This window comes from Manis javanica, chromosome 1 (assembly GCF_040802235.1).
Source record: "Manis javanica isolate MJ-LG chromosome 1, MJ_LKY, whole genome shotgun sequence".
In the NCBI taxonomy this organism is placed as follows: Eukaryota; Metazoa; Chordata; class Mammalia; order Pholidota; family Manidae; genus Manis; species Manis javanica.
In genome coordinates, this window is record NC_133156.1 from 45,749,375 (window position 1) to 45,821,463 (window position 72,089).

Genomic DNA, 72,089 nt, shown 5'->3' on the forward strand with positions numbered 1-72,089 from the left:
TGGGCAACTAAAAAGCTACACAGATGTGGAAATTTCTTTCAATAATTAATTTTAAATTATAAGCTTTAATTAATGTCTATCATCAAATTAGGAGATAATGTTTTCACACTTCAATTCTCAGCTTAATGCTTTAACTATCCTTGTTAGGGGCTCTTAGCACATCATAAGAGGGATCAGCAAAACAAATGTTACCTCTCTAGTCAATTTGCTAGACCTAAAGGATAGTTTAATTTGTTAGCAATACACTTCCAATAAATATAATTGCCATTTATTTAATGAACCTAATTTTAGCATAAAGTATGAATGTAAGATAGTGTATATTATAATTTGCTGCCATATATTCTCTATACACACAAGCACCCATTGGTATATATAGATACATGTTATTTTTAATTGAATAAAAACTGTAAAAAGCATTACTTTTTAATTTAAGTTAAATTGTCAAATTTCATATTTAGGTTTCCAAATCCTCTTTTCAACAAGTTTTATTGATCTAGTGAAAGGCAATAAAGTATGTGTCTTCTAAAAAATATCCTACAAAAGCTTACTCTTGGATTTTCTATGGGCCTCCATGAAAACATCAAGGGGAAGGTTAAATGTCTTTTGCTTACAAATGTCCAGAGAGGTCACTGAATGAATACATTTAACAGTTTTATTTTTCCCTTTTGCTGTGTGCCATGTTTAACCAGCAGAAATTCCATCTTCCTACACAGAAGGGAAACCTGCTATCTCACAAGTTGGGTTTTATTTAAGCCAGTAAATTATACATAATACTATAAATGAATATCCTTTCCAATTAATTTGTCTTTTCTAATAGGCTTGATAGGGAATTAACTCATTTAATACTTCAGGCAGATGTTTAGAATGTCTTTAGGGAATTGACCATTTCATTGTAGTTAAGAAGTATATTATTTGGAAACATAAATGGACACTAGATCTCCTTTTATGTTTTGGACCTTGGTAGTAAGTTGTAGTAGGCCACACTCCCACTGTCAGCCTTAATAGAATTAGTTTGGATATTATCAAAAGAACAATTAACACCTGCTGATATGATCACAGATGGTATCAAAGAGTAAGAGGAACTCAATTTTACATGGACACTCATATTAGGCTCTTATATTGGAAATGCCAGTACAAAAAATGGCTGTAAAATTCAAGGACACTATTCTATGTAACTATTAGTGGTGCAGTATGAAAACTGGAATGAAATTAAAAGTCTTTCTCTATCTTGCTTGATTCTGAAGAAGAGCCTCTTATTTGACAGTTGATGAGGTAATATTAGCTCTGTGCCCTGGGTACTTATTTAATTTATCTGAGCATAGGTATCTTTACCTGGAAAATTGAAACCTGTTAATAGTCCCCTGACCCTGGGATTGTTGGAAGGATTAAATGAGGTAATCCAAGTAAAGGGATTGTGGTAAAACCTTATTCCTTACATATAAATGTTAGTCATTAATGTTCTAATTTTTATACTGTCTTTAATGACTTCATAGACTCTACAGTGAAGCTTTCAAATTTTTGTACTTAGTCAAAAATACTTTGTACTTTTGATGGATACCCCTAGTCCAATTTCTAAAGTTTTAAAATTTTAATCATGAAGTTATAGTAAATTTTATATATACCTTTTAAATTTGAAAGTTGTTTTAATTTTTGTTTTTTCTTCTATTAGTGTATAATGTACTTAATTAGCAAATTAGACATCTTGGAGTAATTTAATAGTAAATTATTTTTCATATTCTGTTATTTCAGTATTTCAGTTTGTTAATCATTTCTTTTGCTTCATTATTTAGCCCTTCAAATTTGTGGAATTTCGCACTTGTGTTTGTGAGCAAAGGGCAGGGAATAGAAGGGAGAAAATGCTTGACTTTCTTTTCCCTTTTTTTTGGTTGTTTGTATATTCAATTATGAGTCTGCTTTGGTAATTATATTTTGATAGAAAAATCCAAAGGTATAAAATTCTAGAAAATCAAAGAGACCTCAAAACAAAGTAGAATCTAAAATCTAGTCCTTTGAAAAACCATTCAACCAATTTTGATAACAGAAAATAACCTCTCAAAAATCAATTTCTCTTTAAGTTTCACAAAGGACTTTCCCATGTATTTACTAGTATTATGTCTTTTTGGACTTTCCAAACAAATTGTTGGTAAATATGAAACAGACAGGAAAAGGAAGTTGAGACAATTTAGATTCAAAACCAAATGACCATTATTATCTCAACTTAGAATGGCTACTAATAAAAACAAACAACAAAAAATAATAAGTGTAGGTGAAAATGTAGAGAAATTGGGACATTTATGTACTTTTGGTTGGATATAAGATGGTAAAGACTCTGTGGAAAACAGTATAGTTATTCCTCAAAAAATTAAATAGAATTATCACATGATCCAGCATTTCTATTTCTGGATTTATTCCTGAAAAAATTGAAAGCAGGGCCAAAAGACATGCTTGTACTCCCATGTTCATAGAAGCATTATCATATTAGCCAAGAAGTAGAAGCAAACCAAGTGGCCATCAATAGATGAATGGACAAACAAAATGTGTAAATACAGCCTTAAAATAGAAAGGAATTCTGACACATGCTACAACATGGATAAACCTTGAAGACATTATACTAAATTTAAAAAGCCAGTTACAAAAAGACAAAGATTTTATGATTCCACTTCCATAAAGTTCCTGGAGTATAAATTCATAAAAACAGCATTCACAGAAACAGAAAGTAGACTGGTGGTTTCCAGGGCCCAGGGGAATGAGGGTTTGGAGAGCTACTGTTTAATGGGTACAAAGTTTTAGTTATGCAAGATGAAAAGAGTTCTGGTTGTTATGAGGGCTGCACAATATATGAAAATATTGAAAACCACTGACTTTTACACTTAAAAATGGTTAAAATGTATATTTTAACAAAATGTAAATTTAAAAAAATCAAATGACCAGTAAGGGACAGAACCAAGCCCAGGAATACTAGCATTTGGACTATTCTTGAGCACTCTAAGGTAATGGGTCATATGCCCTCCATATCTAGTCCCTAAGAAAAATTTCCAGGGATTATTTTTGTATCCTTCTGAACTTTATAAATTAAAAAAAGAAGAAAATATGAAAGTTGAAACATGTGGCCCTAGGGAAATAACTAATAATTTTCTTTCCAAAATAGGTTTCCATACTATTAAGGAAGCCTCTTTCAGGAAGCCATGCCTAACTTTTCTAACACTTTACTTTATGCACCTGTCCCCCTTAAACATACCCCCTGTATCCTACTCTTACTTTCTTTATACCTCTCAGCACTCCATATTTTAAATATCTGCTTATTTTCTCTTTCCTTCTGGAATAGGAATCTCTGGAGAAGAGCCAATATGAGGTTAAAGACCTAAGTTCTACCCTCTGTTTCTGCTCTCACGACATGGATTTCATTTGCTTAATGTATTGTCTTCACCATTTACTCTCTAGATTTTTGTGTGCAAGCAGCCAAGTTAATAAATCTCTGAGGTCTTACTCTGTGCAGGATGTTATTCTAGATTCAGGGGAGTTAGTAGTATGAAAATAAAAAATAAAAAAGTAAAAGGCCAAAAATGTCTTCCTGTATTGAGTTCATATTATGGAGGAGACAGAAAATAAACAAAGAAATGCAATGTGCATTATGTTGCATATGTGATAAAAGTAAAATAATGCAGGGAATGGGATAAAAGTGTCTGGGTATGTAGGCAATTTTAGATAAGGTGCCAGAGAAGGTCACACAATACAGCTTTTGATCAAAGATGCAGTAAAAGGGAGTGTATTAGTTTGCTAGGGCTGCCATAACAAAAAAATAACAAAATACCACAGACTGGGTGGCTTAAACAACAGAAATTTGTTTTCTTATAATTCTGGAGGCTGGAAGTACAAGATCAAGGGGTCAGCAGGTTTGGCTTCTTTTGAGTCCCCTCTCCCTGACTTGCAGATGCCTGGCCTCTTGCTATGTCTGCACAGCCTTTCTTTTATGCAGATGCTCTTTGGTGTCTCTCCTTTTTCTTATAAGAACATCAGTCATATTGGAGTAGGGGCCCACTTTAATGGCCTCTTTTTAACTTACCTCTTTAAAGATCTTTTCCCAATATACAGTTACATTCTGAGGTACTGAAGCTTGGGACCTCAACATATGAAATCTGAGGGGAGATAATTCAGACCCAAACAAGGGGGAAGGAATCATGAAGCTATGGGAGGACATTTCAGAAAGGATAACAAGTGTAAAGGCCCTGAATCAAGAGCATGTCTGAAAGTGTTCTGGAAGCATCAGAGAGGCCAGTTCAACTGGAACAAAGCATAGCAGAAAGATAACAGCAGGTGAGATCAGAGAGAAAACAGGGCCAGATCTTGGATGTCATTGTAAGATCTTCCTTCCCCTTTCATTGTGAGTGAAATGGAATACCATTAGAGTGTTCAAGCCAAGGAAATATGTTTGGACTTATGATCAGCCAGAACTTCTCTGATTGGTTGTTAATAGTCTAAGGTTCAGGGAGGGGATACAGAGGCTCTTACAATAGTAAAGATAAGATATAATGGTACCTTGGTATATGGTTGTGGCATTAGAGAGGTGAGAGTGATCAGGTTCTGGAGTTTTATGACTTTTTTTTTTTTTTGAAGGCTGAGCTAGTAAGATTTCTTGGCAGACTGTATTTGTGGTATATCAGAGATAAGTGAAGGATGCTGAGTCACTGGAAGAATGTACTTATCTGTGATCTAGAATGAGGAATACCGGTGAAGCAGATTTGGGGAAAATAAAGGGAGATTGCAATTTTGAACAGGTTGAATTTGAGAAATCTATTATAATACGCAAGGAGGTATGGCAATGAGCAACTGCATATATGTATATATTGGTGGGGATTACCAAAATCATGAAAGTCTTAGTACTGGGGGGTGCTTATTTTAAAAATATGGACAAAGTATAGACCTGAATTCTGAGAATTTGCAATTTATGCCACCGTGAATGCCACACATGTTGATTCTTTGCGCTTGCCAGCCTTCCACACCACATGTGGGTGAGGGAGCAAAAGCTGTGTTCTTGGTAACTGCTGGCCTTTTGGTGGGTGAAAATATTGTGCTGAGTATATTTATTGCCTTGCTTCCTTTGGTAAGGCTAAATGCAAGTTGTACTGTGTCTGTCTTGTGAATGTGACAGCCAGCTTCCACCTATAGTTATGCTGCTTCAGTAATATGAAGACTTAGTACACTGACTTTGGAAATCAGAATCTGCAAACTCCAGTGCTCACAGGAGCTAGACAGAGAATGAGAGAATATTTAAGACAAGGATTAAAAAGGATGGGATAAAATAGCTGTGACAGGCTGGATAATACCCACCCTCTACCATATGATCAAGTTAAAGGTCTTGAGATAGGGAGATTATCCTGGAGAGTCTAGATGAGCCCAAGTAATCGAAAAAGCCCTCCTAAAGAAAGTCAAGTACAAGAAGGTGATTTGACAAAGGAACCAGAAGTTAAACTAATATGCTTTGAAGATGAAGGAAGAGAGCCACGTAATGCAGGATGCCTTCTGAATCTGAGTGGCAAATAAACAAATTATTCTAAACAGAGAAGGCACAGAAGAAACACAGCCTTCCTCCAGAAGGGACATAATCCTGCCAACACTTTGGTTTTAAACCTCCAACCTGCAAAATGGTAAGGGAATCAATTTATGTTGCTTTAAGCTAATACCCTTTCTCAAAGCCATCATAAACAATGTTTTAACTGAAATTCAATTTAAGAAATAATCACCCAGAAGAATGGCCAAGGATTGAGCATTAGGGATTTAATCCATACTTAAGACATCTAGTTTCAACTATTGTTAAATTGTGATTTCCAGAAAAATATTTTGCTATTTCATTTTACTTAAAAAAAGTAATAAAAAGCACCATGTCAGGTGTACATAATTTTACACACATATATAAATGATGTGAATAACAATTCTCCGTAATGGTAATGCAAATCATTTTTAGGTAAAACAGAGAAGTGGGAGGTCAAACAAAATCAGTGGGTCAATTCTTTGTCACACAGCGTTAGTTTTCACCACTGCAAATTTATGTCTAATTTTAGGAGGCAAATTTTCTAATCAGTTATGACAAAATACGTTAGAAATTCAACTTTCTCAATTAACCATGACATGCAAGTTTCCTTGATTTTCAATATGAAATTTGCTTCTACAAATTACAATCAGTATAAATAGAAAGAACCTTACCAGAAGAGATACATTTAAATTGCTCTCTCTCTAAAATACTGATAAGTAATTATTTTTAGTGATATGTGTATTGAACCACAGCTGAAATCTGAAATAAGTACGTAAATCAAAGCATTATTTAATCTATAAAATTATCCAGAAAACTAGTCAATCTATTAACATGTGACAACTCTACGGCTAGCATTCCCTTAGTCTAGAAAGAAAAAAAGAATAATGTGACATGAGAAACTAAGTTCTTATAAATTTTGAATGCTCATTTTTCAAATCTCCAATACAGTCCTCCAAAATAAACAGTGCTATATTTAGCTACTATATAATCCATTTCTCCAGTAGTTTCAGAGGCCACACTAAAACAAACAAAAGAAACTCAATAGATGAAATATATGAAACAATGGTTTTCAAAATATTGGATATCAGGCGATGAGGACAGTAATCACTGAGAGATAAGAGATAAACCCCAATAGGCTGTGCCTCACATAGCAGGTCCAGAGAAAAAAATTGCAAAAGGGAGAACTGCAGAGATCTGTGGAAGGGTCTCTAAGTATGTAGATGACTGATGAACACACGTTTGCAGGAAACTATTGAAGCAAACAAAGAACCATCTAAAGGATTAGTAAGAATAATACCAGAAACATACACAGGGCTGGAAACATTGCCTGTTCCTACCAGCCAGATCAAAAAAATCCATAATTTGCAAGTCATTGAATAGATTATCAGAAGGGTCTTGCCTCAGTAGTGGAAATAACTTGCTCTAGACTCAAGACTGCCCTGCTCTTGCCAGAATGAAACTTAAGGGCAAGTAAGTCCCAAAATATTGAAATTGTTCCCAAGTAACAGCTATGTTAAAACTCAAAAATATGTAAAGAAATACAAAAATATGTTGCCAAAAAAATTTACAATGTCTGGTATATGATAAAAAATGACAGGGCATACAAAAGGAAGATACACCCCACAATGAAGAGAAAAATCAAGAACCAAAATTGACCCAGAACCAACACAATACTGTGTTGTGTCACTAGCAGACAAATATAATAAAACTGAGTTACAATTGCATTCCATGTGCTCAAACATTAGAGGCATGGAAGAAATAAAAAAGACTCAAATCAAATATCTAGAGATGAAAACTAAAATATCTGAGTTGAAATAAATACATGGGATGGGTCTAAGGACATATTAAATATTACAGAAGGAAAGATTAGTGAACTTGAAGACAGCAATAGAAGCGATCCATAATAAAGCAGAGAGAAAAAGTAATTTATGAAACAAGGAAAAGATCATCAGTGAATTGTGGAACTCCAAGGGACCTAAGCTAAGTAGAAGAAACAGTAGCAAAACTACACTAAGGTGTAATATAATCACATTGTTCAAAATCCATAATAAAAAGAAAATCTTAAAAGAAGCCAGGCGTATGGAGGAAGACATATTACATATAAAGTAACAAAGATATCATTGACGGCAACATCTTTGAAGTACTGAATAAAATAAGGTGTCAATCTAGAATGTTGTATTAAGCAAAAAAGTATATTTTAAAATGAAGGTGAAATAGAGATTTTTTTAAGATATGCAAAAGCTGAAAGAATTTATCACCAACACATGCACAGTATGACAATTGTTAAAGGAAGATGACACAAGGTGGAAATATGGATCTATACAAAGACATGATGAACATTTCAATGTATGAAATAGAACACCTCATGAGAGAACTGTTTCCAGAGTTGAGTGCAGATATTTACTGCCAAGTCTATAAGCCAGGCCAGGCTTTTTCAGGTGGTCATTAGTTTCTTCTGAATCACCACGCACTTTATCCTGCATCCTGTTTCAATTTACTTGAAGTTTTCCATTCACCTAATGGTTCTTCACATTTTTTATTTTCTTTTCCCTTCTCTAAAGCCTCTAAACACTCATTTATTTGCTTATCTCTCTCCCACATGATTCATCCTTCATCCATACTTTTTACAACATTCAACCTGCCTGGAGACTTTGCCTAGTCAAGGGGAAAGGACTCCTTGCTATAGTTACAGGTAAACCATATACATTTCTTAAACACTAGAGATGTAAGCTGGTGCTCTGCTCTCTAAAAGTGAAAATACTTCTGAATAGATACTTTAGAACATAAGAAGTAGATGAAATAGCTAATAAAGCCTGTAGAGGTATCACCCTTTTCCTGCCCCTCTGACCCCTTCTGCCTTCTTGAGTATCTATTATACTTTGATGAAAACCTAGGGTTACCATGTGAATAATAACTGACAGTGACTTCAGATAATTCCCCATACCATGCACAGGCCCAGGGCATGTTCTGATTACTTGCTGTGAAGCTAGGTAGTGATGTGGTTTCTCCCAGAAGCCTCAATTCAGAAACCTTGCTAGATCATCTTGAATATCTTGAGAGAACTATGGTGAATTTTATTTAGATAGTCAATGCTGGACTATGAGTCACATCATCCAATGGCTGTGCCAAAGAAAGTGCCCAATACGTGGCTGCAGACCACCTTTTGCTTTCTGGCATCAATATCTGATAGAATAAACATATTTAAGAGCAGGTACCATAAAATTTGATAGTTCCAACAAAAGCACACTTACCACCAAAAAATATGGGTCCTGGGCTCATTAACTTCAGGGCAAGACCATCTATCTAGTCCAGTCTCTTACATCTGAGCAAGAAGGCCTCATGGGCTGTGTCCCAGCTCTTGCTCTGAATAAGCCTTTCTCCATGTTCCAGCTCCAGGAGAATTAGAAAGCATGCAGCAGCCTGATCCTAGCACTGTGCACAGTGCCTAAATGTGTCTCCATTACGGACAGGTGGACCAATTATCATGCCTTTCAAGCAAGTGGATACAGATCCCAGTAGTGGACTCAGAGCCTATGGAAACCATGAATAGGTAAACCTGCTTCAAGGAACCTCCCCTCCCCACCTCTCTTCCTCTCTCATGTGCATACACACCCAAAAGGCTACCCTTAGTGATGAGTTTGAACCAATTTGGAGACATTACTTTTTGTATTATATATGCTCTTATTTTTTTCTCTTTATTTTTTATATTTTGTTCAAATTGGGATGTAAACAAGGCTCGTACATTGCAAGCAATTGGTTGATAGCCTCTCAAGTGTCTCTTTTTATAGTTTGGTGGTTTTTAGTATATTCACAAGAGTTGTGCAACAATCACACATTTAATTTTAGAACATTTTCAACACTCAAAAAAGAGACCCTGTACCCATTAGCAGACACTACTCATTTGCTGCCAATTATACCAGCCTTGGGCAACCAAAAATCCACTCTCTGTCTTTATAGATTTGCCTAATTCTGGAATTTTGTATGAACGGAATCATATAATATGTAATCTTTTGTTATTAGCTGCTTTCACTTAGCATAATATTTTCAATGGTAATCCATGTTGCAATAATTATTAGTACTGCAATATTGTTATGGCTAAATAATATTACATATTATGGCCACATTTTGTTTATTCATTTATCAGTTGATGAACATTTGGGCAGTTTTCAGCTTTTGTCTACTGTGAATAGCACAGCTATAAATATTAACGTACAAGTTTCGTGTGGATATGTTTTCTTTTTTTATTAAGGTATTATTGATATATACACTCTTATGAAGGTTCACATGAAAAACAATGTGGTTACTATATTCACCCGTATTATCGAGTTTCCCCCCATACCCCATTGCAGTCACTGTTCATCAGTATAGTGAGATGCCCAGAGTCACTATTTGCCTTCTCTGTGCTATACTGTCTTCCCCATGACCCTTCACACCATGTGACATATGTTTTTATATTTATTTACTGGGGATATACTCAGTAGTTGAATAGCCAAACTATATATAATAAGTCTACGTTTAGCTCTCAGTGCCTTTCCAAAGTGGTGGCACCATTTGATATTCCTACCAACAGCATATGAAGTTTCCAATTTCTCCACAATCTTGCCCGTTATTATTATCTGTTATTATGATTAGAACCATCCTAGTGGATATGCAGCACTATCTCATGAGGGTTTTGATTTTCATTTTCCTGATGGCTAATAATGTTGAGCATGTTTTCTTGTGCTTATTGGCATTCATGTATCTTTTAAAGAAAGTCTGTTTAGATCCTTTGCCCATTTGTTAACTACTTGTATTATTATTGAACTGCAAGTATCCTTTATACATTCTGGTTACAAAGCCTCCTACATAATTTGCAAATTTATTCCATTCTGCAGGTTGTTTTTTTAACTTTGGTGATGTCCTTTGTAGTACAACAACTTTAATTTTGATGACATTCAATTTATCTATTTTTTTTCTCTGTCACCTGTGCTTTTATGTCATATTTAAGGAGACTTTGCCTAAAAGGTTACAAAGATTTACTCCTGTACTTTTTGCTAATACTTTTATAGCTTTTGCTCTTCCATTTTGGGCTGTGATGTACTTTGAATTAGTTTCTGTGTATGGTGTTAATTTTGTTGATTCAAGACATCTGATCTCATCCTTAAATGGACTATGGAGTTACAGCTTTCAGTCTACCCATTGCTACTCTGAATGCTGGAATAACCCATTTTTACTTTCATGTGGTGACACAGAAGTGTCTTGAGTTCACTTGACAATTCTGGAAGTGAATAACTTTTATTTGTATCCTTTCCCTTTGGAAATTACTTGGTTTCTGCCTAAAATTCCTACCTGATCCCTTTTTTACGAGGTCCAATAAAATGGTGCATTCTGCCCAGGAACTCTGCTTTCTCTTAATGTCCGCTCATGATAATAGAAGATGTACTTGAATGTACTCCAAAGATCATCCCCTGCAGATGCCAGGTCCTTTATATGGTACACGGGAGACAGATCATCAACATGGGCAATACTTGGACTTGCCTCAAGTCACCACTGATAATGCAAATTATTCATCATAAAAGAAAGTTTTTAATATTTTTTTGATTTTTGCATTTTTTCCACATTTTTTTCCTATTTTTAAAAAGATGCACTACTGACTTGAACCAGTGAATGGTTAAAGGTGGAGAGAAGAGAACAATTATTTAAAATCACTTTCTGCAGTGATAATTCCTTGGAGATTAGATTCTATGACATCTTCCTAGAAATTACAGTGTTCTCTAATTAATCTTATGACAGATTTTATATTACATCATTAAACAAAGCTTTACCAGTTATCAAACCTAAAGCAATAGATGCAGTTCAAGGAAGAGTCTGAATTAGAGCCACCTTAATTTACTATACACATAAGACATCATGATAAACCAAACACATAAGGTTTATGATCTTTTTCCAGTCCTTATAAAATATTCCTATAAAAATTAAGTAAGCAACACATACAATGATATGGTCATTGCCTATTAAAATGTCAAATTGACCTTTTACCTCAAGTGGTATAGGTGGAGGAGAGGGGTTAGGCAGGTAAGGTATGTGTGTAGTGGAAAAATCAAAACAAGACCAAAATAGTTTAAAAATGGATGGATTGCTTCTTATGGCTGAATAATATTCCATTGTGTATATGTACCCCATCTCTTTATCCATTCATCTACTGATGGACACTTACCTTGCCTCCATTTCTTGGCTATTGTAAATAGTGCTGTGATAAACATAGGGGTGCATATGTCTTTCTCAAACTGGGCTGCTGCATTCTTAGGGTAAATTCCTAGAAGTGGAATTCCTGGGTCAAATGTATTTCTATTTTGAGTTTTTTGAGGAACCTCCATACTGCTTTCCACAATGGTTGAACTAATTTACATTCCCACCAGCAGTGTAGGAGGGTTCCCCTTTCTCCATATGTGGAGTATAAGAACAAAGAAAAATTGAAGAAATGAAACAGCCACAGACTCACAGAACCCAAGAATGGACTAACAGTTACCAAAGGGAAAAGGACTGGGGAGGATGGGTGGGAAGGGAGGAAGAAGGGAGGAAAAGGGACATTACAATTAGCAGACATAATGTGGGGGGGCAAGGGGAGGTCTGTATAACATAGAGAAGACAAGTTGTGATTCTACAGCATCTTACTAGGCTGATGGACAGTGACTAATGGGATATGTGGTGGGGACTTGATGATGGGGGGAGTCTAGTAACCATAATGTTGCTCATGTAATTGTAGATTAATGAAACCAAAATAAATAAATAAATAAATAAAATAAAAATAAAAATAGATGCATTCCTACTTTATACAAATAATTTTAAGTGAATTGAGAGACAAATGAAGAGACAAATCACAAGTTAAAGGAAAAAAAGAAAACATAATTTCTTTGTAATACTAAATCAGCACTTCAGAGATGACAGTGCTGGTTTCATAAGATTTAAATGATTGGTTTAAAAGTAAGAACAAGCAAGAAAATTTAAAGAAAATATTTGTTATGCCACTGGATGATATTATTGCAAATTCATAAAATTACTTATTTCATGAAGGTCATCTGAAGATAAACATAGAAACCAGTAAATTCTTTTAAAATTTTTTATTAGGGTATGATTGATATACACTCTTATGAAGGTTTCACATGAAAAAACAATGTGGTTACTACATTTACCCATATTATCAAGTCCCCACGCACACTCCAATGCAGTCACTGTCCATCAGTGCAGCAAGTTGCCAGAGATCCACTATGTCCCTTCTCTGTGATACACTGTTCTCCCTGTGATCCCCCACAACATGTGTACTAAACATAATACCCCTCAGTCCCCTTCTCCCTCCCCTTTGGTAACTACTAGTTCATTCTTGGAATCTCTGACTTTGTTCCTTCAGTTTTGCCTCACTGTTATACTCCACAAATGAGGGAAATCATTTGGTATTTGTCTTTCTACTCCTGACTTATTTCACTGAGCATAATACCCTCTAGCTCCATCCATGTTGTTGCAAATGGTAGGATTTGTTTCTTTCTTATGGCTGAATAGTATTCCATTGTATATATGTACCACATCTTCTTTATCCATTCGTCTACAGATGGACACTTAGGTTGCTTCCATTTCTTGGCTATTTTAAAAAGTGCTGTGCTGAACATAGGGGTGCATATGTCTTTTTGAATCTGAGAAGTTGTAGTCTTTAGCTATACTTCCAAGGAGTGGGATTCTGGAGTCAAATGGTATTTCTATTTTTAGTTTTTTGAGGAGCCTCCATATTGCTTTCCACAATGGTTGAACTAGCTTACATTCCCACCAGCAGTGTAGGAGGGTTCCCCTTTCTCCGCATCCTCACTAACATTTGATGTTCTTAGTCTTTTCGATGCTGTCCATCCTTACTGGTGTGAGGTGATATCTCATTGTGGTTTTAATTTGCATTTCCCTGATGATTAGTGATGTGGAGCATCTTTTCATGTGTCTGTTGGCCATCTGAATTTCTTCTTTGGAGAACCATCTCTTCATATCCTCTGCCCATTTGTTAATTGGGTTATTGCTTTTTGGGGGCTGAGGTGTGTAAGTTCTTTATATATTTTGTATGGTAACCCCTTGTTGGATATGTCATTTACAAATATATTCTCCCATACTGTAGGATGCCTTTTTGTTTTGTTGATGATGTCCTTTGCCATACAAAAACTTTTTAGTTTGATGTAGTCCTGTGAGTTCATTTTTGCTTTTCTTTCCCTTTCTCAAGGAGATGGGTTCAGGAAGAAGTTGCTCATGCTTATATTCAGGAGATGTTTGCCTATGTTGTCTTCTAAGAGTTTTATGGTTTTATGACTTATATTCAAGTCTTTAATCCATTTCGAGTTTACTTTTGTGTATGAGGCTAAACAATAATCCAGTTTCATTCTCATGCATGTACCTGTCCAGTTTTGCCAACACCAGCGGTAGAAGAGGCTGTCATTTCCCCATTGTATGTCCATGGCTCCTTTGTCATATATGAATTGGCCATATATAGTTGGGTTTATATAAGGGCTCTCTAGTCTGTTCCATTGGTCTATGGTCTGTTTTTCTGCCAGTACCAATTGTCTTGATTACTGTGGCTTTGTAGCAGAGCTTGAAGTTGGGGAGCATAATTCCCCCTGCTTTATTCTTCCTTCTCAGGATTGCTTTGGCTATTCGAGGTCTTTTGTGGTTCCATATGAATTTTAGGATAATTCTCTCTAGTTCATTGAAGAATGCTGTTGGTATTTTGATAGGAATTGCAATGAATCTATAGATTGCTTCAGGCAGGATGGCCATTTTGACAATATTAATTCTTCCCTTCCATGAGCATGGGATATGTTACTAATTATTGGTATCTTCTTTAATTTCTCTCATGAGTGTCTTGTAGTTTTCAGAGTATAGGTCTTTCACTTCCTTGGTTAGGTTTATTCCTAGGTATTTTATTCTTTTTGATGCAATTGTGACTGGAATTGTTTTCCTGATTTCTCTCTCTGCTAGTTCATTGTTAGTGTATGGGAATGTCACAGATTTCTGTGTATTAATTTTGTATCCTGCAACTTTGCTGAATTTAGATATTAGATCTAATAGTTTGGGAGTGGATTCTTTAGGGTTTTTTATGTACAATATCATGTCATCTCCAAACAGGGAAAGTTTATCTTCTTCCTTGCTAATCTGGATGCCTTTTATTTCTTTGTGTTGTCTGATTGCTGTGGCTAGGACCTCCAGTACTATGTTGAATCAAAGTGGGGAGAGTGGGCACCCTTGTCTTGTTCCCAATCTTAAAGGAAAAGCTTTCCTCTTCTCACTGTTAAGTATGATGTTGGCTGTGGGTTTGTCATATATGGGCTTTATTATGTTGAGGTGCTTGCCCTCTATATCCACTTTGTTGAGAGTTTTTATCGTGAATGGATGTTGAATTTTGTCAAATGCTTTTTCGGCATCTATGGAGATGATCATGTGGTTTTTGTCCTTCTTTTTGTTGATGTGGTGGATGATGTTGATGGATTTTCAAATGTTCCAGCATCCTTGCATCCCTGGCATAAATCTAACTTGATCATGATGGATGACCTTTTTGATGTGTTTTTGAATTCAATTCGCTAATATTTTGTTGAGTATTTTTGCATCTATGTTCATCAGAGATATTGGTGTGTAATTATCTTTTTTTATGGTGTCTTTGCCTGGTTTTCGTATTAGAGTGATGCTGGCCTCATGGAATCAGTTTGGAAGTATTCCGTCCTCTTCTATTTTTTGGAAAACTTTAAGGAGAATGGGTATTAGGTCTTCACTAAATGCTTGACAAAATTCAGCAGTTAAGCCAACTGGCCCCGGAGTTTAGTTCTTAGGTAGATTTTTGATTACCAGTTCAATTTTGTTGCTGGTAATTGGTCTGTTCTGGTAATTGGTTTGTTGCTGGTAATTGGTAATTTCTGTTTCTTCCTTAGTCAGCCATGGAAGGTTGTATTTTTCTAGAAAGTTGCCCATTTCTTCTAGGTTATCCAGTTTGTTAGGATATAATTTTTCATAGTATTCTCTAATAATTCTTTGTATTTCTCTGGTTTCCATAGTGATTTTTCCTTTCTCATTTCTGATTCTGTTTATGTGTGTAGACTTTCTTTTTTTCTTGATAAGTCTGGCTAGGGGATTATCTATGTTGCTTATTTTCTCATAGAACCAGCCCTTGCTTTCATTGATTCTTTCTATTGTTTTATTCTTCTCAATTTTATTTATTTCTGCTCTAATCTTTATTGTGTCCCACCTTCTACTGACTTTAGGCCTCATTTCTTGTTCTTTTTCTAGTTTCATTTATTGTGAGTTTAGACTGCTTATATGGAATTGTTCTTTCTTGAGGTAGGCCTGTATTGCAATATACTTTCCTCTTAGCACAGCCTTGACTTCGTCCCACAGATTTTTGTGGTGTTGAATTATTGTTGTCATTTGTCTCAATATATTGCTTGATCTCTGTTTTTATTTGGTCATTGATCCATTGGTTATTTAGGAGCATGTTGTGAAGCCTCCATGTGTTTGTGAGATTTTTTCATTTTCTTTGCATAATTTATTTCTAGTTTCATAGCTTTGTGATCTGAGAAACTGGTTGGTACAATTTCAATATTTTTGAATTTACTGAGGCTTTTTGTGGCCTAGTATATGACCTATTCTTGAAAATGTTCCATGTGCACTTGAGAACAATGTGTATTCTGTTGCTTTTGGGTGTAGAGTTCTGTAGATATCTGTTAGGTCCATCTGTTCTATTGTGTTGTTCAGTGCCTCTGTCTCCTTACTTATCTTCTGTCTGGTTGATCTGTCCTTCCTCTGGTGACAACTATTAAACCTTAGAACACTTTAATCTATAGCAGTCCCTCCAAAATAGACTGTAGAGATGATTTTTGGGAGGTCAATTCTCTCAGCTTTTGCTTATCTGGAAATTGTTTAATCCCTCCTTCAAATTTAAATGATAATCTTGCCAGATAAAGTAATCTTGATTCCAGGCCCTTCTGCTTCATTGCATTAAACACATCATGCCTCTCCCTTCTGGCCTGTAAGTTTTCTGCTGAGAAGTCTAATGTTAGCCTGATGGGCTTTCCTTTGTATGTGATCTTATTTCTCTCTCTCTGGCTGCTTTTAATAGTCTGTCCTTAGCCTTGATCTTTGCCAATTTTATTACTATATGTCTTGCTATTGTCTTCCTTGGGTCCCTTGTTTTGGAAGATCTGTAGATCTCCATGGCCTGAGAGACTATCTCCTTCCCCAAACTGGGGATGTTTTCAGCAACTACCACCTCAAAGACACTTTCTATCCCTTTCTCTCTCTCTTCTTCTGGTATCCCAATAATGCAAATATTGTTCTGCTTGGATTGGTCACACAGTTCTCTCAATATTCTTTCATTTTCCAAGATCCTATTTTCTCTCTGTGCCTCAACTTCTTTGTATTCCTCTTTTTTAGTTTCTATTTCATTTATCCTCTCCTATACTGTATCCAACTTGCTTTTAATACCCTCCATCATGCTCTTCAGTGATTGGATCTTTGACCTGAATTCATTCCTGAGTTCTTGAATATCTTTCTGTACCACCATTAGCATGTTAATTATTTTTATTTTGAATTCCCTTTCAGGAAGAGTCATAAGTTTCATATCCTTTAAATCTTTCTCCATAGTTATTTTAATTTTACTCTGAACCAGGTTCCTTTGGCATTTCATATTTGTATATGGTGCCCTCTAATGTCCAGAAGCTCTACTCTGGAGCTATTTAGTCTCTGAAGCAATGTCAGGGGTCACAGGTGAGTGGTATTGGTGCCTGGGGGGAGAAAAGAGCTGTTCCCTGCTTCCCGGCTGCTGTGCCTGTTTCCACTGCCTTAACCAGTGGGCCGGGCACACAGGTATAAGCTTTTGTCCCAGAGCAACCAGATATGGATCCCTGCTTTCCACAAGTGGCTGGAATCTCAATCTCTCCAGGAATTCTGCCTGTATTAGCTTTCCAACCTGGTAATCATGCGAGTATCATGAAAGCACCATGAAATGTAGGTTTGTACTCCCAGAGTAGATCTCTGGAGCTAGATATTCAGCAGTCCCAAGTCTTCCACTCACTCCGTGCTACATTTCTCTTCCTCCTGCCAGTGATCTTGGGTGGGGGAAGGGTTTGGGTCCCGCTGGGCCACAGCTTTGGTATGTTACCCCGTTCACTGAGGTCTGCTCTTTTCTCCAGGTGTGTGCAATCTGATGCGGTCCTCTTTCCTGTTGCTCTCTCAGGATTAGTTGTGCCCACTGTATTTTCTAATTGTATCCAGTTTTAGGAGGAAGCCTCTGTCTCTCCTCTCACACAGCTATCTTTAATCCCAATCCCAGTAAATTCTTAATGAATAGAAATAAAATGTTGGGAAAAATCCTGAATAGGTTTTAAAGCTGAACCTTAACTTTTTAAAAGTGATTGTTATAACAAAAGAAAATCCTAAGACCTAAGTTATTCTGAAGCAGTGGTACTAATATGTGCCACTGTCTACTCATTGTTAAATCATATAGTGGTTGAGATGCAGGACCCTGATTATTGGAACAACATTCACTACTGTTTATATTGCAAAGAGCAGTCACCTATTAAATAAATTTCTTTTCAAGTATCATCATATAGCATTCAATGTACCAGAAAGCATATTAATTTTTCAGTTTTTGTGTTAAAAAATAATCACTAACCATTGTATAGACAACAATTCAGCACTGTTTTTCCTTGACAAATTTACAATGATATATCTCTACAAAGATTATTAAATGTTTAAAATTTGAAAGTGGTGTATCAAATTTAATGACTATTCCAAAAACCTTTTTTTTCAAATTCTTGGCAACTTAGTCCACTTAATGTTTTTACTACAATTCAGCAAGGATATGTCTGTTGTATGGTACTTTCTCACAAGGTTACTGCACCCTTCAAAACAGTATGCAGATTTGAGCCTAATAATAATTTGCTTCAAGACTAGGAGTAGTCTTGCTCTCTGTAGTTTTGCTTTGTTTGCATATAAACAGACACGTGTCCTAAGAGCTTGATATTGTATTTGTGAAAAAAGAAAACTTTGTCTTTTTGCGTATTTTGAGTTGAAATACTGCTTATCAGGATATAACATGTTCTTTATTTTAAAAAAAACACAGAAAAACAGTAATAACAATAAACAGTGTCTAGGAAAAAGGAAGTATATATTTCCTTATTGTGAGCCTTCACATTTTCCCACTTAGTCCAGAAAAGTTGTCAAAAGTTTATCACAACATTTAAAGAAATTGCTTAAACCTAGAATCATGGCCTCTTCCTTTTTTTATCCAAAGAAATACCAGCATCCTCTTAAAATAAAAAGACAGAATAATGAAACCCATTGCTTCAAGAAAGGGCATAGTTTGATTATTCTGAACAGGTGGCAGGGAGACTCACTAATATTCACTCCACCTTGTACATGGTTCAAAGTAATTATTCCCAGTGTGTGGTCCTGCAGTATTAACATCACCGGGGAGCTTGTTAAAATGAAAATTCCTTAGGTTCTACCACAGATTTACTGAGTCAGAAATGCTAGGGGTGGGGTCCAGCAGACTGTGGTTCACCAAGCCCTCCCCATGATTTTCACAGTGGCTCAGGTGTGAGAACCACAGCTTTAAAGCTAGGATACAAAGAGTAAAATGAAACTGCTGTAAATTCTGATTCAGAATCATAAACTTCAATGTCATAAACTAGGCTGGGAATCTTGCTTTGGACTTATAGGGAAGATCCTTCCCTCATTTTCCCTATTTGTAACATGGGGGTAAATTATATGTATATATATATGTGAAAAGTTATTTCAGGTATAAAAATAATATATATAAAAGACAAGGTAACTGTCAATAGCAACTTATTATTAATGGTTGTATTAAACAACAAAATTAATAGATCCTGCAATTAAGAAGAATTAATAATCTCTTTCGGAGGTTTAAATGAAGATCTCTAGTTCTAATTCTCCTTCACATGCACATGGTCAAATATTAGTCCTGGTGTCAGGGTCCGGGGGTTACCTTTGAGGTTTTGGGGCAACACAAAGAACAAAGAAGGCAGTGGAAGTCGTCATGGAGGGTGCTTAAAGAGGCCACTTTATTCTGCACACAGCTGTACTTCTTATAGTGCTATACTGTTAATTCATGGTTACATAAGTGTTTTAAGATGCACATGTGTGAGGACTTCACGGCCAGGCATCTGGCCTTCAAGGCCCTATCTAACTCCTTTCCCATGGGTACAACAGGTTTCTCAAGGCCAGACATATATCTGGGTTGAAGCAGCAGGCAGCTGTCCTCATAGAACAGTAGGGAAAGTGGGGGGACCTTCCCTACACATGGAAATTATATTTAATACACAAAAGTAGAAGATGTCAGGTTACCATTTTAGGCAAATCAAAAGGCCTGCAAGTGATTGATTTTTTAATAGATGAATCCCCATTAACCCTACCTTTGAAGAGTTGGCACAAACTCTTCATGAATTTTTAAAAATATATTTGAAGCAATTAAAATATAAAGACAATTCACGAAGTGACCTTAGGTCAAAAGTGTTAAGTGTATGTATTCAGAGAAAACCAAAACTAAAATCAAACGACAAGCAACTAAATTACTAAAGGGGAGAAAGCAGTTGAAGCATCTACAAAACTGACTCCTAAAGTTTTATTTATTCATTTGTTAAGAATAATATGTTTTATAGATATCATACCTTCAAGAATGTATTTTTAAATAGTTTTCCAAGCCGTAGTGGCTCCTGTTTTTTAAAACTGATGGGTAGTCTCTTAGATATTTATTATTTTGACTTTGCTGAAACACATCCTTTTTCCTTTTGTATTTAAGTCACATTGTGGGCTGTTAAAATCTCCCTCTGACTCCTTGGGCAGAGGATGCTAACAAGGAGCTGGAGTTTTCCAGAGCAGCTGTCATGATCCGTTGACTCAATGATTTGCTCCTGGCACTTGCATGCTAACATTAGAGCCAGCTTGGCTCCTGATGCCCCTGGCTGGCCCGCTGAGGGTGCAGGTGGATTGTAAGCCCCCAGATGAGCCAGTGAGGTCACTTTTATTAGTGGCTTTGGCTTACAAAACAGGGCTCTAGGAGAGCATGATTCAGTCTAGGGGAACCCCTGACAGCTCAGAGGAGTCATACTGTTAGGGACAGCCACATGTTGTTATAATAAAGAAAGAAAGATAACTAATTTGTTCTGTTTTCCCTTTCACAGATTCATATGCCCTATTATGTGAAAATTTAAGAACAATGGTTCCATCCTGCATCTTCATTTCACCCCTCTCGTAGTAACAACATTTAAAGTAAATCAGTACTCCTTCTCTTCTTACTGAACCAATATTAATTCCTTTGGAAATGTCAAATTTAGTTTGCTGAAAAAATGTCCACTGAGCAGACACAACTCCAAAACGTTTAATAGACTAGCAATATAAACATTCACACAATGAACTTACGGAGTACCTCTCTGTGAGTCCAACCCCATGTGAAGTATTTTTCCTGCATATTATTTTGTTCCACACAACCTTTTCAGGTGTAAAACAAAACAAGGCCTTCCATAGCTTGGATAAAGTGAAGGTTCCTGTGGCCAGGACTCTCACCTGGCCCTGGTTGGCTGGCTCACTACACACATGTGGGTAATACATTGTTATTGACTCTATATAAAGAACTCTACCCAATGCTCTGGGCTGCTGCATGGCTGCTTAGCTGCAGAAGAGTAGGGACTGGTGCGGCAGCAGCACCGAGGACAGAAACTGAGACAGCTGTGAGGGTAGAGAAGCCCAGAAGCCGAGACCAGCGTGCTACATGCAGACTCTCTCTGAATGGATAGGATTCTAGTGATTGACCTGCCACGGTGGGAATAAAGTTGGGCTTAAACCCTTTCACCCAAGAATGTTCCACTGTCATTTTTTTGGTTTCATTGAATCTGTAGTGAACTTGCTTGAGGCTGAAACCCATCGACAAGACTTATAGTTTTATATTGACAGACTTCTTTTAAACTTGAATCTTCAACTTGTGTGTTCATTTTAGTTAATGGGGTAATGACACATTCCACCATTTAAATTCTATCTGGAATTTTAGGTGCCTGAGGTTCTTGGATCACATTTGAAACCATTGGAAAAGCACACCAGTATTTTATTCTACTTTTCCTCACCATTCCTTTGATTGTCACATGAGTAATAGTAATCCTTCTACCTCAGTAAAAATTAGAAATTAATACATTGTACTTTAGTAAAGCAATCCATTACAAAAGGAGTTGTAGCTTATCAAAAATAAATTTTAAAAATCCACGTATTTTTGTGGAGGGAAATTTGATCAAATAACCTTCACAAAACAACTCAGTTTTATAAAGTTAGATAAAAATTGTGTTTAAAAAACTGTAGTGCATGCATCTGCATTTTTGGCTTGACATAAACAGATAATTGAGCTGCCACGTTTGGCCAATATCATTGAAGAAACTGATCACTGATTAGTTAGTGACATTTTTATTCATAGAAAACTCCTTGATGAGTTCGAGAAAGTTTTTCTTCCAAATGATTTTGAATAATGTATAAGTATATGTGGATATGGTTTCTAAGCTCTATAATTTTCACTGATGGTACACCCATTGAACTACATTTCAGCCTTCCTTATCTCATACTCTGGATGGCCTTAAGCATGGGATAGGCTGATAACATTTTATTTTTTCTAACTTGCACAGTGCTTCCAGATGATATTATTTGAAGCAAAATATTTACTAAGTCACTTGATCAAAAATTTTCAACCAAAACTACACTATGGCAGACATGCCCTTGTCCTATTTCTACTTAACCCACCTCTTTTTCACTAGTTTTACAGTTCAACCATGCTCTCCATTTTCCTGTCTAAAATAAATGCCTGATATTCATCATGTGTTGCTCATAAGCAAATAATAGGCTAGAAACTATTTCTACTTCAATTTCATCAAATAATTGAGAAATATAATTACTAAGAGAAAGTTGCATCCATACCTATTTATACCAGTGCCTATTATTTTAACTACAAAGATTAAGTACATAATAACTAACTGATAAATATACTTTGAAAATATTTTTTTTCCTATGAAAAGTAAGTTACATACTTTGGACATAACTGATAAATTCCTATCTCTAAAAATAATGCTGTCAAATCAGTTATGACAAGATAGCTGTAAAATATTGGAAGAAATTTGCAGAAACCTAGAAAGATTCTGCATTTATACTTCTAGTCAAACATCTTTAAGTTTCACTTGTGACATTTTAAAGAAATTGAGAATGTACTTCCTTTCTAAGGTCACACATCTTGGGTAGGGTTGATGCAGGGCATGTGTCATATTTACAGGAAGACAATGCACAATAGTGGATTAATGGTGACAGTTCTTTGAGAAAGAAATTATGGATCATGCAGACATTATCTATGTAGTGACAGAAACAGACAAATCTAAATATGCACAGGATATTCTACCAAACCCAGAATTTTTTAAGAAACAAATGTATGAACATTTTCAAACATTTATGGTATGTATGGTCATTTTTTTATTGGAGTAAAATTGACATTCAGAAAAATGCACATATAAGCTTGATGAATTTTCAAAAACTGTTGTGTCTGTCTAATCAGAAGGAAGGCATTAATAGCACCCCAGCAGACTCCTTCATGCAATCTTTTAGCCAAGGGCCCTCACTCTGAAAGGATAACTGCTTCCTTTAATAGCAGAAATTAGCATTGCCTCTTTTTGTAATACATATAAAATGTATATACTATTTTGTATTTAGCTTCTTTCTTGTAATATGTTTATGAAAATGTTTGCTTCATCTAAGTAGATCATCCAGTTTTATTGCAGCAAACTATTCTTTATCCTCTCAGAGCAGATACTAGGAAAATATATTGACAAAAAAAGTCTTCTCTGTAATCTTTCTTGTACATTCTAGTTTTGCATTTTATCACTCATTTCCCTCTACCTCGACTACTTTTGCCTTTTTTTAAAACCAATGTGTATTGTCAAAATTTTCTATGAAATTATCTACATGACCTTAAAATGAACAGGAACTGAGCATGTACCAAAGTTTTATTTAACTTCTTAGGAAACCAACAAGATGGTGAAGCTAACTTAAAGAACATTTGAGGATCCAAATAAATATAGGGATTGAAGGGAAAATGTTGGAAAATATTTTTGCTAAGTGAGATACAAAAATGGTTACTGTTTTACAGGATAAAAATCTCCAAGTTATCATGCAACTTCAGAATGTGGTCCCTAAGTAATAGTTAAGAGTAAGTTCAACAACATTGTATCCTCCCAGAAAGTATATAATAAATAATTGTTAGGTGGTTGGATGTATTGGCCACCTTCCCCAGGTAACATTGATGGGACATTCAGGTGTCATTTTGCCGTATTTCCTATCCATCCATCAAGGTCAATGTACATCCCACCGCCACTCTGAAGTCTTTGTGATCACATTGCTGTAAGTCACTTCTCAGGGCAAGAAGCCATAGTGATACATGAGATATGCTCAGTATGAACTTGGTAAATGAATAATTGTATTCTTCTACTCTAGGGGCATATCACTTCTTGAGCAGAAATGGCTAATTAAGAACATAATTAAATTTTAAATTATAGCTGGAGAAATTGTACTGTAGAAGAGAGAGAAATTTGAATACATCATGATGCAGTTAGCAAGGTCTGTGTTCTTAATATGCTGTGGAAAATAATTGATTTATAAAGCACTCTGATTTTTCAATTTTCTTTTTTCTGTTTCATCTTTTTGCACTTTCTTTTGATTCTACACTGTTGAAACTCCCCTTTGTAATTCTCCCTTCATTGTAGTCTTGTTCAGAAAAACTACAAGAATATCTATCTCAAGTTCCATTTTAGCCATTTTTCTTCCCTATCAGAGTTTGGAAAGGCTGTCTTTAGTCATATTAAATCATGGGCTGTATGGTTAACAGTTAACTCTCTGACTCTGTGACCTTCCATGCCAGTTTTTTTACTGACCATTGTCAAGTGCTCACTACTCATCTCCCTGGACTCATTGGACTTTGTTATCCTTTCCCCATTAGTGTTTACAAAAATACTTCTTTTCTGCAAAACTTTGTTAAACACTAATCTTTTCTCTTTACTTCTCTAGAAAAATCCCAATAAATCATATCAGTTGTGAGAAATGTATATGATGCTTCCGTAAGTACAGTTTAATCAGTCTTTGTTTTATTTTCTCAATTCCTCCTAAATAACTAAAAAGTTATGTCTTGCTGAGATCGTTTTGAATTGAATTATGTATACTAATGTTCATAACTCCTTTTCTTATTTTTCACACCTCCAACTGGAGTTGGTAATGTAAAATAAGAGAATGATGTGGCATGAAACTTACCTCTTTCTCTGGGAACTTTCAACTGAAGCATAATAGTAACTGACAAATATCCCAAATTCCCTTTTTATGGAATCCATGAAAAGAGTTTGGTGAGAGCCCAAATTAGTAGTTTTTAGCTGCATGTGACTGTTTGAATTGAAACTTTAAATTGAAAATTTAAATAAATAAAATACAAACCTTTGCTCTCAATCACACCAGCCATATTTCAAGACTACCATACTGAGCAGTGCAAATATAAATATTTCCATCATCAAAGAAAGTTCTATTGGACAGTGTTGACCAAAGCGTGTTTGATGCAAAGATACACACTAGGGACCTCAGTTACATTTTCAGGTGAAGTGTAGTCTTACTTTTTACAGAATTTTACTTACCATTAGGGATTGTTACGATCAGGTGGGCTTATAAATGAAATGGGAGGCACAGAGTCCAGTGAAATCTTTAAGTCTGCAGACGAAACTAAGTTCTGGGAGGGTAAATGCAAAAACTCTGCCTGAAGGCTTTGAGGGGCAGACATGCATCAGAGGAGCTTCTCTCTAAGCAAGTATAATGTGAGAAAATTAGGTGGAAATGATTCCATCCTTACAGGATAATGAATTCTGTTTTCCTGGTTAACAGTTGATAGAACAATGTTTGTTTCATTATGTAGTATTCTCTAAAACAAGATTTTGTGGCTCAAAATAGTAAAAATCAATTTGGGCAAATAAATATTTCCTATATTTGTAGAATATTTAACACTATGTATGTCTCTGTAACAGAAAAACTTTACAGCGGTGATATTTTAACTTGTCATAATAAGTTAGTCATACTTTTCCAAGTAGAAATGGAGGATAAACCAGTTATTGTAGAGGGATCAACATAAGCAAGAACACAGAAGTATAAAAGACTGAGTGACTTGTTTGAGAGATAAACAATTCTTTGTGGTTGAAGCAAAAGTTCATAATATAATTATTTAATTTTAAAAGTGATTATCAAGCCTTATGGCAAAAGTCTTGGATAATATGCTTATCTAAGATGAAAAAGAATAGCCATTAAAAGGAATTACTTAAACAGCAGAATAAATAAAGAGTCTTTTAGAAAGATGACTCTAGCCCTCTAGGATTCCAGTAGTACTGTAAATCATTGGTTCTCAACAGGGGTGATTTTGCCAGGGACGTTTGACAATGACAAGACAATATTGGTTGTCGTAACAGGTGGTAGCTACTGTCATCTAGTGGGTATGGAGTAGGGGTAGTTCTAAATGTATTGTAATGTACCCAGTTGCCTCCATCATAGAGAAATATCTGACCCCAAATATTGATGGTGTCCAGGTTGAGAAACCCAGATGTAGATGATGAATTGGAGAGATACTTGAAACAATGAAATCATTTATTATGCTGATGTAATAGTGCATTTCAGAAATGATAAGAGGAATGGAAGTTACAATAATATGTTTATTATTCTTTACTTTGAAAAGGCAGAGTATTAACAGGATGATACAGAGTTCATTGAATGTACTTAATAAAACTAATAGAACTCCTTGCCCTTTTATATGTTTAGTTTAACTTATGGAATGATCTACTTACAAATGTAATGTAAACTGAAAACAAATTCAAGAAAGATATATGCTGCATTGCAGGTGAAATTAATGGAAAAAGACCTACTGACACATCTGTATTTTTTTTTAATTATAAAGGGAAGGGGAAAAAAACTCATAACTTTCTAAGAGAATATAGAGTTACCCAAAAGTGAAAAAGAGTTCAGCAGTAGAATTCTCTATAACAATAAATTCCATTAGAATTTGAGGTGGAAATGGTATACCAAAATATTATGCTGAAACAAATATCTCTCATGGGCAAAGACACTAGAAACACTCTCAAATTTGCTAAGACTCAAAATACATATGAACAACATTCTTAATCAAAAGATTACTTAAAGGTGATGAATATAATAATGATAAAACTTTATAAGAACTTAATATACAAAGGATTTGTGGCTGTTTTTTGTTAGGAACTAAATTAGATTTTTTAATTTATCCATGTAAAATGGAAACTCAGTATAAAACTTGATCCTGCTCTTCTTACTTCATCTATATGTCTCTGATTCCCTTATAATCCAGGGATCAACATTCTGCACTTAATATAAGATTTCTTTTTTGGTTTGATCAATTAAAATGATAATGCTTCCCATTCTGCTGGAACACTTGCTAAAATGGCTAAAAAATTGACTAGTTGAGTCTTTGTTACAATTGCCTTGCAAAGTTTTATTGTATGTTGTTTTTATATTCTTGTCCCCAAGTGTGAGGAGTCCCATAAAGATAAATGGGAACAACTGTAATTGTGCTTAGGGAATGTGCCTATGTTTTTTTATCCATTAAATAGTGTGAGTCCTTGGATTTTATTTAATAATGAAAGATGAATAAAACAAATTATCACTTTTCAAGGTTTTTTTATTTAATAACTCCTTTTCCTTGTCTGCAATCAGAAAATTTTTTTCTTGTGAAAAACTCAAGTGATTTCATGAAAATACTGGTAATGAATGAAAATGTTTATATATGATCTGGAAGAGACATTGGAACATTTAATAGGAGAGAAGAGACATATGAATATTAATATATATATATATATATATATATATAAATGCCACTGGTATTATATATATTTAAAACCTGAATGATTTCTTATTGACTTGGAATACTTTCTGGTATTTTGGCAAAAATTTTTAACATAAATGTCCTAGAATTTTTCATTACTTTATATGAATAATGAATAAAGTCATTTTGAAATAGTATGTAAGAATTCTGTATGTTAACTTGGAAAGCAAATAAAAGCTACATCTCTATGCATTAAGTCAAGAAGATAGAAACCACTCTAGGTTTTTCAAGCAGAGTTCATTTTATAAAAATACAGTTTGGAAGATGGCGGTGTGAATAGAGCAGCGGAAATCTCCTCCCAGAACCACATATATTTTTGAAAATACAACAAAGAAAACTCTTCCTAAAAGAGAGACCAGAAGACACAGGACAACAGCCAGACCACATCCACACCTGCGAGAACCCAGCACCTCATGAAGGGGGTAAGATACAAGCACCAGCCTGGCGGGACCTGAGCACCCCACACCTCAGCTCCCGGCAGGAGGAGAGGAGGTGGAGCAGGGAGAGAGAGGGAGCCCAGGACTGCTAAATACCCAGCCCCAGCCATCCGCACCAGAGCGCAGACACAGTGCATGCGTGAGGTGCTGGAAACTAGGGAAACAGGATAGTAAGACCTGTAAGCGGGTCCCTGCAGATGTTGCACCTGGGACAAAGAAAAGCGAGTGCTTTTTGGAAGTCTTAAAGGGACAGGGACCTCACTGCCCAATGAAAGCATCCTGGGATACTTAATCCAGCAGCAGGGAATCTGGGGATCTCTGGGCACTCTAACCCCCTGGGCAGCAGGGAGCATGGAGGCCCCTCACGGAGATAAAAAGCCTCCCAGCTGTTCCCCCTCCAACACAGCACCACCATATCGGAGCAGCAGCCTGAGGCAGGCCACGCCCACAGCAACAGTGGAGATAAACTCCATAGCAGCTGGGCAAGAATCAGATGCCCTTTCTGCATGCAGCCCAGCACAAGCCACTAGAGGTCGCTGTTCTCCCAGGAGAGGAAGGCCAGAAACCAACAAGAAGGGAAGTTCTTCCAGCCATCACTCGTCCCAGCTCTGCAAACTATCTCTATCACCATGAAAAGGCAAAATTACAGGCAAACCAAGATCACAGAGGCAACACCAGAGAAGGAGACAGACCTAACCAGTCTTCCTGAAAAAGAATTCAAAATAAAAATCATAAACATGCTGACGGAGATGCAGAGAAATATGCAAGAGCTAAGGGATGAAGTCTGGAGGGAGATTACAGATGCCAGGAAGGAGATTACAGAAGTGAAACAAACTCTGGAAGGATTTATAAGCAGAATGGATAAGATGCAAGAGGCCATTGATGGAATAGAAACCAGAGAACAGGAACGCATAGAAGCTGACACAGAGAGAGATAAAAGGATCTCCAGGAATGAAACAATATTAAGAGAACTGTGTGACCAATCCAAAAGGAACAATATCCATATTATTGGGGTACCAGAAGAAGAAGAGAGAGAAAAAGGGATAGAAAGTGTCTTTGAGGAAATAATTGCTGAAAACTCCCCCAACCTGGGGGAGGAAATAATCAAACAGACCACAGAAATACACAGAACTCCCAACAGAAAGGATCCAAAGATGACAACACCAAGACACATAATAATTAAAATGGCAAAGATCAAGGACAAAGAAAGAGTCTTAAAGGCAGCTAGGCAGAAAAAGGTCACCTATAAAGGAAAACCCATCAGGCTATCATCAGACTTCTCAACAGAAACCTTACAGGCCAGAAGAGAATGGCATGATATATTTAATGCAATGAAACAGAAGGGCCTTGAATAGAAGAGGGAAAGTGGGCATCCTTGCCTTGTTCCCAATAGTAAAGGAAAAGCTTTCAGCTCCTCACTGTTAAGTATAATGTTGGCTATTGGTTTGTCATATATGGCCTTTATTATGTTGAGGTACTTGCCCTCTATACCCATCTTGTTGAGATTTTTTATCATGAATCAGTGTTGAATTTTGTCATATGCTTTTTCAGCATCTATGCAGATGATCATGTTGTACTATCACTTCATCCCTGGAATAAATCCTACCTGTCATGATGGATGATCTTTTTGATGAATTTTTGAATTCGGTTTGCTAATATTTTGTTGAGTTTCTTTGCATTCTATGTTAATCAGAGATATTGATCTGTAATTTTATTTTTTCTGTGGTGTCTTTGCCTTGTTTTGGTATTAGAGTGATGCTGGCCTCATAGAATGAATTTGGGAGTATTCCTCCCTCTTATACTTTTTGAAAAACTTTAAGGAGAATGGGTATTAGGTCTTCACTAAATGTTTGATAAAATGCAGTGGTGAAGCCATCTGCTCTAGGACTTTTGCTCCTAGGTAGTTTTTGTTTATCAGTTCAATTTCCTTGCTGGTAATTGGTCTACTCAGATTTTCTGTTTCTTCCTGGGTCAGCCTTGGAAGGTTTTTCTAGAAAGTTGTCCATTTCTTCTAGGTTATCCAGTTTGTTAGCATATAATTTTTTATAGTATTCTCTCATAATTCTTTGTATTTCTGTGGTGTCTGCAGTGATTTTTTTCCTTGCCCATTTCTGATTCTGCTTATGTGTGTAGACTCTTTTTTTCTTGATAAATCTGGCTAGGGGTTTATCTATTTTGTTTATTTTCTCAAAGAATCCACTCCTGCTTTCATTGATTTTTTCTATTGTTTTATTCTTCTCTATTTTATTTATTTCTGCTCTAATTTTTATTATGTCCCCCCTTCTATTGACTTTGAGCCTCATTTGTTCTTTTTTTCTAGTTTCATTAATTGTGAGTTTAGACTGTTCATTTGGGATTGTTCTTCTTTCCTGAGGTAGACCTGATTGCAATATACTTCCCTCTTAGCACGGTCTTTGCTACATCCCACAGATTTTGTGGTGTTGAATTATTGTTGTTATTTGTCTCCAAATATTGGTTGATTGATCTCTGTTTTTATTTGGTCATTGATCCATTAATTATTTAGGAGCAGGTTATTAAGATTCCATGTGTTTGTGGGCTTTTCATTTTCTTTGTTTAGTTTATTTCTAGTTTCATACATTTGTGATCGTATAAGCTGGTTGGTAAAATTTCAATCTTTTTGAATTAACTGAGGCTCTTTTTGTGGCCTAGTATATGATCTATTCTTGAAAATGTACCATGTGCACTTGAGAACAATGTGTATTCTGTTGCTTTTGGATGGAATGTTCTGTAGGTGCCTGTTAGGTCCATCTGTTCTAATGTGTTGTTCAGTGCCTCTGTGTCCTTTCTTATTTTCTGTCTGGTTGATCTGTCCTTTGGAGTGAGTGGTGTATTGAAGTCTCCCAAAATGAATGCATTGCATTCAATTTCCCCGTTTAATTCTGGTAGTATTTGTTTCACATATGTAAGTGCTCCTGTGTTGGGTGCATAGATATTTATAATAGTTATATCGTCTTGTTGGACTCACCCTCTTATCATTATGTATTGTGCTTCTTTGTTTCTCATTACATTCTTTTTTTTGAAGTTTATTTTGTCTGATACAAGTGCTGCAACTTCTGCTTTTTTCTCCCTATTAGTTGTATGAAATATCTTTGTCCATTGCTTCACTTTCAGTCTGTGTATGTCCTTGGGTTTGAAGTGAATCTCCTGTAGGCAGAATATAAACAAGTCTTGTTTATTTTTTATCCATTCAGTGACTCCATGTCTTTTGATTGGTGCATTCAGACCATTTACATTAAGGGTGATTATTGATAGGTATGTATTTATGGCCATTGTGTCTTTAGATTCGTGGTTACCAAAGGTTCAATGGTACTTCCCTTACTATATAACAGTGTAATTTAACTCACTTAGTATGCTATTATAAACACAATGTTCTTCTTTTTTTTCCTCCTTTTTCTTCCTTCTCCATTCTTTATGTATTAGGTACCATATTCTGTACTCTTTGTCTATCCCTTGATTGACTTTGGGGGTAGTTGATATGATTTTTCATCTGATTAGTAATTAATTGTTCTACTTTCTTTTCTGTGGTTTTATTTCTCCTGATGACAGCTATTTAGCCTTAGTAATACTTCCATCTATAGAAGTCCCTCCAAAATGCACTCTAGAGGTGATTTGTGGGAGGTAAATTCTCTCAGCTTTTGCTTATCTGAAAATTGTTTAAATCATCCTTCAAATTTAAATGATAATCTTGCTTGGTAGAGTATTCTTCATTTGAGGCCCTTCTGCTTCATTGCATTAAATATATCATGCCACTCCTTTCTGGCCTGTTAGGTTTCTGTTGAGAAGTCTGATGATAGCCTGATGGGTTTTACTTTGTATGTGATCTTTTTTCTTTGTCTAGCTGCTTTTAAAAGTCTGTCCTCATCCTTGATCTTTACCATTTTAATTATTATATATCTTGGTGTTGTCCTCCTTGGGTCCCTTGTGTTGGGAGATCTGTGCACCTCCGTGGCCTGAGAAACTATCTCCTTCCCCAGATTGGGAAGTTTTCAGCAATTACTTCCTCAAACACAGTTTCTATCCCTTTTGCCTCTCCTCTTCTTCCTGTACCCTTTTAATGTGAAAATTGTTTTGTTTGGATTGTTCACACAGTTCTCTCAATATTCTTTCATTCTTAGAGATTCTTTTTTCTCTCTTTGCCTCAGCTTCTTCATGTTCCCCTTTTCTAATTTCTATTCCATTTACCATCTCTTTTACTACATCTAAACTGCTTTTAAATCTCTCCATTATATGTTTCATTTCAGATATGGAATTTCTTAGTGATTTAATCTCCATCCTAAATTCATCCCTGAGTTCTTGAATATTTTTCTGTACCTCCATGAGCATGTTTATGACTTTTATTTTGAACTCTCCTTCAGGAAGATTGGTGAGTTCAGTAACATTTGGCCCTTTTTCTAGTGTTTCTGAGATTTTTGTTTGAATCAGGTTCCTGTGACATTTCATATTTGTATATGCTGACCTCTAATGCCCACAAGCTCTAGTCTCTGGATCAGCTCCACCCCTGGAATGATGTTGTGGGTTGCAGGGTAGTGGCACTGGTGCCTGGGTGGAGGAAAGAGCTGTTTCCTGCTTCCCAGCTGCAGTGCCTCTCTCCACTCTCAGAACCAGTGGGCTGAGCACAAAGGTGTAAGCTTCCATGCTTTGTATCTGTAGCTACTGTAGGCTGGGCCTCCCTCTTGCTGGCCTGATGCCACGGCAGGTACTGCCAGTTTGCAAGCTAGTGCCGGCAGGCCAGGAGGAAGGTGCAGCAGGATGCGTATCACAGTGGGGGTCCTTGAAGCTGAGTAGCCAGCCAGGGAGATGGACTGCCTGAAGCTTCTGCTGAAAGTTCCCATCCTGCTGGGCAGAGCTCATGCACATAACCTTGTCCACCTATCCCTTCTCTTGTGCAGCAGGCTCCATGCAAACCCCGCCCCTTCAGAACCCCTGCTAGGAAGCCTCTCAGATCTCCTGCCTGTCCTTTGTCCCATAGCAGCTGGATGTGGATCTCTGTCCTCCACAAATGGCTGGAGTCTCAGTCTCTCAAGTATTCCTCCTGTCTTAGCTTTCCAACCCCACTAATCTCCAGGGCACCATGCAATTTAGGTTTGTGTTCCCAAAGCAGATCTTTAGGGCTGGGTGTTCAGCAGTCTTAGGCTTCCACTCCCTCCCTGTTCCATTTCTCTTCCTCCCACCAGTGAGTTGGCATGGAGCAAGGTCTTGGGTCCCGCCGGATCAAGGCCTTGGTACATTGCCCTGTTTTGTGAGGTCTGCTCTGTTCTTCAGGTGTATGCAGTCTGGTGCAGCCTTCTTTCCTGTTGCTCTTTTAGGATTAGTTGTATTAATTATATTTTCTTATTACATGTGGTTTTGGGTGGAGTTCTCTATCTTACCTCTCACTGCACCATTTTGAATCACTTTTCTACCCCTGATGGCTTTTCATATGCTTATGAGTCATTTGTTTACCTTCAATGGGAGGTTTTTAACACACAGTGATAGATGGTTTTTACAAAATTGATTGATGGCCAGGAAAGCGGAATGTGGGCGTTACTGCAGATCAGGGGGTGCCGCTGCCTGTATCCAGGACAGTGCTCAAAACTAAGCTGAGGTAGTGTTTCTGAAATGGGGCTGACTCAACTGCCACTGTTAGTACTTAAAAATGCTGGAGGCTACATCTCTCTCCTAATTGCCTTTCTACCACATGGAGTTGACAACAGAATGGCTTTGTCTCACTACTGCCTTCTAAATTCCTACCAGTGCCTCCTATTCATGGAACCAATCATGAAAACAGATGAGAAAATCTAGAAGTGTCATTTCCAGCATACAACCCTTTCCTCCCATAAAGAGAAAAGTTCAGAAGGCCAGGAAGCAAGCTGCATATCAGCTGACTCTATCTGGCCCAGTGCCCTTTACCTTAGCCCTCAAACATCAGGGAGCAAGGAGGTTCATAAGCACCATAGCCATAGAAATCTGCATATAAATGTTTATCAACATTTTTCAGGCAACTGGTTAATCTTTAGTTTTCATGTACATAAGCATTTACAAAGTGCTCTAGAGGCATAGAAAGTAAAGTATCTGCCTTTAAAGTTCTTGTAACTTCTTAGTGATGGAAGAAAAATACACATAGAACATCAGTGAGTAATACAGAAAATTGGGAGCCTAAATTATGATAATAGACTGTGAGTCTTAAGTGATTTGTCTAAGAGAAGGAGTGAAGAAATAACAGCTAAAGTAGTTGGGTATGCAGTGGGGTTGAACTTTATTTCAAAGGATAAATAATGTTTGAAGAGTTAAAGGGATGAAGGAAAAGCATTCTGGATAACAGGAGCAATGTGAGTGGAATAAAGAATACAGGACTAAGCCATGGCATCTTTCCAAAGTATTAAGATTCTGTCTTGCCTTGACTTGAAGCATGCTTTGGAAGAATCAGAATCAATAAAATAAAATTTTATAACAAGATTGCTGTCAGCTTGGAAATCTGGAAACCACACTGCAGTAGGAATAAGGAACTAAGATGTTTAGCTCAGAGAAGCAAAGCCTAGAAGGAATACCTGTGAAATGTTAAGTAGAAAAGTATAAACTTTGCTTTTGTTCTTCAAAAAGAAAGCGCTCCAATCTGTGCAGTAAAGTTAGAGGCACTCAGCTTTAAATTCAATGGAAATGTTTTTTTTAAACCATTGTTATCTAACAATGAAACTTATGTTCTCATGTAGTTATGGTATCTCCAATGCTGAGTTATTCTCACAGAATTTAAATGACCAAGTATACCAAAGAGAGGATTCCTACAGCTAGAACAAAGAAAATGATCATAAAGTCCCTTTAATCTAAAAACAAAAAAAGTGGGGGTAAGTAGTTTATACTTTAATAGCTGATAGAAATTTTTGTTACATGCCTTGTCTGTGTCATATACTATCCAGGGAACTGGTGAATAAAGTAATTCAATGTTCTCCAAAATAAATGAGAAGGAACTCTAGTCTTACAAGACGCTCCATGAAAATAAAATGAGTCTGAGGTAAAATAATGTTGAGCAATTCTGCATCCATTTACCTTCTTAATAATAATAATGATCCACAGAATATAAAACACTTTCATGGCACCATAATGACCTCCAATGAGTAAATTTGCCTAACCTCTGAATCATCCTGGTTTTTCCAAAGTTATCCCCCAAAATAATCTTTTTAAAGTCATATCAACATTCTGAAACTTGTGCTTCCACAGGACTTTTTGAATACATTTTAATTGTGATTACAACTTCTGGGTATAGGAGCCTGTGGTCTAGTGAGAGAAATAGGTACAACAGAATATAAAAAGCAATGCTTAAGTGGGTGGATGCATGTTCTATGGAAACATGTAGAAGGGCACCTAACATGGTCTTGAGGCAGGAGAGAGGCAGGAAAAATTCCTGGAGAAGGTAATACATAGCTAGGACCTATGAGACAATCAGAAATCACTGGGAAGGGTAGTGTAAGAATGTTTGAGACCTAGGAAGCTCCAAATGTCAAGAGTTATTAGTTATTGATTATGACACATTAATGAAAAAATAAGAAACATTTAATAGGGGCTTGATTTTTAAAGTATACTAACAGATTTGTTTTGCATCTCAGATTTTTTTGGTAGGGTTACTATAAAGGTTATTGAAACACAGAATTATATAATCAGGTGTGGTAAAGAATTGCTGAGACCCTGTAGTCAGAAGCTTTTTCTAGAATTGTCTAACACTGAGCTATCTAGCCCCTGTTTAAATATTTTCAGTGACTGGGAATGCTCTGTCTCATGATGCATTTTCCCCCCTTATATTAAGATGCAATCAATCTTTCTGTAACTTTCACCTGCCTTAGGTTTGCATTTTTAAGCTGCACAGAAAGAGCCCTGGGCTTTATTACTTAGGGAGTACCAGAGTCATTTTCTGTTGGTGATGGAATTTAAAATTAGATCTATTTAATGGAGTTTTCAGTTGCTCTACCTGTACATTTTAATAGCAGACAGTTCACCACTTTTAACATGTGAAATATATTTGCATGTCTTAAAGTTTCTTTAAGACTACAATATAAATATTGAGTTTTATATAACCTTTAATTTATCAAGGGAGTATTTTGGGGATTTGGTTTTGGCATCTTTTTGTAAAAATGTTAGATCTTAGGAACATTTTCATAATTCAGCAGGGTCTGCAATGTTAATGGACCTGAGCAGCAGGATCCTCGGACCACATACTATAATTACTCCTCAGAGTGCTTATAATTTCAGTTCCAGAGCCTAATGCTGGCTGTAATTCATTTGTTTTTTTTTTTTCTCTTATTGGAAGTAATTCACAGCAGCCTTCTGATTTTAGAAATCTATTGCTTTTGCTCAATTCTAAGTTGGTAGTCCAAATTTAAATTAAAGTAATAAAGTAGAAAGCACATGGTAGGGATTGAAAAAAGTAATGGTGGAGAAACATTTTCTATGAGCAAAAGATTCTTTAAAAGCACTTATATCACTTGGGGACAAATTGGAGCTTTGTTTCTTCTGTTTCAACACAGGCTGCCCACCTTCAGCATTCTAAAGTGCAAGGAAAATTTGTTCTTCTCTTGACTGAAATTAAAGAGTTACAAATTATCACTTCAAATTCCAATTTAAACAGGAGATACGTGAAATACTTGATACTATGTATATAAGTGTATATATGTGTGTTTGTAATTGACATTTCAAAATTAACCTGTGTAAAACTTTTCTTTAAGCTAGTTAAAATTACTTTGTTTTAACTTCAGAATTAGATATTTAGATATGCTATACTTCAATTGAGGCAAATTCCATGCTTTTATAAAATGAGGAGAAACTAAGGCCAATAAAAGCTAACTGATTACTAATAGAATTAGAGGTGGAATATCTCTGAAGATTTTTCACCCTGTATGGTTGGTGTACATTTTCACTTTGGAATAGAGCAATAGTGTTAAAATATTTTAACTGTTTCAATAGTGATGGTAGAATTATTTGAATAGGTATGGTCAAGATCAGGAAAAAAAGAGCAATCTAAACTTAGAAATGAGACCTAAATATCATATGATGTAATAATCATTATTTTTAATTTTCATGGTTTATTTTTCCCCACCAGGAAAATCATCTTTAGGGATCTCATCTTATGAAGAACTCTTATGGTAAGGACATGTAATCAATGAACACTTCATAAAAATGATCATAATATGTTTATTGCATGACATTAATCTGTGTTTTCAAGTTGCATGTCCAATGCTCAAATGGCTAAGAGTGTATTGCTCCTTTTCTACAGGCACACTTTTTCTATTATGTTTTATTTTTTTTATAGTACTTGTCACTACCTGATTTTTTTTTATATATATATACATTGTTGTCTGTCTTTTCTCCTAGAAGTTACATTCTAGGAGAGGTAGAATGCTTGCTTACTGACAAAATCTGACCTGTAGTAGATATTGTTGAATGGGTACATTAATGATCAATAAATTAATCACCTATCATGTGCCAGCCATCTAACATGAGCTAGATTGCTTCAAGAAATGGTCCTGTTTATCCTCATAGTAAACTTAAGTGGTAGTTATCAGGTCCATTTTATAGCTAAAAGAGACAGTCTCATGAAAGGAAAATTCTTTGTCCTAGATTATTTTAATATTAAGAAGGTACTAGATGTGTTAAGAGGGAATATATTGCAATATATGCCTACCTCAGGAAGGAAGAACAATCCCACATGAACAGTTTAAACTCACAATTAAAACTAGAAAAAAATAAAAGAAGTCACTAGAACTTAAAGTCTCAGAAATTTCACATATCAAAACTTTCTTTTATGGAGCAGTATCCTGAAATTTAAAATGTTAAAATGATGTGAAGAACAGAAAAATGAATAGGACATTTATGCAGAAGCTAGACACAATGTTTAAACACCAAATTTTCATTTCAGTATATCCCACTCATCCTGAACTATCTGAATATGATTTTGAATAACTGATTCCTTAGTACCAACTTTCTCATATGTATTGATACATCTCTAGCAAAAGGAATACAATTTTGGAAATGAAATATGACCTAATCTTATTTATTTAGATGCTTATCAACAGTTTTGAATCAGTATTTGTCTTGTAAATATAGAGTCAGAAACACTCATCTGCCACGTACAAAGTTAAAGAAAAATACAAATTTTAATTCTAAAAAGTCAATTTCTAAATTTTCATACCTTAGAGATCATATTTATCTTAACAATTAAGTCTCATTACTTTTAATGAAATTTTTATTTTGAGATAATTACATATTTGCATGCAGTTGTAAGAATTAATTAAACAGAGAAACTCCATGTGTCCTTTACCCAGTTTCCCCCAAAGTAACATCTTGTGAAATTATACTACAAAATCACAACCAGGTTATTGACCTTGGTGTGTTTAATCTACAGAACACTGCCATTACCACAAGAATCCCTTTTGTGGCCCTTTTGTAGCTGTGCCTACCTCTCTACCCCCCGACCACCAACTCTTAATATTAAAACGGTTCTCTGTTTTCCATTTCAAAACTATCATTTTGAATTATCATTTCAAGAATGCTTTGTAGATGGAATGATACAATATGTACTCTCACAGTATTAGCTTTTTTCACTCAACATAATTTTCAAAAGGTCCATACAAATTTTATATATCAACAGTTCATTCTTCTTTATTGCTGAATAGTACTGTATGGTATGGTTGTACCAGAGTTTAATCTTTTATCCATTAAAGGACATCTCAGTTGTTTTCAGCCTTTGGTTATTATGAACAAAGCTCTAGGATCATTTATGATCAGGTTTTTGTGTAAATATGTTCTCTGGAAAAATTCCATTATATATTTTAAGTCTAGAAAAAACAAAAAATGATTTTAAAAATTATCACTTGCATGGGGCCTTCATAGCACAAGAATTAACTAAATCAGGACAAGGAGATTTAGAGTAACTTAAAAAGAATTTAAATAACTGCTTTTTATTGATGTATATAAACATTCTTACTATTATTATTATTGCTATTGTTAAGGCTGTTGTACCTCTGAAGTTAATCTTGCTTTATTTTATCTAAGAAATGTGCAGTTTCCTCAACGTGTTCTCCTTCTTTGGATTTTTATATGCCAAGTATTAACCATTAGTTTATTTTGCCAGTCATGCACATTAGAGTGCCAGATTTATACCTATAGACCGACTTGTAAAGGAAGGGAGCTGTAGCATCTCCTTAGGGACTAAGGATGCCCTTCTGATTTGCTGTGGCATGGCACACCACAGGGTCAGGCTGTGTTTTACGTCATTTCTTAATAAGTTACCTTTCTCACGTGAAAGACATTTGTTGGTCTAGAAGCTCGCCTCTACTCATCTACCCTGAATGGTAAGAAAACAAACAACATTTTGCCAAATGACTATATAGGAAGGAGGCTGTTCTAAGTAATTGTAGAGTATAATTAAACATGTATATGTTCTAATGAAAGGCTAAGACTAAGAGACTAAGAGAAAGACTGGGTTTGCTGAGAATTTGTCTTATAGGAATTAACAAAATTGTACATGTCTTATTTATATCCTACTAAGATAAACTGGGAATAGACCCTAGTATACACTAACTGCAGCATGGAATGGGTAATAATTCTTTGACCTATTTGGATATTTAAACAGACTTCAAAAATTGCCATACTGATTGCTATTTTTTCAATCATTGGTGTCAAGAAAGACAAAAAATATGATTTATTCATACACTTAAAAATATGTATTGATCAATTTCCTTTTGAAGGCTCTGATCTAGGTGGTAAAAATCAAAGTGAACAAAGTCCTTGGTAATGGAGTTCATATTCTAATGGAGGGAGGTAATTAAATTGCATGTAAATAAATGAATGAATAAGACATTTTCACATACTGTGAAGAGAGTAAAATAGGGTGTTGGGATGGAGTGGTTAGCAAGAGAGTGATGGCCTGTTCTGGGTAGAGTATTCAGAGAAACTTTTCCGAGCAGGTAATATAATAAGCAGAGACCTGAATGCTGAGCTGGAGTTTACAGTGCAAAACTATAGAAGTAGAACATTATAGGAAGAGGGAATGACAAATTTAAAGACCTTGAGATGGCAAAGATCTATAGATTCAGCTTTTTCAGTCTTAGAAATTAACTGTCTGGAGTCCTGACTTTCTAGAGCCAGAGTTTTATTGGTCAGTCCTAGTTAAATGCCACCCCACTATCTTGATACCAGTTGCTAAATGGATGAGAACAATTTTCATGGCAGAAAATACATGGCATATACTAGAGAATGACATATAAATCAGCAATGGGAACAGAAAACTTGAAATGCCTAATGAACATGTAAACTAAGAAACAAGGAAAGTTTGATACAGTTCAGGGAACTTAGGCATTTCAATCTGACTGAACAGTTCAAAGAAAAACAGTGGGGCTAGGATGGATGAAGAAGTAAGCAAAGGGTAGAATAGTTGGGAGGGGGTCTGTCACAGATCCAGACATGTGGAGGCTTTAGGATCTTGTTGGTTCTTGAGAAAAATTTTGTCATTAAATCATAATGGTTCAAAATACAGATTCTGAAGCCTAGACTCCCAAGACTGAAGCTTAGTACTACCATGTACCAGCCTATAACCTTGCGCAAATTCCATTCATTGTTTGAGACTTATTTTCTCCTCTTTAAAGTGGTATTTTTTACATTTAATTTTTGACTGTACTTCATAGGTTGTTTAGAGTATTAAATGAGTTAGTTTGAATGACATGAGGAAACATGGGAGAATTTCAAGTATAGAAGTTACATGCTATTGATTGAATTTTAATGGGGTCATTCTGGCTATTGTCTTGAGAATACACTTGGAAGTAAGAGCAAAAATTGAATTAGGGAAAACAAGTTAGGAGGCAAATGAAATAATCCAATTTGTAGTAGAATGGTGGCAGTGGGAAAGGTGAAAAGTGGTCAGAATCTAGATATAATCTGCAGGTAGACCAATGAAGTTTAGTATATGAATCAGATGAATGATAAAATGTAAGGAGACAGGAATGACTTCACATTTTCTTGTTTGAATGACCAACAGGATAGAGTATCCTTCACTGAAATTTGGAAAATACAGATGGAGCATGTTTAGTAGGAAAATAAAAATTCTGCTTTGGACATGTTAATTTTATAATGGCAATTGAATATCAAAACAAAGATATTAAATAAGCAGTTTAATATTTACCTCAGAATTTAAAATCATGAGGCAGGATAAATTCACCAAGGGAGAAAATCAGAAATGAAGAAAACCAAGATACAAAGACTGGGATCCCTCAGTGTTGGCCAGTGAGGTAGGAAAACAATCTGAACATTAAAAGGGCTTCATGGTGGAGGGACTGGTCAACTGTGTTTCCTGCTGCTCTTGGTTTAGGTCATGTGAGACTAGAGAACTGATTGATCATTGGTGGGGCTGAAAACCCAATGAAAGAGGAGAAAAACTGAGAACAGCATAGAAATGTGTCTTAAAGTATTTTTTTTCTCTTTTTTTGTAAAGTGGAGCAAATAAAAGAATTGGTAGCTAGAGGGGAGGTGGGGATGGGAACATCTGGTGGAGAGAGTAAAGCTGATGATGAAAGAGTGATATCCTTGGGTGGGTGAGAAGCCATGGGATCTATTTCACATGCGGAGGCCTTTAGATCTGACATTTCATCTATATCATTTGGATGAAAGACATAATTAACAGATAGAGAAGTTGTAGGAGGGTGGAGGTTTTGGGGAGCTCCTTTTCAGTTGTTTAATTTTCTAAGTGAAATGAGAGACAAGATTGTTAACTGAGAATCTAATTGAGGAAGGAGATGTTGGAGGTTTAAAGAGAGAGAGACATGATACAGTTGCCTATGAGGGTAGGAAATAATATAAGCACCACAAAATATTAAGGAATCTCTTAAGGCTTATGTTCAAACATTTAAAATTGGACCAGTCTTTTCTTTCTCTTTCTTTTTCTCTCTTTTTCCCCCCTGCCCCCATTGGGATAGAGATATATCTGTATATATGGGTATCTATACCTATAGTTTTTCTCTAGCCATATTCAGCTGAGTGGGTACAAGTATAGAATTGACAGAGAGCTGAATTGCATTAGAGTTGTGGTTTTGTCAAGTTAATATAATAAATCAAGAGGTGAACAAGAGAATTAATGGAGTATACTAGTGTGTAGTTATAATAATTAATCATGGAATTTAAATGAGATAATTATAACAGAGTAAGAGAAGGAAAAGTAGAAGAATTAAGATAGTGTATGGGTAGAAAGAATGCTCGAGTAAAAGTAATAGAGGAGTAAACTTAAAGAGAATTGTAAGTGATCAGAAAGTAAATGTTTGAACTTGCAAATACAGAATTGTTACTGTTGTATGTTTGTCCATGGGAATTGGCTGATATAGGTAGAGGACAGGATCATTGGAGAAGATTTCAAAGCACTCTTAAGTTAGAATGCTGAAAGAATCATCTATAAATTGATTTCACTACGATTTAAGACTGGAGAGGTCTTTGAGAGAGTGACTGAATGAGAAACTAAAATCTTTATAAATGAGGAAGAATAACATGAGGGAACAATTGCTGGCTGTACGAAGGGATAGTATGTGGAAATATCTGATGACATGGTTCAAAGCTAGAGCATTTGAGAGAGAAGGTGGAGGGAATATCTGAAAATGGTATGAGGTGTAAGGAAGACACCATGCCGCACACCATGCCCATGTGGAAGGAAAGAGGTAGAAAAACACACAGTGGTCCTTTGAGGAAACGCTCTCCTCAGAGGACATCCGGGGTTCTTTAGAGTGAGATGATGAAGGGAACACTCAGATAGGACCTGGAGGAATTTGAGGATGATGCACTATGACATCCACAGAGTGTGGTAGACAAGTTTTAGGACATGTGGAAATCTGGGAGAGGGGAATAAACAGGAGGTGTGCATTAAATGTGGGAAATGATCACCATAAGAATTCAGGAGCTTCTAATGGTGATCTGAGATAAACAAGGACAAAGGGGTGTTGGTCTCAGAGAAAGGAGAAGTGGTAAGAGCCTGTGGATATCTGGGGATCTACACTACATTTGAAGGCAATGGGGAGGCAGAGAAAGTAAGTATTAGTGCATACACATCTCCCTCTTGACCACTGTTGCTGAAGCTTTTGAAAGCTGCTGATGAGGGGTGGTTTTAATGAGAGTGCAAGAAGTTAGAAGTTTATAGTGGCTTTCTAGTTCATATGATACTCATTTTTAACATGAAATAAGAAAAATATTTCTTTATTCTAACCCAGACCAGTTGTAACCTCTCAGACTATTAGAAGGGGATTGTGTTCACTAATTCCAGAGTTTCCCACAAAGTTTCAGATTGAATAGGGATCTCGTTTAGGTCAGTCTCAAATTATTTTCCCATCTTCGATTTAAACAGTAGATGGTTATGCTCAGAAGCCATCCCTTTTCTATTTAACATCTCCATTGAGTTGATTGAGCACAACAGTTCTTCTGTCTGAGATTTCTCTCCCTGGGAGATTTTTCACAACTCTCCTCATTATCCTTTCTCTTTTCTTGGTCATCCAGCAATAAAATCATAATCCTATCTTTTACAATATCACAGGTTGATAACAGCATGAACACACTCAGAGGATTCTTACTCTCATGAAGCTTTTAATTTCTTTATTGACTTTAATTAAATTTGAGAGGCCTTTTCAATAACAAGAAAGAAACAATTTGTATTTTGGGATTAATAGCATTGTATTTAGCCACACTATAGATGATATTTTGTGGGAAAGGATAATCTTTTCTCACCCTAGAATCACAAGTGTAAAATTTCCGATCTCTGAATTTCTTCCTTTTAAAGAGGATGGAAAAGGTCCAACTAGATACAAACTGTAATTATAAAATAAATTTGTAATGAGGATGAAAAAAATTACAGGGGATGGACATTCTACTATATGGACCACCATAAAAACTGCACTGCTTCCTTGACAGATCTAACAAGTAAAAGACTCTCCAGTGAAGATTTCTAAACCATCTTTCAGCTGGTTTGCTTCATATAAATTATATTAAAGAGTGCTTATAATTTTAAAATTCAGTGAGGATATTTATTAATTCAATGAAAAAATATTGAGCACCTCCAATATACTACATGCTCTTAAGCAATGAGCAGCATTAGTGCTTAAGGATAAAAATGTGCCTGCTTTCACAGAGGTAAATTGATTTTAAAAATAACACATTTTGAAATAGTTATAAGAACTATAAAAAAAGTAAGCAAGATTACATGATGGGGTGACTGCTAAAATAGAAGGTAGGGACAATAAGAGAAGGTGGTCAGAGAAGATTTCTCTGCACAGCTGATAATGAAGCCAAATGAATCATGAATTTATTACATTTAGTCTTTCTCTAGTTTTAGATCTGCAGGTAGGTATTTGGAATTAAAGCTAATAGGAAGAAATAAAGGTTTATTTCAAATAAATAATTTCCTTTATTTTTCATAAAAGTGCCCAAATCAAATATGTTTACTTATTATTTGAGTTATTTGAAAGAATTAGTCTTGCCATAAAGGGAAAAAATGAAGTAGATGTAAATGCACAAAACCTGAGATTTGCTCCATGGCAGGTAATATTTTGGAGCTGCGCTATGCACCATGGTTTACACCAGTCACGTGGTGGTGGACACTTGAGACAAGGCTATATCTCACACTTAGATATTCTGTTAATGTAAAACAAACAATTTATTTCAAAGGCTTAGTACAACAAAAAAAGGTAATATATTTTTAATTGATTACAGGTTGCATTGATAATAGTTCTGATATATTAGTTCAAACTATAGTTTAAATTGAATTTCACTGTTTTTCTTTTTAACATATGGTTACTAGAACCTTATAAATCCTAAATACAGCTTTTGTGTGTGTGTGGTTTATATTGTATTAGTTAGTCAATACTTCATTACATAATTGACAATGTTCCCTTAAGTATATTGCACAGAATTTACAACCTAGTTATTTAAATGAATTAAATGTTCATGAAAGATGACATATTTTCAATTTAGATGATAAAATCCAAATAGAATTTGTTTCAAAAAAAAAGATGCTTAAATTATGTTGTGTTATAACTAATATCTTTGTTTGGGAATAACATGCTATTATAAAATAATCTTTGAAATCTAGTGATTTTTGCATTGTTAGGAAAAAGAACACTCTGATTTGTTGGGGTATTTAAAGTGTCATCTAGACTAGCTACATTGACTAAATTGAGGAGATTAATTTTTCATTGTCATCACCATGTAAAACCTACAGTAAAACTTACCTGTCTTTTTCAGGGTTAACCTTTGGGCAAAAACAAGTTTTAATTTCCATAAATGAAATTATTCCAACCACATACTGCAATGATATTTTAAATCTGATCCAGATAGTTTTGCATACAGACCTTGTTCTAAGTAATTCAACCAGCCATACAAACTGTCAGGAAAATATTATCTCTAGGTTGAAATAATTCTGATGAGAAAGAGGTGATCTGCTGTTCTTGTTTTCATTCGTTTACTTCCTTGTTTTAAACAGTCAAGTCTCATGCATGTGAGGCATATTTGAAAGGCAGAAGTACTTAGAAATAAAACATTAAATGTGTGACAGAGATGTCAGTTCACAATTACCAGTTTAGTTCCAGTAGAAAACACAAATCCAGTTTTAGTAAAGTTCGTAAGCACATACATTTTCTAAAGAGTGCTTAGCTTGCTAGAACACTATAATATGCTCTCTAGTAAATATCATTTAGAATTTCCAAATGATAGGGTTTTTCCAGGCCAAATGGAGTCCTTTTTAGCTATCAATAACTGGATATTTGGGATAGTCTCTTGTGATGAAGATCTCTCGTGAAGAATTATTTGTTTTTCACTCTATGCTTACATGAATATCTTGTTCATGCTGATAAAACTTACAGTCTTTGCATAGTGATTACTATTAGTGCAAAACAATGACGCTAATACTCAGTGGCTTAAAGTAACAGTTTTGTTATACTCACTAATTTTGTGGGTTAAGAAGTTAGGAAGGTTATAGCAGAAATAGATTTCCTTTGTTAACTATTTGTGGAGCCTCAGCCTGAGAGACTTCACATATGAGGGTCGGTGACCAGTTTCCCCTGGAGATGTCTTCATTTACAAGTCTGGTGGTTCATTTTAGCTTTCAGCTTGGGCCTCAGACTCTAAAATATGCATCTGTATGTTGTGTCTTCGTGTGTCTTGGACCTCCCCATGTCATGGCTTCCTTAGAATGGTCAGATCCTTATGTGTAATTCGGAGTTCTACAAGTGACTATTCCAGGAACAGCTGTATTGGTTTTTATGATCTAGCCTCAAATCATACAGTGTCACTTCTGCCTTGTTCTATCAGTTGCAAGCAAATCACAAACCTTACCTTACTCCCCACTAGGTTTAAGGGAAGGAAGAAACATAGACTCTACCTCCTGATGGAAGGAGTGGCAGAGAACTTGCAGACATGTTTTAAAACCATCATGTGCTAGGGGACAAATCTCTGAACAGAATGAATTTTGAAAGAAAATTAGAGCATGGTAAAGGTAGATACTAATGAAGTAACCTATTTTCTAGTAGTCTAATATAGATAAGTATATGATTTTTATTATTGGGAATTGGAGGTAGTAGGAGAAAAGTTCTTTGATCCTTTAAAAAATTAGTAAGTGTCCAAATTTCTTGAAACTTAAAAAGAGGATTTGGAATTTATACTTTCAGTATCAAATCCTTTTTGCTTTCACTGTAACTTCCATTTTCCTCAAACTTTATCTTTTCAATTAATTCTGAAGATAAATGCATTACTATTACTTTTTTGGATAATTAATACACATATATAAAACATAAATAATATATAGACATGTATGATATATAAAATACATAAAAGAGATAATTAACCCATACTGTATGAGACTGTGATCTTTGGGGAATCATTATTTTTTAATGATCTTAATTATCTTTATTTAAGCTTTTGATATTTAGTATTATCTGCTTGATGAATATAAAATAGTCACTCTCCTAAATGACTGAAATTTTGTATGCTTATCTGTTGCTTTCCTGTATATATAAGATACATATGTAAGTCCCTCAAAATATTCTGGTGAGTGCAAGGATATGGGCCCTGCTTTTATAGAATTTATACCCTTAGTGGGACTATACATATACTAAATAAATACATAAATAACAAAAACCATCAGAAAGTCATGAATTTTATGGTGAAAGGAAAACAGGGGAAAATAGAATAGGATAGAAGTAAAATAAGGTGATATGATAGGACTGGAGAAGAGGCATGATTTTCCTTTAGAGCATCAGGGAAGATCTCAAAGGGATTATATCTAAAGCAGAACCTAAATAACAAAATAGCTGTGGTTTTGTGAAAAGTCTGGAAACTAATGGTGACAATGATGGTTAATTTTGTATGTTACTGGGCTAAAGGATGCCCACATAGCTGGTAAAGCATTATTTCTGGGGTGTCTGTGAGGGTGTTTTGGGAAGAGACTAGCATTTGATTCAGTAAACTGAGTAAAGAAGTCCACCCTCACCAATGTGAGTGGACCTCATCCAATCTGTCTAGGGCCTGTATGGCATAAAGGAGTGTTGAATTCATTCTTTCTTTTCTTGACCTGGGATGGCCATGTTTTCCTGCCCTTCGACATCAGAGCTTCTGGTCCTTGGACTTCCAGACTCAGGCTGAATTATACTTCTGGCTTTCCTAGTTCTCCAGTTTGCAGAGGGCATCAATGACTGCATAAGCCCATTCCTGCAGTAAATTTCCTCTTATTTTTATCAACATTTATGTATGTATGTATGTATGTATGTATCAGTCTATTATCTATCTATCTATCTATCTGTCTATCTATCTATCTATCTATCTATCTATCTATCTATCTATCTATCTATCTATCTATCTATCATCTATGTATCTCTCTGTCTGTCTATCCATCCTATTGGTTCCGCTTCTCTGTAGAATGCCAACTAATACAGTGACCACTCCAGGTAGAGCAGTCAGTCCTACCAACTATTACCTTCTTTAGTATCTAGAATTCAGCGTCATAGAACACCTTGGTATTATTTAAAAATGAAATGGTTTCACTTTGCCATAACTTAGGACTTGCTCCTTTGGCTATTACGTACTTCTCTTTTTCAATAAGAAAAAGAACAGACAAAAAAGAGAAGAAAAAAATGATAAAATTTCTCTTAAGACCCAACTCAATTATTAACTTGTCTTTTCTTCACCTTCCCAAATAGTCCCTTTCTCTTCTATCTTTTCAGAATGTTTCACCACCTATCATCTTGTATCATTAGTATTTGTTTTATTGTTTTTTGTTTTTTTTTTTCATTAAATGGTAACCTTGACTGGAGAAAATCTGGTTTTGCGGTTTGTCTACCTCAGTGTTTGGCACATAATAAACTCAAAAAGGTTTTTTAAATGTAGTTTTGAGTCCCCAAACCAATTTTCTTTAATGTTAAGAGACTGTAGTTTGATAGTAAAAATTTCCAAAAGACTTAAATTCATTCAATTTGACCATGTGTTTTTGTGTCTCCAATCCAAGGTAGGTAGCATTATGGAAGCGCACCTAATAACTCCCCAGGAATGATTTGAAAACTTGAAAGAGGGTATCAATGAATTGACTACTTTTCAGTCACTGATCAAAAACAACCTCTGAATGAGAGGATCAGTATTTGTTGTACAGGATTTTCAGTTTTATAACACATTCTACCAACCTCCTGCTAAATGTAAATGTGTTTTTAGTATTCTGCTCTGGGAACAACCCCTCTATTCATTCTTTGGTAATTATAGGCTAGCATATCTATTAAGCACTGTGAAATAAAAATATAAGTGGTGATAATGCCTCATGTGTGCATTCTCATTCAAGAAAAAACCACGGGAGGAAGTATACTATTTCCCTCCCCACTCCTTGTTTTCATGAAACTTTGCATCCTAGTGTTTCTTCTATCTCATCACCTGCTTCCTTTGTTTTGCCTACCTTGGGCTCTAGTCCTGTTTAACTGTGGTTCTTAGTGAAATTCAAACTTCACAGATAATTTTTGTTATTATTTGGCTTCTAGAATATAAGAGGGGTGATGGTAGCAACAGCTTGCAACTAGACTACACTTCATAGTTTCTAAAGAAATTTCCACATATATAGTATTTAATATAGCTTTTATTCCTATAAATATACCCCCTGAAAAATAACATTTAAAAAATACCTGTTGGTTTTTATTTCCTATCATCCAGCTCCATAGTATACTGTAGTTTCCTGACTGCTCCATGATGAAGTGGTTCTCGTATCTTTATCTTTGTGATCGCTTTTTTATGTGCTCTCATTTTATTCCCCTTACAAAGTACTGTTCATCAATCTCAAAATTTCAAATTCTGCCTCTATGAAACATTTCCTCAGCCCTCATCAACACTTCCACTCTTCCCACTATAGCATTAGGGGAGCTGACCAAATAGTTATTATCATATCCCATCTTGTGCTGTTGGAGATTTTCAAATATTTATAGGTAATATTGGAAATTTCCCCAAAGAAGTAACTATCACAACTTAAAATTCTTATTACCACATATAGTGTGATATTTATAACAGGTATACAGTAGAACTTTGTGGCAAACTGATTTTCAGGAGAAAATAGCTTCATTCAATAATTTGGTAAACTGAAATACAAATGAAGGTGATTTTTCACATGTTCTAACAAAACATAAATGTTCTTATATTTAAATTGAACACTGTTATAATTTAGCATTGTGGAGTTGCTGATTTCCAATAGTCCCACAAAGCCTGCTTGAAGTCGATAGATTTACACAAAGTAAAGTTTGAATGAATTAATCTTGGATTAAGAACTGTATTCAAAGAGTGGATTCAGTGCAGAGCCTGGAGACTGAAGAGAAGCTCTGAGAAGTTTTTAATGAAGTTGGTGGTGTAAGTCTTGTTCAGCTGATAACCTTCTTAATTAGGTGTTGACACATGAATTCAGTTGAATTTAGTGATTTATTGAATTACTGGTCATCAGGCAGGAAATTCTTATTTCAGCTAACAAAATACATCTAAACTTACCACACTTTCTATAAAAGGATATGTTGAATGCCACAATTTTTATTAGAATACCAAGAAGGAAAAATGAATGCTGTCCATTCCCTTTTCCAGTCAACCTTTTTCTAATCAGTCAACATAAAATCAGAGTGCAATTCTCTGGTGAATGTAGATATTAGGGCATTTAAATAAATAAAGCAAAATCCTTGTAACTTTCTGCTGGGGAAAATGCTTAAATAATTTGGTAAACCAAACTACAAATGAAGAAGATGATTTTCACATGTTCTAATAAAACATAAATGTTCTTATATTAAAACGGACTACTGTTTACTTTGACAGAGTCCTTGAGTTCCCACAGTTACACTAAAGTCTGCTTGAAATCAATAGATTTTATACAAAGGTAAAGTTTGAATAAATTAATATTGGATTAGGAACTGTATTCAAAGAATGAATTGAGTGCAGAACTTTATTCAAATAATGCATTCAGTGCAGAATTAAAAGTAAATAATATGGTATCTAGGTTTTTTTTTTTTTACTCAGAATCTGCATTTCTCCAGGGGAAAAAGTTCTTCCTGTTAAGTGGTGTGGCTTACATAGTCACATAAGTGAAGCAGCTGAAACAACAGTTAGAAAAAGCTTTGCCAGGCAATCAGAGAACTGAGAAGATGGGGAGGAGGGGGTGAAGAGTTGGTGTCTTCTAGCACATTCACAGTCCTGTATTTAGGAAGAAAAATATATAGGTGATAATAACTGAGGTAGAAATTTATTAGAAAGCATTAGAAAAACATAAACATGATTATAACTATGTAAAAATTAACATATTATAAATGCAGAGAGATATTTATACAATTAATAATTTAGACAATATACATGAAACTGACATCTCAACAAAGACTGGCATAAATGATGACTGTGATACTCAGAGTAACAAAAGAACAAAGTAGGTGATAAAGAGAGAAATTTTGGGCTTGATAAATCCTGAAACAATCCTCAGTTAGACCTGCCAAGGAATTTTCCGTGCTTAAGGTATAAGGAAGTTACATCGGAAACTCACTGTTTATTGTGATTTTATATATAATTATGCTTAAATAAATAAATCTCTTATTGAATTCTGTCTTTCCTACTCAGTCGTGTTGCTATTACGATAAAACTCATATAATCTATCTGGACCGGGTGAATCTCCCTTCTCTCCGTTCCTCTTACAGTTCAGGTTAGAAGGTCAGGTTAGAAGTATCTCTAACAGTATTTTGCCTCAGACTTGTTATTCTTGTCTGTCCCTATGCATTATATTTACACTTAAAACTATTGTGAATATATGCTGGGTTTAAGTATTTAAACAAGGAGGCCTTTAGACTGGGGTGGCTCTAGTACCTTGGTAATCTACATTAAAAAACCTAGGCCAGCATCAGTTCAATTCAATAATATGAATAAAAACAGCCAATCACAAACAGCCAACTAGGCTTTTCCAAATCAGGCAACTGTTTACACTAACAATCAGATAATTAGTTGTCTTTGCTTCAGTGTGCTTTGCCCCCAGCTCATATTGGTGAGATGCTTCCAACCACTCTTGATTTGGCACTGCCTGATTCAGATGGACGTCTTCTCACAGAAACTTCTGGAAATTTTAATTGGTCTCAGTTTTCCTTTTAACACTGGATAACATGGATAATTATAAGATAATCTTTTTTCTTGTAGAAATTAAATCCTTTCAGAGGGATAATAAAAAGCTTTCTTAATTCATATTAAAAATTTAAGCCCATATATAATTGGATATCAATTTATACAATTTTAATTTTTATAGAAAACCTGAAGTGAGAGTGATCATCGCTGTGTATCAGTTAAGATTATTTTGGTTGCTAAGTACAGAAAATTCAACCCAAATTGATTTAAACAAATCCCTGGTTTTGGTTTTGCTGAGAAATCTCAGCAAAAGTGCAGAATTTCTAATTGGTTCTGATGAGGTCATGTACCATCCTTCAGCCAATTACTGAGTCTTTTATTGCCCAGTATATGAGTCTTTTATTGCCCAGGCTTGAGTCAGATGCTAGCTTTGTACCTACGAATGAAGTAAGTTCCATGGAAACCACATATATTGAGAGTACTGGATGGATATTTCCCAAATGAGAATAAATAACCAAAACATGTATTAGCCACTGCATGATAGATCTAGAATAACCCGAGTAGCTTTATAAAGGAGCCTGGAGTAGTTTGACCTTGATGAATGTATAGATATTACTGTCTTTACTAAGTAAGAAAATGGAAATGCAAGAAGGATTCAGAATCTTGGCAGGCATGGCTGAAAACAGAATCACTATCAGTGAAGATAACCTCCTTTAGGAATTTAAAGAAATCATGCTAAATGCATACAAACTGATAAAACTTGGTTACTTTTACAAAATCATAGTTAATCATATTACGTAATTACAAACAAATTATTCCAGAATTAACTATTTCTGAGTTCTCAGTAAATAAAGATTCAGATTCTTTTTCTTTTAAATTATATTTTATATGTAGGTTCTATTTTCTTTGCATGGTTTAGGAAAGGTTACATTTTAAACACTAGATTATTACTGTGCCTCTTGTGAACCTTTTCCTTGCTTTCCTGATCTCCAAGTTTACACAAAACAATCAAGTGAACCAAAAATGAATAGACGTAAAGCCTGCCACCTTGAAAATATAAGCTATACATATTATAGATGTTGTGTCCTAAGTTTTATTTTCTACAGAGCCTATTATAAATCTTTTGGTGCTCAATAATTCAATCAGTTTGATTAATTTATGTGCATTGGATTAGGCAAAGTTGAGACTGTTGTTTGTGGTTTGATTTAGCAAGGAAACTTGTCTGCAGTCAAGGAGAAAGTCAGGAAGAGAAAAAGGAGAATGGTCTGGAACATGAAATGAAATATCTTTATATGCCAGATATGAAAGATTCAAATACTTCTTGATTTGTAGAATGTGTAAAGTGTATTTCTGTTAGAATGGAAATACCTTGCAATTTGAGCTTCTGCATTTTAAAGAAGGAAATTGGTTTTCCATCCATGCTTCAGACTTATTTTTTATCATCAAAGGTGCTGCTATATTGGTACCAGGTCTCAGAATGTGATGACAACATATGACCTTCATTTACTCTGAGTGGAATACAGTGGGTGGTATATACACTCCACACCTGTGCTTCTTTCAGACACAATTATTTATACTCAGGATCACTTTAAATCAGCCGTGTTAATGATGTTGCATCACCAAGTGATAACATGATCACAGCTTTGACATTGATTTTCCTAGGTGTGAAATCAGTTTTCTTATAAACTTACTATGTTCTTCTTTTCTTCCATTAGCTTCATTTTATTTTGACTGTGAGGTTAATTTTCATTAAGGCTGAGTGAAATACTGAAGGGAAAATACAGACTCTGACAATTTCAACAAGAAAGGGAAAAGAAAAGTGGCAGAAGATTTCACAACAAATGCAAAGGAAAACAAGGCAACATTGACTCTGTGGTTAAAATTAAAAGCAAAGTAAGTAGATGCTTGAAGACTCTACTGTGAGGACATATTGGAGTTTATCTAATATTCTTAAAGGGAGATTGAATGGCTGTCTACTTGCTTTCCCTCAGATTCTGTTTTATTAGCATATTAGGCAGGTGTACAATATATAATTAGAATTGTCAGTTAATTTTTAAAATTATTTTTATCATTTATTGGAAAAATTTCTATAGTAGATAATAAGACGAATGATATATTAAAGATTATTTTACTATATAACCTTTGACAAATTTAAGAATCTATTACTTGAAATTTAAAAATATGTCATTCATTAAAGGTGACTAAATCTTATTTAAGTTAGTGATTTGTAGAGAATTTCAGTGTTGTACACATTCATGGATATGTGTGCTATGTTTCTTATTTCTTTGTAATTCAAATAATTCTGTGTTGTGATTTAAGATTGAGCTCCAACAGAGTAGTTATTACTTCATAAAAACTACTTCTTGAAGATCTATTTATTTAGTGTTGAGAACAGGATAAAGCTAGGAAAATTAGAAAATATCAGTCACTAGCCATCCACTCCCAAGAAAACTGGTAAGCAAAGGAATAGATCCTTTACCTTGTGCAGGGAAAATGGAAGTTACCATGACCATCATGATCATCAGGATCCTCATCTCACTCTAATCTACTGGCCTACTGCACATGTGCAGTGCTCACAGGTGCATGCCTGCACATGTGTTGGCATTGAGCTATTATTGACCATGTTGCTATATAAAGAGCTCCACCCAGTGCTTTGCATGGAGTTGGAGAGGCCCAGAGGCAAAGGCTGAGACAGACTTGCTGCATGCAGACTTGCTAGAGGTGGACATGAATCTAGCACTTGTCCTGCCATCATGAGAATAAGCCTGGTATAAGACCTGTTACCCCCCAGAATGTTCTGTTGTCATTATCTGGTCTCACTGAATCCAGAGTGAACTGGTCCAGAGCTGGGAACCCCCTCTGGCTGGAAGCTACATTTTGGTATAGTCAGCAGGATTCACTGGAGACTGAAACATGGAACAAGCTGCGCTTATGGGAGAGGTGCTTCAACAGGCCGCCCCTATGTGTAGGGAAATACTGCATGGACCCTCTGTGGAGGAGTAGCTATCTGGGAACCCCCCAGTGGGCATATGGACAGAGGTGGCTTTTTTCCTAGAGGACTCAGATGTTCCCCAGGACTGCAGGGAGGTGGAGATGACTCCTGAAGCAGTGATAGAGGCCCTCCACAATAATGGAAGGTCATTGGAGAAACAGAGTGCCTGTGTAGCAGCAGGTGCTGTGGGTCGGCTATTGCTCACAGTGTTAAAAAAGGCTACAGATAAGAAGGGTGTACTCCTGAGAGAAGCATGAGAAGCAGTAGCATGAGACTGTGAGATGCAAGGTACTTTAGAAGAGGCAAAGGCCATGAAGGAGAAGGACATGCTCCTTTGAGAAGCTTGAGAACGCCAGCTGAGAGGAATTGAGGAGGGAGAAGGTAAGAGAGTTGTTGAGGACTGTGAAAGTGTCACTGTGAAGCAGTGAGGAGAAAATAAAGGATCTAGCAAAAGAGATGCTCTGTGGAGCAGTCAGAGAGCTGCCATCTGCCCCAGAAATGCATACCAGACCCCAAGCAACCATTACCTTCTCTGAGGTGGCTTCTGGCTGCACTTTGCACTGTATGGCCCAATCAAGGTTACTTACCATCTTCCCCAGACAGATGGCAGATTTATGCCAAGCTCCAACAGATGTTAAAGAAGTTGGTCATGAAAAAGGCCATTTGTACCCAGTAAATTATAGCCCAGATGAGGAGCTGTTTATGGAGAGGATGAGGGATATGGTGCTGCAAACAGCTCTCCCATTCCTCTTTGGGAGATGGCAGCACATAATTGAGGTTACCTATACTGTGGCAGAGAGGCTGAAGCAATGTGGGCACTGAAAAGAGTTATGGTCCACTACTCAGAGGAAGAGTTTAAAGGGCCCTGTGAAGGTCACAAGGACCCAGATGTGGGTTGACTTGATAAAGACAGGAGAAGACAAAGAGAAATTGGCTGGGAAATCAAATAACATTTTACTGGAGCTGTGGTAACAACTGAAGCTGAAACAGTGGTTTCAGCAGTTGACTAAGGTGAAGATCACAACATGGAAGCTGGCGACAAAGCCACAGGTCCCACCTGTGTGCCTGAAAGACTATGGTGGAGAGTGAGATGACTTTGCCTGGACCCTCACAGGAAGATGATTGCAAAATATGGTTTGACTGAGGGGAGGGTCAGGGTACCTACACTGGGGGACCAGGTGGGTACTGAAGGCCACATGTTGAAGTATTTATTCATTGTTTCCAAGTGTGCTGCACTTTGCACTGTATGGACCAAATGAACAGTGTGTCCTTGCTCTGGTAGACATAGGAGCTGAATGCTCACTGATTGATGGCAACACTGAGCAATTTCCTGGTACTCCCCCCACCTTTATAGTGGGGTATGGAGGTAAGACTGTCAGAGTGAAACAAGCCCTAATCCCATTAGGAATAGGGTGTCTAATACACTGTATGATGTTATGCTTACTTCTGATTCTCCTAGAGACAACTCTGACACTATTGCAAGAGGTTTTGGGTCTTTCAGGCTACTGGAGAGTGTTTACCCTACACTTGGCACAAATTCTGAAGCCCCTATCCTATGCAGTTTGGTAGTAAATGGTGTCAGGTGGGACTGGGATGAAATGCGCATTTGCCTTTGCTGCTGCAAAGAAGGCAGTCAAGGCAAGCAGGCCTTGAGTGTAATAGACCCATAAAGGCCCTGTGAGCTGGATGTCCATGTGACTAAAGACAGTAATGGCTGGGGCCTCTGGCAGAGACTTGAACTAAATTGACAACCTATGGGATTCTGGTCACAATTCTGGAAAGGAGCAGGGGTATGGTACACTGTAATAGAGAAACAATTGGTTCCCATTTATCACACCTTGTTGACTATGGAGTCCATTATTTCGGGCTTGACTCTGTGGCCACTGACATGGTAGCATGCCAACTTAGTTGGTTGGTCATCAACCTCTTTGGGGAGAAGGTTGTGGCAAGACTTATGGGCCTCTGGTCAGACTAAAACAATTAAAGTATATCATGTGACAGGCCATTTGCCACTAGCACCCCCAGAAAATGATGAAGCAGATGAATTGGCCCAGATACGCTGCATAGAAGGAAAGCCTGCCTCTGATGTGGCTCAGTGATTGCATCAGTGTTTGTTTCATGTGGGGTAGAAGGCAATACAGGTGCTGGTCCATTGGTGGGTCTTGCCTTTAATCTTTGAAGAAGTCAGCAGAGCTTGGCAGAAGTTCATTCAATGATCTAAAAGGGACCTACATGGAGTCCCACAGCAGCCTGGGATGATACCCCTTGTCAAGTGGCAGATAGACAGTAGTAGGCCTCTGTCCATATCAGAAGGGTACTGATATATCATGACTGGTGTGGACACAGCTACTGGACTTCTGGTTGCCTTTTCTGCATGTTGTATAGACCAGCAAATGACCGAAAGAGGCCTAGAGCATCTCTCTGCAGCACATGGCTGACCACAGATATTAGAGAGTGATCAAGGCACCCACTTTACTGGACATACACTATACGAATGGGTGCAACAGTTAAGGATAAAGTGGAAGTTTCATGTGCCATATAATCCTACCAGGGAAGGCATGATAGAGAGGTACAATGGTTTGCTCAAATCTGGCCTGAAATCAGACATCAGTAGTCTGTGGGGCTGGCAGTCTGCTATGGACAGTGCTATGATGTCTGAATAAAAAGCCCCAGAAGGGGGCATTGAGCCCAATAGACATGCTAACACACATTGCTACCTCCCCTATACAGCTGCAATTACAAACTAAGAAGGAATGTTGAAGCCAGGGTTTGGCCACCAGAATAATATCTTGCTACTAGCACCAACTACAGTAAGCACTGGAGTCCATTCAGTGGATGTGGCCTTGGACATTTTGACATGTGGACCAGTGATGGCTGGCCTTCCTGGAACACTGGGGGCAAGGCCTAGAAAGTGGCCTGTGCATTCCTTGAGTAATCACAGAGTGGGCCCTAAAGATCACGGTAGTGTACCCTAAATGGTCAGAAGGTAAGAGCATCTTACTGGGTAGTTTTGTTTTATCTTTATAGCTAGCACATGCACCTCCAGTACTACCATGCAAGACCCCTCAGAAACCCCCACAGAGAGAGGGGTAAAGGTATGGTATACTAGAACTGGATGGGATTCACATCCTGCCATTGTCCTACCACAGAACTACTCTCTTGCATTCATTCTACCTGACGGACAAGATGTGCCTATGTTGTTGTCATTAAAACATGTGTTTTGTTGCCCTCAAATTTAATCTCCTCTAATGTCTTTGTGGATTGGGCACACACCCTAGCAGAAACTGCCAGCATGTCTGTTTGTGCATGGAGTTCCTTATCAGTTCTACTACGTCTCCTGTGGAAAGTGCTAGTCATGGACTCATCTTAGTAGGAATCATTTGAATATGGCTGAATGACCACTTGGTGGCGTTTGATCTCCTCAGGCTTGAGGATGATTATTATTATCATAATTTTGTTATTTGTATGTTGTTATAGCATCTGTTGCTGTTGTGGAATCTGGTTACAATGCTGCAGATTTTTCGCACAGGGGCCGTCATAAAAGATTGAGGCCATGTAGATTGTGAAGCAAGAACCCTGGAGGGTTGAGTTAGGGAAAGTGGAAGTTACCATCACCAGTATCCTCACCTCACCCTAATTGTCTTGCCCACTGCACACATGCAGTGCTTATGGCACAGGCTTGTACATGTGCTGGCAGTGAGCCATTAATGACTGTGTTGCTGTATGAAGAACTCTGCCCAGCACTCTCCCTGGAAGTGGAGAGACCCAGAGGCAAAGGCTGAGATGGACTTCCTTTGTGCAGACTTGATGGAGGTAGACGTGATTCTAGCACTCTACCTGCCATCATGAGAATAAAGTTCAGTATAAGAACTTTCACCCCCAAGAATGTTCCATTGTCATTATTCAGTCTCACTGAATCCAGAGTGAACTTGCCTGAAGCTGGGAACCCCCTCCAGCCCAGAGCTATATCCTGGAACTTGGAGGCTTAAATCAAAGTTGCCAAACTTTAGTATATATTGAAGAAATGTTCTTATTTGTTCTGAGCTTCTGCTATTTATGATATGTTGAAGGTCTTTTATGTATTTTGAGACAAAAAAAAGAATGGGTCAGGCATAGAAGTTTAGAGGACTTTAAGAATATGCAGTGACCAAACATTTAATATAATTAGAATTTTTAATTTTCCTTCTCCCTAAAAACAGACTTGATAAAATTGTGGTGTAACTTAAAGTTCTATCTCAATAATATAATCAGAATTGTTGATAGATTTCAAAATATAAATCCAGTAACAAGCTAAAGAATATTATGGTGATCTCATCAGAATTTATCTAAATCTGCTTTTTAAAAAGGGTGATTGCTTTTTGCATTTTTACAAGTAAAATTTTTTTAAAAGTTTAAAATAGAATCATTAAAGGAAATAATATTAAAAGCATATAATCCTGGTATTCAAAGAAAATATTTGTATATTTAAATTATAACCTTTTCATAAATATCAAATTTGTATTTAAATTCAGTTCATAGCATGTGTTTTTTATTTTGCTTTATAATTTTGGTTTAGTTTTCTATATCATAGAATATTATTCTCAAGATCATTTTAATGAACACATGCTATTTCAGTCTTGAAACATGCTGTAATTTACTTAATATTTCCACAGAATTTGAATATGTATTTCTTTTTTCCATTTTACAGAAAAAGCATCTATATACATTAATATTTGCAAGTCTTATCATTTTAAATATATATATATATATAAAAGCAACAAATAATACTAATTAAATGAATTTTTAGGTACAACATCAAAGGCACAGTCCATGAAAAAAATAATTGATAAGCTGGACTTCATTAAAATTAACATCATTTGCTTTGTGAAAAATAATATTGGTAGAATGAGAACACAAGTGACAGACTGGGAGAAAATATTCGCAAACATATGTGATAAAGGAGTGTTGTCCAAAATATACAAAGAACCATGAAAACTCAACAATAAGGAAACAAACAACTCATTTAAAAAGTGGACCAAAGAACTTAACAGATACTTCACCAATGAAGATATACAGATGTCAAATAAGCATATGAAGAGATGCTCCACATCATATGTCATCAAGGAATTACAAATTAAAATAATGAGATAAACAACATACCTGTCAGTATAGCCAAAACTTAAAAGACAGCACCAAATGCTGGTGAAAATGGGGAGCAGCAGGAACTCTCATTGCTGGTGGGAATGCACAATGTTATGAGTCACTTCCGAACAGCCTTCTCACTACATCATCACATGGCCTCTTCTTCATGCTTGTGCTTTGGGTCTTGGGGAGAAAGGGAAAGAGGTAAAGTAGGAGAAAGGAAGGGAGAGAGAGAGAACTCATAAGGACACTAGACCTGTTGGATTAAGGCCCACCTGTGTGACACCATTTACTATTAATTACCTTCTTAAAGACCTTATCTCCAAATACAGTCACACTTGAAGCCAGGGCTTTGACATTGGAATTTTGGGGAGACACGATTCAGTACATAACAGATATTTAGAGATTTCACTAAACTAGTTCCTAAAACTTTAGGAAAAGAGGAGATTCTGAGGTACCGGACTTGGAATAATTAAAATTTCTGAAATATGTAGGAATTATTATTAGTTTTTTGTATTAAGATATCACTAATATACAATCTTATGAAGGATTCAAATGAGCAACATTGTGACTACTACATACACCCATATTATCAGGTCACCCCTACCCCAGTGCAGTCACCGTTCAACAGCATAGTAACATGATATAGAGAGAATACTTGTCTACTCTGTGCTATACTGCCTTCCCTGTGACTCCCCTGCATTATCTGTTCTTATAACAATGCACCTTAATGCCATTCTCCCTCCCTCCCCACTCACCCTTCCCACCCACTTCTCTTTGTTAATGGTTAGTTCCTTCTTGGAATCTGTGTGTCTTACTGCTGTTTTCTTACTTCAGTTTTGCTTTGTTGTTATACTCCACAAATGAGTGAAATCATTTGGTACTTGTCTTTCTCCACCTGGCTTATTTCACTGAGCACAATACCCTCTAGCTCAATCCATGTTCCTGCAAATGGTAGGGTTTGTATTTTCTTATGGCTGAATAGTATTCCATTGTGTATATGTACCACCTCTTCTTTATTCACTCATCTACTGATAGATACTTAGGTTGCTTCCATACCTTGGTATTGTAAATAGTGCTTATGTCTTTTTGAATCTGAGAAGTTGTATCCTTTCAGTAGATTCCAAGGAGTGAGATTCCCAGGTCAAATGGTATTTCTATTTTTAGTTTTTTGAGGAACCTCCATATTACTTTCCACAATGGTTGAACTAATTTACATTCCCACCAGCAGTGTGGGAGGGTTCCCCTTTCTCCACAACCTCACCAACATTTGTTGTTGTTTGTCTTTTGGATGCTGGCGATCCTTACTGGTGTGAGTTGATATCTCATTGTGGTTTTAATTTGCATTTCTCTGATGACTAGCGATGTGGAGCATCTTTTTATGTGTCTGTTGGCCATCTGAATTTCTTCTTTGGAACACTGTCTCTTCATATCCTCTGTAAATTTTTAAATCAGGTTATTTGCTTTTTGGTTATTGAGGTGGGTAAGTTCTTTATGTATTTTGGATGTTAACCCCATATGGGATATGTGATTTATGAATATATTCTCCCATACTGTAGGATGCCTTTTTGTTCTGCTGATGGTGTCCTTTGCTGTACAGAAGCTCTTTGGTTTGATGTAGTCCCATTTGTTCATTTTTACTTTTGTTGCCATTGCCTGAGGAGATATGTTCAAGGGAAAGTTGCTCACATTTATATTCAGAAGATTTTTGCCTATGTTTTCTTCTAAGAGTTTTATGGTTTCATGACTTATTCAGGTCTTTGATCCATTTTGTGTTTACTTTTGTTTATGGAGTTAGACAGCAATCCAGTTTCATTCTCTTACATGTAGTTGTCCAGTTTTGTCAACAGCAGTTGTTGAAGAGGCTGTCATTTCACCATTGTATGTCCATGGCTCCTTTATTGTATATTAATTGACCATATATGCTGTTCCATATATGGGGTTGTTCTTGTTCCAGGACCAAATTGTCTTGATTGCTGTGGGTTTGTAGTAGAGCTTGAAGTTGGGAAGCAAGATCCCCCCAGCTTTATTGTTCCTTCTCATGATTGCTTTGGCTATTTGGAGTCTTTTGTGGTTCCATATGAATTTTAGAACTACTTGTATTAGTTCATTGAAGAATGCTGTTGGAATTTTTATTTTTGTAAGAGAGCTAAGATTTATTATTGTTATTATTATTTTTATTTTGGTATCATTAATCTATACTTACATGAGGAACATTATGTTTTCTAGACTCCCCCCATCACCAAGTCACCCCCATTATACCCATTACAGTCACTGACCATCAGCATAGTAAGATGTTGTAGAATCACTACTTGTCTTCTCTGTGTTGTACAGCCCTCCCCGTGCCCCCCCATATATATATATATATATATATATATATATATATATATATATATATATGTGTGTGTGTGTGTATATATATATATACACACATGCTAATCATAAAGCCCTCTTTCTTCACCCCCTTATCCCTCCCTTCCCACTCATCCTCCCCAGTCCCTTTCCCTCTGGTAAATATTAGTCCATTCTTGGGTTCTGTGAGTCTGCTGCTGTTTTGTTCCTTCAGTTTTTTTCTTTGTTTTTATACTCCACAGATGAGTGAAATCATTTGGTACTTGTCTTTCTCCATTGGGCTTATTTTATCCATGTTGTTGCAAATGGTAGGATTTGTTTTCTTCTTATGGCTGAATAAAATTCCATTGTGTATATGTACCACATCTTCTTTATCCATTCATCTACTGATGGACACTTAGGTTGCTTCCATTTCTTGGCTATTGTAAATAGTACTGCAATAAACATAGGGGTGCATATGTCTTCTTCAAACTGGGCTGCTTCATTCTTAGGGTAAATTCCTAGGAATGGAATTCCTGGGTCAAATGGTATTTCTATTTTTAGTTTTTTGAGGAACCTCCATACTGCTTTCCACAATGGTTGAACTAATTTCCATTCCCACCAGCAGTGTAGGAGGGTTACCCTTTCTCCACAACCTCACCCACATTTGTTGTTGTTTGTCTTTTGGATGGTGGCAATCCTTACTGGTGTGAGGTGATGTATCATTGTGGTTTTAATTTGCATTTCTCTGATGAGTAGTGATGTGGAGCATCTTTTCATGTGTCTGTTGGCCATCTGTATTTCTTCTTTGGAGAACTGTCTGTTCAGCTCCTCTGACCATTTTTTAATTGGACTATTTGCTTTTTGTTTGTTGAGGTGGGTGAGTTCTTTATATATTTTGGATGTCAACCCTTTATTGGTTCTTTCATTTATGAATATATTCTCCCATACTGTAGGATGTCTTCTATTGGTAGTGTCCTTTGTTGTACAGAAGCTTTTCAGCTGGATATACTCCCATTTGTTCATTTCTGCTTTTGTTTCCTTTGCCCAGGGAGATATGTTCATGAAGAAGTTGCTCATGTTTATGTCCAGGAAATTTTTACCTATGTTTTTTTCTAAGAGTTTTATGGTTTCATGACTTACATTCAGGTCTTTGATCCATTTCGAATTTACTTTTGCACATGGGGTTAGACAATGATCCAGTTTCATTCTCTTACATGTAGCTGTCCAGTTTCGCCAACACCAGCTATTGAAGAGGCTGTCATTTCTGCATTGTATGTCCATGGCTCCTTTATCATATATTAACTGACCATATATGTTTGGGTTAATATCTCGACTCTCTATTCTGTTCCACTGGTCTGTTGGTCTGTTCCTGTGCCAGTACCAAATTGTCTTAATTACTGTGGCTTTGTATTAGAGCTTGAAGTTGGGAAGCGAGATTACCCCTGCTTAACTCTTCCTTCTCAGGATTGCTCTAGCTATTTGGCATCTTTTGTGGTTCCATATGAACTTTAAAACTATTTGTTCCAGTTCATTGAAGAATGCTGTTGGTATTTTGATAAGGATTGCATTGAATCTGTAGATCGCTTTAGGCAGGATGGCCATTTTGACAATATTAATTTTTCCTAGCCAAGAGCATTGGATGAGTTTCCATTTGTTAGTGTCCTCTTTATTTTCTCTTAAGAGTGTCTTGCAGTTTTCAGGGTATAGGTCTTTTACTTGCTTGGTTAGGTTTATTCCTAGGTATTTTATTATTTTTGATGCAATTTTGAATGGAATTGTTTTCCTGATTTCTCTTTCTGCTAGTTCATCATTAGTATATGGGAAAGCAACAGATTTCTTTTTGTATTAATTTTGTATTCTGCAACTTTGCTGAATACAGATATTTGTGCTAGTATTTTGGGAGTAGAGTCTTTAGATTTTTTTATGTATAGTATCATGTCATCTGCAAATAGTGACAGTTTGACTTCTTCTTTACCAGTCTGGATGCCTTGTATTTCTTTGTGTGGTCTGATTGCCATGGCTCAGACCTCCAATACTCTGCTGAAAAGCAGTGGGGAGAGTGGGCATCCCTACCTTGTTCCTGATCTTAGAGGAAAAGCTTTCAGCTTCTCACTGCTAAGTATAATGTTGGCTATGGGTTAGTCTTATATGGCATTTATTATGTTGAGTTACTTGCCCTGTTTACCCATTTTGTTGAGAGTTTTTATCATGAATGAATGTTGAATTTTGTCAAATGCTTTTTCAGCATCTATGGAGATGATCATGTGGTTTTTGTCCTTCTTTTTGTTGATGTTGTGGATGATGTTGATAGATTTTCAAATGTACCATCCTTGCATCCCTGAGATGAATCCAAGTTGATCATGGTGTATGATCCTCTTGATGTATTTTTGAATTCAGTTTGCTAATATTTTGTTGATCATTTTTTAATCTATGTTTATCAGGGATATTGGTCTGTAATTTTCTTTTTTGGTGGGGTTTTTGCCTGGTTTTGGTATTAGAGTGATGCTGGTTTCATAGAATGAGTTTGGAAGTATTCCCTCCTCTTCTATTTTTTGGAAAACTTTAAGAGAATGGGTGTTATGTTTTCTCTACATGTCTGATAAAATTCAGTGGTGAATCTTCCTGGACCAGGGGTTTTGTTCTTGGGTAGTTTTTTGATTACCATTTCAATTTTATTGTTGGTAATTGGTCTGTTTATATTTTCTGTTTCTTCCTTGGTTAGTTTTGGAAGGTTGTATTTTTCTAGTAAGTTGTCCTTTTCTTCTAGGTTTTCCAGATTGTTAGCATATAGCTTCTCATAGTATTCTCTAATGATTCTTTGTATTTCTGTGGGGTCCATCATGATTTTTCCTTTCTCATTTCTAATTCTGTTGATGTGTGTAGATTCTCTTTTTCTTTTAATAAGTCTGGCTAGGGGCTTATCTATTTCATTTATTTTCTCAAAGAACCAGATCTTGGTTTCATTGATTTTTTTTCTATTGTTTTATTCTTCTCAATTTTATTTATTTCTTCTCTGATCTTTATTATGTCCCTCCTTCTGTTGACTTTGGGACTCACTTGTTCTTCTTTTTCCAATTTCAATAATTGTGATTTTAGACTATTCATTTGGGATTGTTCTTTCTTCTTAAAAAGGTCTGGATTGCTATATATTTTCCTCTTAGAACTGCCTTCTCTGGATCCCACAGAAGTTGGGGCTTCGTGTTGTTGTCATTTGTTTCCATATATTGCTTGATCTCTATTTTAATTTAGTCATTGATCCATTGATTATTTAGGAGCATGTTGTTAAGCCTCTATGTGTTTGTGAGGCATTTTGTTTCCTTCGTACAATTTATTTCTAGTTTTATACCTTTGTGGTCTGAGAAGTTGGTTGGTAGAATTTCAATCTTTTTGAATTTACTGAGGCTCTTTTTGTGGCCTAGTATGTGGTCTATTCTGGAGAATGTTCCATGGCACTTGAGAAGAATGTGTATCCTGCTGCTTTTGGGTGTAGAGTTCTGTAGATGTCTGTTAGGTCCATGTGTTCTAGTGTGTTGTTCAGTGCCTCTTTGTCCTTACTTGTTTTCTGTCTGGTGGATCTGTCCTTTGGAGTGAGTGGTGTGTTGAAGTCTCCTAAAGGAATGCACTGCATTCTATTTCCTACTTTAGTTCTGTTAGTGTTTGTTTCACATATGTTGGTGCTCCTGTATTGGGTGCATAGATATTTATAATGGTTATTTCCTCTTGTTGGACTGACCCCTTTATCATTATGTAATGTCCTTCTTTACCTCATTACTTTTTGGGTTTTAAATTCTATTTTGTCTGATGTTAGTACTGCAACACCTGCTTTTTACTCCCTATTGTTTGCATGAAATATCTTTTTCCATCCCTTGACTTTTAGTCTGTGTATGTTTTTTGGTTTGGGGTGAGTCTCTTGTAAGCAGCATATAGATGGGTCTTGCTTTTTTATCCATTCTGTTACTCTGTGTCTTTTGTTTGGTGCATTCAGTCCATTTATATTTAGGTTGATTATTGAAAGATATGTACTCATTGCCATTGCACACTTTAGATTCATGGTTACCAAAGGTTCAAGGGTAGCTTCTTTACTATCTAACCATCTAACTTAACTCGCTTATTAAGCTATTATAAACACAGTCTTTTGGTTCTTTATTTCTCTTCCTTCTTATTCCTTCTCCTCCATTATATGTTAGGTGTTTTATTCTGTACTCTTTTGTGTTTCCTGTGACTGTTTTTGTGAATAGTTGATTTTATTTTTTGCTTTTAGTTAGTGTTTGGTTGGTCTGCTTTCTTTGGTGTGATTTTATTTTCTCTGGTGACATCTATTTAGCCTTAGGAGTGCTTCCATCAGAGAAGTTCCTTTAAAATATCCTGTAGAGGTGTTTTGTGGGAGGCAAATTCTCTCAGCTTTTGCTTGTCTGGCATTTAATCCCTCCTTCATATTTAAATGATAATCGTGCTGGATACAGTATTCTTGGTTCAAGGCTCTTCTGTTTCATTGCATTAAATATACCATGCCATTCTCTTATGGCCTATAAGGTTTCTCTTCAGTAGTCTGATGATAGCCTGATGGGTTTACCTTTGTAGGGAATCTTTTTTCTCTCTATGGCTGCCTTTAATACTCTTTCCTTGTCTTTGGTCTTTGCCATTTTAATTATTATATGTCTTGGTGTTGTTTTCCTTGGGTCCCTTGTGTTGGGAGATCTGTGGGCTTCCATGGTCTGAGAGACTATTTCCTTCCCCAATTTGGGGAAGTTTTTAACCATTATTTCTTCAAGTACACTTTCTACCCCTTTTTCTCTGTCTTCTTCTTCTGGTACCCCTACAATGTGAATACTGTTCCTTTTGGATTGGTTGCATAGTTCTCTTAATATTCTTTCATTCCTGGAGATCCTTTTATCTCTCTCTGCCTCAGCTTTTCTGTATTCCTGTTCTCTGATTTCTATTCCATTAATGGTCTCTTGCACCTCATTCAGTCTGCTCTTAAGTCCTTTTAGAGATTGTTTTATTTCTCTATTCTCCCTCCTAACTTGGTCCCTTAGCTTTTGCATATTTCTCTGCATAACCATGGTTATGACCTTTATTTTAAATTGTCTTTCAGGAAGATTGTTTATATCTGTCTCCCCAGGCCTTCTCTCAGGGGTTGTCTGGATAATTTTGGACTGGACCAAATTCTTCTGCCTTTTCTTGCTGATAGAGGTAGTTGTAGACAGGTGACATGTGTGTCATCTGGGAGAACGAGGTCCCTACCTGCTTGCTTGTCACCCTGACCCTCTTCTACTGCCTTCATTGGTTACCTGCACACAGGGAGCAGCCCTTGGGGCATCCCAGAGCCCTGCGGGGAGAGACTGGTATGCCGGATGTGCTCTCCTGCAAGAACAATGCCTCTTCACGCCCTGTCCTGGCTTCCTCTGCCTGCGCTGGGCAGCCGTGCACTGGCGGTGGCCCCTGGGTCTGACCCAGGTGGCTGCCCACTGGGCGGGGACTCTGGGAAGCTGCTGTGGTTGCTGCTGCTCTCAGCCTGCTCAGCTGCTGTAGCGGGGCTGCGCTGAAGGGGGAATTAATGAGGAATGGAGGCTGTTTATTGATGTGAGGGGCTTCAGATTTTATTCCCCAGGGGTCTGCTGTGCCCGAAGCTCCTCAGAATTCTCTGCCTGCTGGGCTGAGTGTGCTGGGATGATTCCATCCAGCTGTAAGGCCCCTGTCCCTTTAATACTTCCAAAAAGCACTCACTTTTCTTTTGTTGCAGTGGAACCAGCTACAGGGACCTGTTTGCAGATTTTACTTTTCCGTTTCCCTAATATCCAGCACACCATGCAATGCATGTCTTCGCTCCCAGTGTGGATTACTAGGGCTGGTTATTTAGCAGTCCTACACTTCCACTCTCTCCCCGCTCTGACTCCTTTCCTCCCACTTGTGAGCTGGGGTGGGGGGAGCGCTTGGGTCCCACTGGGTCACGGCTTGTATTTTATCCCCTTCATGAGATGCTGAGTTCTCGCAGATGTAGATGTAGCCTGGCTGTTGTATTGTATGCTCTGGTCTCTCTTTTAGGTGTAGTTGTATTTGTTGTATTTTCAAAAATATATATGGTTTTGGGAGGAGATTTCTGCTGCCCTACTCACGCCACCATCTTGGCCTCTCCCCTTGATGTTGGTACTTTGATAGGGGTTGTATTAAATCTATAGATTGCTTTAGGCAGGATGGCCATTTTGACAATATTAATTCTTCCTATCCATGAGTATGGAATGTATTTCCATTTATTCATGTCTTTAGTTTCTCTCAAGAGTGTCTGGTAGCTTTCAGTGTTTAGGTCTTTCATCTCCTTGATTAAGTTTATTTCTAGATATTTTATTCTTTATTGATGCTATTGTGAGTCCAATTGTTTTCCTGATTTCTCCGTTTGCTAGTTCATTGTTAGTGTAGATGAATGCAACAGATTTCTGTGTATTAATTTTGTATACTGCAACTTTGCTGAATTCAGTTATTCTAGTAATTTTGGTTTGGATTCTTTAGGGTTTTTTATTTACAATGTCATGTCATCTGCAAACACTGACTTTCTGCAGCAGTGTGTACAGTTTCTTTTTTTTTTTTATGAGTTTAGCTAGAGGTTTATCTATTTTGTTTATTTTCTCAAAGAACCAGCTCCTGAATTTATTGATTCTTTCTATTGTTTTATTCTTCTCAATTTTATTTATTTCTGCTCTGATTTTATGATATCCCTCCTTCTACTGACTTTGGGCCTTACTTGTTCTTTTTCCTAGTTTCATTAATTATGAGTTTAGATTGTTCACTTGGGTTTGATCATCTTTCTTGAGGTAAGCCTGTATTGCAACATGCTTCCCTCTAAAAACAACCTTTGCTATGTCCCACAGATATTTCCATGTTGTGTCACTGTTTTCATTTGTCTCCATATATTACTTGATTTCTGTTTTTATTTGGCTATTGATCCATTGATTATTTAGGGGCATGTTGTTAAGCCTCCATGCATTTGTGGGCTTTTGTGTTTTCTTTGTGTAATTTATTTCTGGTTTCATGCCTTTGTGGTCTGAGAAGCTTGTTGCTGAAATTTCAATCCTTTTGAATTTACTGAGGCTGTTTTTGTGGCTCAGTATGCTATCTATTCTGGAAAATGTTCCATGTGCACTTGAGAAAAATGTGTATCCTGCTGCATTTGGGTGTAGGGATCTGTAGATGTCTATTAGGTCCATCTGTTCTAATGTGTTTCAGTGCTTCTGTCTCCTCACCTGTTTCCTGTCTTGTTTATCTGTCCTTTGGGGTGAGTGGTGTGTTGAAGTCTCCTAAAATGAATGCATTGCATTCTGTTCCCCCCTTTAAATCTGTAATATTTGTTTCACACATGTAGGTGCCTTTATGTTGGGTACATAGATATTTATAATGGTTATATCCTTTTGTTGGAATGACCCCTTTATCATTATGTAATATCCTTCTTTATTTCTTGTTACTTTGTTTTGAAGTCTATTTTGTCTACACAAGTACTGCAACTGCTGCTTTTTACTTCCTATTAGTTTCATGAAATATCTTTTTCCATCCCTTCACTTTTAGTCTGTATATGACTTTGGGTTTGAAGTGAGTCTCTTATAGGCAGCACATAAATGGGTCTTGCTCTTTTATCCATTCTGTAACTGTGTCTTTTGATTGGTGCATTCAGTCTATTTACATTTAGAGTGATTATTGATAGATATGTACATATTGCCATTGCAGGCTTTAGATTCATGGTTACCTAAGGTTCTAGGATAGCTTCTTTAACTTAACTCAGTTAGTACACTATTTCAAACACAAGCTAAAGATTCTTTTTTTCTCTCTTCTTTTTCTTTCCTCTCCACTCTTTATATATTAGGTGTCCTATTCTGTACTCTTTGTGTATCCCTTGACAAATTTTTTGGGTAGTTGATTTAATTTTGCATTTGCTTAGGAATTAATTGGTCTACTTCTTTTACTGTGGTTTTATTTTATCTGGTGACAGAGAAATATTTTGTTTCTATTTAGCCTTAGAAGCATCCATCTGTAGCAGTCCCTCCAAAATACACTGTAGAAATGGTTTGTGGGGGGTAATCCCCTCAACTTGTGCTTATCTCTGAATTGTTTAATCCTTCCTTCAAATTTAAATGATAATCTTGCCAGATAGAGTATTCTTGGTTCAAGGCCCTTCTGTTTCATTGCATTGAATATATCATGTCACTCCCTTCAGGCCTGTAAGGTTTCTGCTGAGAAGTATGATGGTAGCCTGATCAGTTTTCCTTTGTATGTGTTATTTTTTCTCTCTCTGGCTGCTTTTAACACTCTGTCCTTACCCTTGATCTTTGCCATTTTAATTATTATATGTCTTGGTGTTGCTTTCTTTGTGTCCCTTGTTTTGGAAGATCTGTGCACTTCCATGGCCTGAGAGACTGTTTCCTTCCCCAGACTGGGCAATTTTCAGTAATTATTTTTTCAAAGAGACTTTTTATCCATTTTTCTCTCTTCCTCTTCTGGTACCCCTATAAGGCCAAAATTGTTCTGCTTTGATTGGTCACACACAGTCCTCTTATTACTTTTTCATTCCTAGAGATCTTTTTTTCTCTCTGTGCCTCAGAGTCTTTGTATTCCTTTTCTGATTTTTATTTCATTTACCATCTCCTGTATCTCATCTAATCAGCTTTTCCATCCCTCCTTTGTATGTTTCATTTCAGTTATGATATTTTTCAAAGTTTCTATCTCTTTCTTTAAATCCTCCCTCATATCTTGAATATTTTTCTGTAGCTTTGTGAGCATGTTTATGATTTTTATTTTGAGAGCTTCATCAAGAAGATAGATGATTTCAATTTTACTTAGCTCTTTTTCTGGTTTTTGAGGGATGTTGATTTGCACCAGATTCTTTTGCTGTTTTGTATTTCTAATGATTATTATGGAATAACTTTATGTAGGTTGAACCCTCTAATGTTATGAAGCTCTACTCTCTGGAGTTGCCCAGCACCTGGAGCAATGGTGGGTGTCACAGGTGAGTAGCACCAGTGCCTGCTGGGAGGAAAAAGCTCTTTTCTGCTTCCCAGCCGCAATGCCTGCCTCTACTGCCATGGCCAGTGGGCCAAGTGTGCTGAGAGGAGCCTCTGCATTACACCCTTGTGGCTGCTGTAGGTGGGGCTATCCTCCAGCTGGCCTCGTGTGATGGGAGAGGCAGCAGGTTTGTGAACCAGTGCTGGCCAGGATGAATGAGTGGCAGTCTTCATGTCACAGTAGGGGCCTCCGAGTGTGTCACTAGCCAGGGGGATAGATTGCCTGAAGTTCCTGAAAGTTCCCAACCTGCAGGGCTGAGTGTGCCAGGACGATTTTGTCCACCTGCCCTTTCTCCTGAGTAGCAAGCTCTGTGTAATCCTTTTCCCTTTAGTGCCTTTCTTGCTATTGGGAAGTCTTTCAAAGTGTCTGCCTTTTTGTTCTGTAGCAGCCAATTGTGGGTACCTGCTCTCCTCACACAGTTGGAATTTCAGTCTGTCCATGAATTCTGCCTTTCTTTGCTTTCTGACCCCACTAATCTCTAGCGCACTATATAATGTGGGTTCATGCTCCCTGAGCATATCTCCAGGGCTGGGGATTCAGCAGTCCTGGGCTTCTACACCCTCCCTGCTCTTTTTCTCTTCCTCCTGCCAGTGAGTTGGGGTTGGGGGAGGTCTTGGGCCCTGCCAGATAGTGGCTTTGCTACTTTACTCTTTTCCGTGAAGCCTTCTCTTTTCCCCAGATGTAAGCAGTCTTTTTTAATCTTCTTTCTAGTCACTTTTTCAGGATTAGTTGTATTTGCTGTATTTTCATATTGTATGTGGTTTTGGGAGGAGGTTTGTGTCTCACTTCTCATGCTGCAGTCTTTAAGCCTCTTCTAGGAATTATTATCAAAATAAGTAGAGTAATACAATGAACAAACCTCTGTTTCCCTCCATTCACAGCTCACCTCAACAATTGGTAGCTTTATACAACCCCCATGACAGTGTACTATGACATCTTCTTTTGCTGCTCAATCAAGAGCAACGCAATACATTATTAAGTCTTACAATCAATGAAAAAAAAATTGTAATGCAGTGGACTAAAATAGTCAAAAATATTCACTTTATTTTAAAA

The 72,089-nt window shown here is 36.4% G+C and overlaps 1 long non-coding RNA gene across 1 annotated transcript; it reads left to right on the forward strand.

The window, feature by feature from the left end:
* The first annotated feature begins 24,631 nt into the window (after positions 1 to 24,631).
* Positions 24,632 to 53,429, forward strand: LOC140847967 (uncharacterized). Its single transcript, XR_012128338.1, has 3 exons — positions 24,632 to 24,678; positions 37,023 to 37,065; positions 53,257 to 53,429. It is a non-coding gene; the product is annotated as an uncharacterized lncRNA (long non-coding RNA).
* The last annotated feature ends 18,660 nt before the right edge of the window (positions 53,430 to 72,089 follow it).